The following is a 70,191-nucleotide window of genomic DNA, read 5'->3' as shown; positions in this document are numbered from 1 at the left end:
TAAATAAAAATAAAAATTAATGTATAATGAGGGAATTGATGGAAGTGGGAAATCTTAGGAGTGGAATCTGATGCAAAAGGCATGGCCTTTAATGGAAGGAAAGCATCTACTACTCTTGTTATGTCCTTCAACATCACAACCATGCTTCTCTTCTCTTCTTCTTCTTCTTTTTTTTTTTTTTTTAGATTCCCCTAAAAGAAAAAACAGAATATTTCCTTTCCTGCCCTCCTGAATCCTTGTCCCCTTCCTAACTAAAAGATTATTTCTTTTACCTTTTTACCATTACTTGCTCTAATAAACATGCATATATATATATATATATACAATTTAAAATAAAGAAAAGGTTTAAATTGAAATGGTTAGACTTGCAAATTGTGACAAAAAGAAAAGTCTTTTATTGTTAAAGTTGAGATGATTTAAGCAAACTTTAAAATTATGTTTTTTGTTTTGAATAATTTGATAAATTAGGAAATATTTTTCAAATTTTAATTTGTAGATATAACATTGAGTCAAGGAGATATTTTTTTAATTTTTTGAAGCCGAACTTTAAATTATTTATTTAAATGACTTAAATTACTATCATTTATAAGACTAACTTCTTTTGGTATATATATATATATATTCAAGATTTTGTTTCATTTTATTTTATTTTTATAAATATAGACCATTTAAGAATGAAATACCAAATATTTAAGATTTTATGCAATAACTAAAATAATTACTAATTTTGCATGTTTTCAGATGTATACATAAATAAATAGTAATATAAAGAAGAGCTCTATTTATTTATTTGACTGAACATGCACGAAATTAATTAGTTGGATATAACAAAAATTTCAGTATATCATTTTCTATTTATGTGAAAATTTCAGACCTTTATGTGAAAATTTCTTGTCTAAATCATTCACACGAAATAAATAAAAATGAAAACATCAAGACTCTATATCATCAACATAAAGGTCTTTTTCAAAAATATAAAAACAATATATCATAATTATATATAAATATATCTTGTTTAACGCTTTTACAATGGCATATATGTAATTTTCTCTTTTACAAACTAAAACCCATTATACAATTATTTTTTTCCTTGACTAAATAAAATAAATTTAATACAACCCCCACCATATATCCAAGAATCTCATTTTAACTCCAACCCAAATATAGAAACCTACACATAGTGTGGGTGTGTGTAATTTGAAATTTTCAGAAGGGTATATCTGGAAAAAAAACCGGTTCATATATTATAATTAAATTTTTATACAACAATCCACTATATATAAAAAAATCTCATACCCTATTAACTCAAAATAGTAACCATATATATATAATATGCAAATTCTTCATTTCACAAAGCGTCCGTAAATGATCAATTGGAATAGTAAGGATGTAAAATTGAAGTGGGTGGTGGGTATGGGTGAGGTTTATTTTATTAATGTTACGATAAAAGATTTAGATTTTAAAAAAATTACTGTACACACATTTTTTTACATGTTACTGCTTACAAGAACATTTTTATCCAATTTTTAAAATATTGTTTGCTAAATGATATATTACCACATAACGTGATTATCATAGTAATATGACGAGAATATTATATGATTGAGAACATTGTATTAATTTGATACAATCATATTTGATTGGGAACTTTTATTACTGGAAATAGTTCATTATCAGGTTATGAGATTACCATATTTAGTAATTCAAGAGAGATACCAAATTTGATGGTAATAGAATTATCAATATTTTTAGTAATGTGATATTACTATCCAAATTACCACCAGTCTAATGTCAAACATGATAATATCACGTGTTAATTTTGTATATTACCGCGAACCAAAAAGCCCCTTAAATTTTAATCCAACGGTTAAAAGAGAACATTGTAGATAATTATCTACGAACATCTTGAGACAACCGATCTTTGTATGTAATTTAAGATTTTTAGAGGGGTATATTTGCAAAAAGACCGGTTCGAGCTAACTAACTCGGTCGTGACGCGGCGATATCCCGAGTCAAATGTGAGGCGGTATCCCGACCCCGGTTCGGACTATTCCGGATCTCTTCATTACGCGACGCCTCGATTCCGAATCTTTCGGTCCGACCGAACCGGATTCGAACCGAACCGAGGAAAAAAAACCCCGGTTCGATTGGCCCACTGGTTCTCTCCTATATAAACATAAACGAAGCTTCATCGTCGTCTTCTTCTGCGAAGAAGAAAAGCAGGGATGGCGTCGATCTCGCCGGAAATGGGCCTTGATCTTAAGCTCTCGGCGACGAGAAGCGTCAGTGGGTTCATCCGTGAGGCATCGGCGATTGAGGATGGCGATGCGAGGCTTGCGAAGGTTGAGGAGTATTTGAGGATCTTGGAGGAAGAGAAGAGAAAGATTGAGGCTTTTAGAAGAGAGCTTCCGCTTTCTATGATCCTTGTCTCTGATGGTTTGTTTGTTTTTTTCGTTGATTTTTTTGTGATTGGGGGATTGGTTTTTGTGATTTGATGTTTTTTTTTTGGGTTGTTTGTTTGTTTGGTGTAGTGATTGGTGGGTTGAAGGAGGAGCTGGAGCAATGGCGGGGAGATCGGTATGCGTGTCCGGTGGTGGAGGAGTTCATGCCGATCAAGAGGAGTAGATTGGAGGATGAGGGAGGGATGAAGGTGGAGATCGATTGTAAGGATAAGATGAATTGGATGAGCTCTGTGCAGCTATGGAGCGATAATTATTGCCAAAATGAAGAGATTAGTTGCAAGAAAAACTCCCTTGAGGTGCCTTTTTAATTCATTGATCTTAAGTTGTCTTTGGTGCTTGATCTTTTAAATTCTGTTTTTTTGATGTGAAATGGAGAAGAAAGTTTGGTTCTTTTTTATGTTTCCTTGTTTTTTTGATTGAAATCCTTTTGTTCTTTTCTTTTGGGTGAAAAGAATAAAAGGATTTCAATCAAACAAACAAAAAAAAAGGATACTGTTTTCTCTGTGAAAAATATAAAGATTGATCCTTGAATTCATGGTGCTTGTTGGATGAATTAGATGTGGATTTCTTAATAGTTTTGGATGGATTTGGATTTTCAGAGAATGGAAGCACAATCTGAGAAAGAGAACCAATCTTTGGAACCAAAGAGCAGGGCTGCAGGAGGAGCATTCATTCCATTCAAAGGATCATCAATGGCCAAGAAAGAGGAGAAGCCTGCGGGGCCTCTGCCAGACCTCTCTTTGATCCCGCCGTCCATCAAGAGTTCCCGGCCGGTTGTAGCATCGGCGGAGGATCATCCCTATGGAGTCTCATCAGGTTCCAAAAGTGTAGTTGCAGGGAGAGCTCATATGTCTCCTCCAACCAGTGCTAGCTTGAGCCTTCAGGCTCAACAGCAACCACCGAGGAAGGCAAGGCGATGCTGGTCACCGGAGCTCCACCGGAGGTTTGTTATCGCACTGCAACAACTCGGCGGTGCCCAAGGTTTGTTTAAGCTTCAAATTCTTGTATACCAATGGCAATTCAATCCCCAAAATTTCATCTTTTCAATAGTCACAGTGTAGTTTGAAATTGATATTGATTTTTGTTTGGATGATACAGTGGCCACTCCAAAGCAAATTAGAGAGCTCATGAAGGTTGATGGACTTACAAATGATGAAGTCAAGAGCCATTTGCAGGTTTGATTCTGATTCTTGATCTTGATCTTGATCTTTTGTCTGTCTTACTATTGTTTTGTAATTCACTTGATATGTTGACATGATTGGATTGTTGTGATGAATGTTAATTGTTTCAGAAGTATCGGTTGCACACCCGGAAAGCGCCAAACTGTGTGTCTCAGGCAAATAGGTCTGTCATGGTTATGGGAGGAGGTCTATGGGTTTCTCAAGAACACTTCACTGCAGCATCATCGCAACAGAGTGCTTCACCATCAGGCTCCCCTCAAAGCCCTCTGCAATTAACCGGTGCTTCCCGTGCAGTGTCTCTCACCGCCGGCGATAGCTATGAGGAAGAGGATGGAAAATCAGAGAGCTACAGCTGGAAATGAGTAGGCCAATCTAAGAGCCATGAATTCATTGAAAAATTTTGCTGCTGACTGATGGAGTCTGTTGTATAGTAAAACCGAAGTTTTGCTGACAGAGAGAACTCTCAGAGAAGCTCAGAGTGCGGTGCCGAAATAATGTGTTATACAGGACATAGGAGAAATTCACTGAGGAGATGAGTCATGAGGAGCTCATCAACATCGAAATTTTGCTGCAGAGTTACTGTTATTGTTAATTTTATCGTTTGCGTTGTCGAATCTATATACCATGAGAGGTTTATTATATTATGTATGTTGCTTATCAAAGAGAAAATGTACCTTGGATACAAATTCTTACTGGTTTTCAATATGGATTTCGAATCTGTTTATTCAGTTCATCCATTGCATCAGTTGTATCAGGTATTAACCTCGAACTGATCATATTATTGATCAAAGAAAATGCCAAGATTGCTTTTTGGTGGAAGAAAATGCCAAGATTGAAAGCATCTAAGGATGATTTTGAGCAGTGAGTAGGACCTGCAATTCAATTCAAAGTGATCCACAGAAACATAGAAATGGAATCGTCAAACTTGGCAGAGCCTTATAATGGATTCCACTGATTGTTTGGTTTCAGAATGTGCATTGTTTTTACATGCAGAGGATGCTCTCCTCATCTTCTTGTTTATCTGAACAAGATATAAACTAAATTCTCATTTATTTCATATATGTTTAGAAATATAAGAATTTCAATTTTGTTTTAGAGGTATATATTTTAAAATCTTTAATTTAAATATAAATTGGATTCCACTTGTATAATTCAAAGAGAATGCACTTAGTGAGACATATCTGTGGATGGGAACAGAAAGGTCCCCCCCTAATTAATAGAGAATAAAAGAATGGATGCCTTTTAGGTAAAAGATTAAGTGAGCCCACATTGAGATTTTAGGTCCTTTGATATTTATTACTGTTTATCAGTTGAAATTTAGACTCAAAGATGCATTGCAATATTCTTTGCAATGTTTGGTTGTGTTTTATGCTTGGCTAGATTGGTTTTTGTTTGATTCATTCAGTGATTTTTTTTTTTTCTAATTATTTAAAAAAATACAAGTCCTTATTTGAACCCTTAACACTCTATACGCCACACGAGAGATTTATTTTTAGTGCCGACCATTTGAACCAAGTGGCTTTAGCTCAGTGATTGATTTACAAAAAATGCATCTAATAATTATTAGAAAAAAATTTACCTTTTAGAAATTCATTGCTGTTTTAAGAGTTTTAATTTTGCTAATTGAACACCATATTGTTGGATTTGTTGTAATTTGAACACTCTGATTTCTAAATATAATAATAAAAAAAATATAAATAATGATTTTTTATTTTTTTAATTTATGCCTATAATGATCACAAGGAGCAGACTTATGGCCCATTAAAGAAAAAAAAAATCATTAAAAAAGAACATGATAATATTAAGCCAGTCCTGATTTCATCCAACTCAATCATGCTGCACTTGTTGCCCAATTTAATTCATCCAACTCACATGCCAAACCTGAATGAATGCCCTTGCTCATGAGATTGTTGAGATTTAAAAACAAATAATTCAATATAATATAAAAAGAACTTGATCCAATTTATGTGTGGTCAGCTCACAAACACTTGTGCATACAAAAGTTTTTAAATTTGACATCTACATAACACCATGTTCTTTGCAGCAGACTTTTCATCAAAGCTTAAATTTTCAATCTTCAAACTTGTAACCAGTTCTGATGTTAATCCATACATTTGAACATCCCATCCTAATTCCGAAAATTAATAACAGGCTCATCTGATGTCCATCCATTCATTTCAACATCTAATCCAAATTCTGAACTATTCACAACGGAACTCAAACGAATAAGAAGAACAAAACCAGTATGTCCATGTGTTGCATCCGTTGCTTCGAACCGATACTACCAGATAACAATCATGGTCAATGAATACGCATCAAAACAGAAGTCTAGCAAGAATTCCAGATTGCGGTGCTCAAATTACCTTTCTCAGCTCTGTCCATCTGTTAGATAAATCTTATATGTGCAACTGTTTACAAAAAAATCCATCTAATCCTCAATCTGATTTAAGGTTGAGTAATTTTGCCACTTGCACCATGTTAATATAAATCAACTGAAGTCATCGGATTTCCAACTATGTAAATTCAATCGGCAATCAGGATTCCTCTGCCAGTTCATCGCCATCTTTGAATCATAGAGTTCAAGTTGCTTTCTTACCCAAGGAGGGTCATTTGGATCAAGCCACAAGCATTCTTTGGTATCTTTATGCTTAAAATCTGGAGCACGTGGATATAATTTCCTTTTCCTGTTGTCCCACCACTCATGTGGGTTGGCGAAGAAAATCTGCCATAAGTGCAGACGATCCCGGTGGTCTTTTTCATCATTTGGTGCAACTAAAATATCAGGCCATCAGAAAAATTAGCAGAGGAATTAAGAACTGTAGTTACTACTACTTACTAGTTACTATAAAATAACAATAAGAAGATGGACATCACTGAAACGGGGAAGGAGACTCACATTGAGAAGATGGTGTATTCTCATTAGTGGCATCTGAAATCAGGGAGAAAAAAAAAATTTTCAAGAAGAATATGGATAAATAATTTTCTGAAAATCTCCAAGTGACAGCAAACAATAGTGTACCAGCAATGTCCCTTGCCAAATCATTTTCCCCTGGGGCCTCAGGTTTTTGAGTCATTTTATTTTGGGTATTTACTGTTATATAGCTCAAATCTTTCACAACCACCTAAAATGGAGAGGTGAATAAATAATAATGCAGTGATTGTAGAAATCAATCAGACATAAAAATTAAAATACATAAATAAATAAATAATTTATGTTAGAAGCCACTATAAAAATTTATCTGGCTTTTTAATTGCATTCAGGTTGAAAGTAGCACTACTACATTAGCATGTTAAGTCAAAGGTTCCAAATCGACACAATTATTGACACTTATGATCTAGAGATGGTAAAATGGTGGACACATAGTATCGAATCATGAAGAGCGACAACCAAGGACGGAAATAGTTAAACAATGAAAAACAAAGAAGAAAAGAGAATGTCTAATGATCTGGATATTGCTAAGGATGAAAAGCGGAAAAATATAACAAATACGAGAAGACCTATAATCAATTAGCTTCTGATTAGAATGTAATTAGTCTTACACATAATAGTAAAAGAAAACGATGTCGGACCTTGTGGAAAATTTCATGGCTTCCACTTGCATCAACCTTCTCATAAGAGGTTAAACAACCCTGAACATAGATCAGGTCATTTGGTTTCAAGTGTTTCAGTGATATTTCTGCCAACTTCTCTTTGAACTCCAGTAAAATCCTATCAAAGCATATCAAATCCATGAAATCACTTAATGCAAAGTTAGCTAGTACATTATACCAAATATCAAATAATAGTAAGATAAACCCTCTTCAACCCTATTATGCCATGCATTAGACTATAGCATCAGACAAACTTCAGCATAAAACCCTAAGACATATTCAATGAAATCCCTTGCAATGAATGCTTATTCTAATTAGAAAAAAAACCACCTTTACATCTAGAACCAATTCTTCACAGTGAATCAATGATAATAGATAATCAATATCCAATTCCAAAAACCATATTTACAGATTCAAAGCAGAAAACACTAGGGGAAAAAAAATGCAATTCCAAGTGGTGAACATATTCTATCCTCTTGATGATCCATAATTCAACAAAAAAATTAAAAATCAATTTAAATGGAGGCAAAATCAAAAGAGGTGATTTTCCACAAAGATGAAATCTTTTCAAAAAAGGGAATGGGGGATCTCACTGGAATGAAGAGCAGCTCGATTGGAGAGAAGACGGCTTCACATCGAGAAAGGTATAGACTCCGAATCCTTGGTATCCCCCACCATAAGGCTTCAAATGACGAGCCACTGATCCGATGAGGCTGCAGGAATTCAAAGGCAGGTGCCGTAAGCTCACCGTCTCCGGCCGCCTGAGCATCGATCGTCGGTAGGCAATGCTCTCAGGTTGTGTTGTCGCCGAGGAGAAGCAGCGGAGCCGGAGAGACGCCGGAGCGATGGAGCAATGGCGGCGAAGGCGCGATCCCATGTTTTGCTCGCTGAGGCCCACGCTGTTCTTTTGTTCGTGCAATGAAAATTCAGTTTTAGTCCCTGAATTTTCATTTTCATTCGTATTTTTAAAATTTTCATGGCTAATTATTTATGGTTACATTTAATTTTTTTATTGGAGGTTCAATGATATTGCCTATAGTAATTAATATTAGAGGTTTATTTCCAATGAAAATCATAAGCATATAATTTTTTTTAAATTTAAAATAATTAAAATTTGATTTGTAAATAAAGGAGCACGTGACCGATCGATTTCCTGGGAGGAGATATCAGGGGCATGTAAAAAGGTCTTAAGTGACCTAACTCTCTATCACTTGGATAATCTAGTTGATTGGAAATATATATATATATATGATGGAGGTTGTCATAACATTATTTGTGATAATTAATATTAGGGCTTGTTTTTAATAAAAATCATAAGCCCACAATTATTTTTAAAAATATAAAATAATTAAAATTTGATTTGTAAATAAAGTACCCCACATATATATTGTTCTCTGGCTCATGGATTTCATGGGAGAAGATATATATATATATATATATATATAAATAGAATAATATATAATATAAATAGAATAATGATCTTTTAGAATTATATATAATTCAAAGAATTAAGATGTATCAACACTCAATTGTCAAACTTTGTGAGGATTTTTACGAGGGCACCATCAATTTTGAACGTATCAACTGGATTCATATTGCCCTCATTGCAAAAAACAACACGCCTAGCAAAGTGGTGGACTTCCGCCCCATCAGCCTTATCAATTCCACCTGTAAAATCATCTCCAAAATACTTGCCAACCGACTAAGTTCTGTCATCAGTTTGCTTGTTGATGACTCACAATCTGGATTCATCAAGGGCAGATGTATCGCAGATAATATTATTGGTGCCCAAGAAGTCATCTTCAATCTCCAAAAAAGAAAACGTCTTGGCCACATTTTTAAAGTGGACTTTGCTAAAGCGTTTGACTCTCTAGACTGGAACTTTCTGATTGAAATTCTTACTGCTAGAGGCTTTGGCCCTAAATGGATCTCCTGGGTTAGCTCCATTCTCTGCTCTGCTAAAGCACAATTCATTATCAATGGAACCACTCAGGGCTATATTCGTTGCAAAAGAGGTTTGAGGCAAGGTGATCCCCTTTCTCCTTTGCTCTTCGCTCTCGCCACTGATGTCTTGAGTGCCATGTTCCACCACGCTCTCAACTCTAAAGTCTTGATTGGTGTGCCCCTGAATCCTTCTGACAGCATCTGCCACTTTCAATATGCAGATGACCTTCTAATTTTCTCTACGGGAGGACATGAAGATCTTCAAATCATCAAACTAATTTTATACCTTTATGAGGGGTCTTCTGGTTTATCCATTAATTATTCAAAAAGCTGTCTATTCTCTTCCAACTATGGCTTCCAACCCCATCACTCCTCTACCAGAATTCTTAACTGCTCACGTGGCACTCTCCCAATCACTTATTTAGGGGTTCCCCTCTCTGGTCGTAGACCCCGACGACTAGACTGGGCAAAACTCATTGGAATGATCCGCTCTAGACTCACCTCATAGAAAACAAACTATTTATCTCTTGGTGGCCGCTTAACTCTTATCAACTCTGTCCTCTCCTCCATGCCTGTTTACTGGATGTCGGTTTTCAAGCTCCCCATCTGGGTGATCAAGGAAATTGATAAAATTCGGAGAGACTTCCTTTGGAGAGGCCCTGATCTGGGCCCTAAAGGAATCAGATTAATTTTCTGGAACATAATCACTCGACCACGGAACATGGGCGGTTGGGGTATAATTAATATTCAAATCTTTAACATTGCTTTGCTAGGAAAGTGGTGGTGGAAATTAACTTGCAGAACAACTAGTGGTTGGGCCAAAATTATTCATGCTAATTACTCTCTTAGAGATATAAACGTAATCTTATTTCATATCCCACCCAGAAATAAATCCTTCTTTTGGGCTGGTGTGACCTTCACTCTTCTTCCCTTCCGTTTTTGTATCTCGAAATTGATTAGAAATGGCTCTAACACCTCTCTTTGGTTTGATCACTGGTACGCTGGGATCTTACTTAAAGACCACTGGCTCCCGAACTCTTCAACGATTGTAAGGGATCCTTGGATCACCATTAGGCGATTTTCTCGACTTTTTAAATAACTTTCGGAGCATATTTTTTTCATACTGCCACGCCAGATATGTTATCTCCTCTCATTGAAATTATCCTTGATTGCTCTCACGCGCTGAGTGACATTTACTCTTGGACCCTTGAAAAAGTGGCACTTTCACGGTTAAATCCTTTTTATAAATTTCTCATTGACGGTGGAACCCATCGTCCCATCTGTACCACCTTTTTCCGGAAGAGTCATAGTCCCTAGCAAAAATCACCCTTTTCTCGCGGCTTGCTTTGGAGAGGACAAAAATTCTCACTTTATCCAACCTTTTTCAAGAAGGGTTGTAATTCTCAAAAACTCCACGAGACACTGTGTTCTTTGTCACAGCGCCTCTGAGAATCTACAACATCTTTTTATTGACTGCGAATTCTCAAAACGAATCTGGGCATTCTTCGTCCATTCCCTAGGATCAATTACACTACCTCAAACCATTTCCCCTTTTATGGACTTCACGGATTCCGTCACTTGACCCCCAACTCGACCACTCCGGGACCTTATTTACGGTGCTATCTTGTGGAATATTTGTCTCGAAAAGGAACTCTCGTATCTTTCATTTGACAAAGCATTGCCTCGATTAAGCATTATTTTTTTAAAAGCGCTAATACGCTTCTCATCGGTTTCAAAGCGACTACTGAGCAGACACCAGCAAACCATTAACGATGCTTCTCAGAAAATCAAGCGCTCTCTTGACTTCTTCAGCACAAGGGTCTCTAATTCTTCTGGCGAGACTGACCACTTTGCTACTCAGGAATAGTCGACCCATCAGCTCTTCTAGTCGGGGCTCGAGATGCCGAGGGCAGTGCCTTCACGCTGATTAGATTTTTATCTTATTTTATCACTCAGCATTTAACTTTATTGTTCTTTGTACCTCCTCACTTCTGGTGAGAGTATTTGTATCTTTGTCATGTTTTTCTTCTTCTAATTAAATCGGTGGTTTATCCACTTTTTTATCAAAAAGAATTAAGATGTAAAAAAACTTAAAAGGTGTTTGTTGCTAATTTATATAAAAAAATTATATATGACTCATAATCATTTTTATTATCACTGGTAGAAAAAACAATAATTTTTTGGTAAAATGGATAATAGGCCTGTCTTCTGAGGGTTGTTTAAAAGCAAGCAACTAAAATAACTACTTGAGGCCTCCCAATAATTATTTATAATAAAATTTTTAATTTAATTTTTAATCAAGATAATTTTTAAAAATTTAGAATAATAGATAAAAGTATTAAATATTTTAATTTAATACTTATTTCTCTCCACTAACTTTTTAAAGCTCATAGTTTTCTCTCCTTTTGTTCTATTTTTATTTTTTTTCTTTGTTCACAAATTTTAAACACATCCATGTATCATAAATGATGATAGAATCATAGTAGCCTATAAAAACATTAACATATATCTCGTATAAACATTGTTTAACATCAATGTAGACAAAAATTTGGCATTAAATCTATAATTACTTTGAGAGTGGCACTTGTATCATCAAACATACAACAAGCACGTAAAAAATTCTCAATATTAATCTTATTAAGATGTATAACTAATTTTCTCATCAAATAAAATGTCAACAAGTCACGTGTCAAGCACATACACAGACATGAAGTTAATATCTTCAGCACACTTGTTCCGTTAGCTAAATTAAAATTAAAATTGCTAACACACTATAATCTTACCTTACATACATAAATTAAGGTTCGAATTCATGTCTTTGACAGTACACTAACACCTTATGCAAAAAAACTCAGTGCCAAAAATTAAGATGTCGTTGGCTATTATTCACTAATTCTATCACTCTAGTTTTTTTTTTTACCCATATTTTTAAGATCTCGTTGGCTATTATTCACTAATTCTATCACTCTGTTTTGTTTTTTTACCCATATTTTCTCTCTAAAACTAGTGGAGCTAACTCATTAGTAAAACCACATCCAAACTGTAATTCTTGTTCTTGAAATGTAGTACCAGCTATGGGTGATGAACATTGGAGTTCTTGAATCTTTGCTTGAAGATAATAAATATATGACATGCAGCCATGTACAGGATCTTCCATGCGAGCAGTAGCTTCATAATACAAAGAGTAGACTGTGTCTTTACGATGATCCGGCGGTACTCCGACGAGCAATTTTTCGACATAACTGGAGCCGAAAACTCGGTGAATGGCAATAAACTTGTTTGTTTGGCCGGGAGGGAAGTGAGGTGCAAATATGCAGGTGGCTTCGCATTTGCGTCTCAAGAACCTGCATGCTGAGCATGCAGTTCTTGTTCTTTTTTGGTCCTTGAAAAATTTAAAAATAAAATGTAGTCAAAATCTCAAATTTTTAATGGGTTAATTTGTCTTAATTATTTATATCGGTTTAGTAATGGTTTTTTATTACCTTTATATAGTAGAATATATATCTATATATATGTTTGACAATTGATGACAGGTTGCCCACACTTAAAGGACTTGTCAAGGGATATAGGCAAGTACGGAAGTGTACTGGCTCAATGACTCTTTAGGACTTATTAATTCGGCTAGATGTCATCAAGGTAATGAAAATCCGTCAAGTTCATTTCTAAAAAAATTGAATTAATAAATCTTATACCGTACAACCCTGGAGGGAGATCTATCGAAGACCCATTTGATTCAATACTTAGACCAAGGGACAGTGGGTACCATGGCGCAGTGCCTCGCCACTCACTACCATGTGACAATCTACAACGCTCAATCTAGTGATAATAATGAATCATAGTTATGAGTGCGGGCTTACAACCCGTATCCTGTGTGGCCAGATGAGGGTATAAGGGTTGGGCATTCAATTTCTGACCTATATACACGTTCTAGTCCACACCAACAGATAATTGAATGGTTTAGTGAAGTGTTCGAATAGCAGCGATGAGACAATTTCACTGTTCATTACGTCATGAGAAATCCATTGAATCTTATCATTTAGAGAAAGGAGTAATCGTAATGTGTTTGCCATATTTAAAAAAACAATTACATATCAAATGATCTATGCATGTTTTTTTTTTTTGAAGGAATAGACACTTTCAAACTCTTCTCTATATCTAATATATATATATATATATATAGTTTGTAGTTTAAAATAATAATAATAATAATAATAATAATAATAATAATAATAATTTCAGCACTTTGACAACATTGGTATAAAAAAAATGATCATATATATATTGAATAATAGACGACAAGCGCCCTTTTTATATGAATATAAACAGTACCGAATTGAACAGTACTGGAACCCGGATATACAGTATATATACAGCATGAGAATAGTATAAGAATCCCGGGTGAACAGTGTATGAACAGTATAGTAAATAGTATTGTCGGGGGAGGGATTTGAACCCATGACCTTCTCCTTATACTTTACCATTGGGCTATCTAATGGTTGACTATCATATATATATATATATATTTACACATGTTGTTTATTGATTTTTTACAAATTTATTAACTAGTCAGGGTCACATGAGTCGATAAAAATTAGATAAGTGTACCCCTAAAAATTTACAAAAATCATACCGAACTAATATATCTCTTATCATGTAATTTTGAATCGAAGAGATACGATTCTTTCTGCAGTAACCCACTAAAACTAATTTAAACATTAATTTAAGTAGTACCAGCGGCCACAAACGGTGCATGAACCCCTGGCACGGCTTCTAACCTGCGGACCATTATATTGTTGATCAAATGCCCATGCAGCAAAATTTCAAGATATTTTATTTTAGTATTTTAATTTGAAGTATGATTGGAAAAAAAAAAAAAAAAAAAAAAAAAAAAACCTAAAGAATTTTTTTTAAAAAAATATAATCATCTCCGGTATTGGAACATTATAACAAAGAGCTATAGAGAATGATAATAAGAGCCAACTAAAAAAACAACTTCAATATATATAAACCAAAGGACATATGAGAACCTTTTGCTAACCTTGTTATCTCCCTCTTCATCAAGTGTTTTATTTGTGAGTAATGCTTCTAACATTGAGCCAGGTGTGAAATATTTAGAGCTTGACCTTATGTTAGTCATTGCAGCTTAGTGAGTGTAACGAATGACAACAAAATTAATAAACACATGGCCCGTGTATTTATATTAGTCTTAGAAGTAGAGAGAGAAGAGGATATTTATTTGGATATAATTTACTTTGATATTTCTATTTATTTAATGTGTGATAAAGTTTATGATAAAATATTTCTGTGCTAAGGCTATTGAAGCAATTATATTAGAATTCTCAATAATTATTTGTTATGATAAATTAAGATCTTAAAATTTTCTAATCTAATGTTTAATCAATTTATGCAAATCAAAAGTCTTTTTAAAATTAAAATAAAAAAATTTAAAGAATTAAATATTTTAATTTAATATCAATCTCATCTATTTTTTTTTAAAATTATATAAATAAATATTATTTAATGACTTGGATGCTTACTTGACATCAGCGTTATCGATCCTCTCTTTTTTAATATATACATATATATATATATATATATATATAAATCACTAATTTATTACTAAAATAAAAAGGAGAACCCAAAGCTTCAAAACAAGAGAGAAGCAATAAAGCAAAAGGAAACAAGGACTTGGTCATCTGAAGTGAAGGTCGAGAAAACACATATGAAACTGCACCATAGAAGAAGTCATCCTCTCTTTCATAATCAGCGAGAGATTAGAGGATGGGTAAGGCAAGAGCGTGCTAAAACTAGTAAGTGAGAGAGGGAAGCAAGTGATCGATATGGTCATCAAAGATGAGGAAGATGGGTTTGCCAACAATTCAAAGAGGGGAATGAGAGAGGAATTAGATAAGGGGAGGGCAAGAGTGGGATTATAGGGGTTGAGTAGGAGTGAGGCTAGAGAGAGATGCGGTGGAGAGACGGATGAGAGGTGAGGGTGTATTATTGCAAGTTTGCAACCAGTTATTATTCCTAAAGCAGTTATCAATGATTATGATACATTAGACTCAAGAGTGTAATTTATTTTCTTTGAGTTCTTAATTATAAAGGAAAAAGGAAATGGTAACCATTACTTGGTGCAGTGGAATGTTATATGATGGTGAATGGACAGGTCCAGGGTCGAATCCCTAAGTCAGTAGTAGTACTGATGTAGTATTGTACATATATTGTTACATACAATATAAATACATAATACTGTAACATCATTGTTCATTTATTATTCACGGGTCCCTTATGAGAGCATGTCATTTTTAAGGTTGCATGACAAGGGGATTTATTAGCTTGGTTTGATTCCTAAAATATATGTAGGGCGTGCATATGATAGAACTCTAATTGTTCATGTGACATTTTAGGGATCGTTAAGCCAGGTGCACTACTGTATATGTTTATCCCTTAACACCTTCTTGTGGGACGACGCTTGTCGCCTTTTGTCAGAAGAGTAAAAAAAAAAAGAGATGGTTGAAGAGGCTACACAAAAAATAAAAATGGAGAAAATTCACGGAAGAAATTAAGGAAAGAACATAGTTATCATATTGGCTAAGCTTTCGTATCCAATCGGAGTTCGTTTTCATTCTGGATTGATTGGATACGCGATCTGTGACGATGAAAGAGGCATATCAAGATTAATTAACCATTGATTTTATAAAAATCTATCTAACTGGGTTTTTAAAAAAATAGTTATAGTACAATTTATTAGGTTTTAAAAGTTGTTATAAATAAAATTGTTATTATTTTTAAGTATGGTATAAGATTTTTAATTATTATCTAATATAAAATTTTGTTACATAAAATTAAAATCTATGTATACTTTGAACTTGCAATAAAATTAATTCTTTAAAGTTTGCTTATTTACTTTTATAACTTTAATCATAATATTCTTTTCATATTAAATGTTATACTTATGCACTTTAGAATCTATTTATTCTTGTATCTGTACTCATCTTTGCGACTTGGATAGTACCGTGTTTCTGGTAACTATGGGAAAGAAAACTCTAAAGGATGTAGAGTTGAATTAGAAGAGAAAAAGAAGAAAGAAAGGAAAGTAGGAAGAGAGATTAGATAACTCTAAATGGTGAGTGGGCTTTATTTTTCAGTAATTGCATGTGTTACCCATTGCTTCCAGCTTGTATTTTGTTTTCAAAGTATACTTCATATACTTTGAAATGATATGGGAGATATACAACGAAGCATTGCGGTGTTCTGGAGTCAAGTGGATCTATGTATTGCCTACTTCGGATATCATGATCATTGCATGCGAAAAGGAGAGGATAGTATGGAGATCAAGGGAAGGAAGACCAAGCTTAGCTTTTGTCCCTGCGAGATCAGAGATTGGCATGCATGGAGGAGCGGGAGAGGAAAGATTCTACTGGGAGCTATTATTATTATTATTATTATTATTATTATAAGAGAGAGAAGCTGATTAGGAGAGGAAGAGAGAATGACACAAAGGCATCTATATAGTGTTTGTTTGGATAATTTTGGAGTTACATGTAATTTAAATTACTAGGGTTTTAAAAATCCAGTGTTTGGTTCACAGAATTTTAAATACCCATATAGCTCATATTACATCTAATGAGGGATTTAATTTTATAACCAAATTGGCCGTAAAACCAAATCTCTTATTTTTTTTTTTTTTTGGACTTTTTCACATGCATAATTTAAGATCTATATGTGATTAATTAAAGAAAACAAGTATTATCAGATGCCTTTGTGAGTGAAAAAAATTATAAAATCTAATAATAAATTTAATAATTATTTTGATAACAAATTTAATAATAAAATTAGTACTTAAAATGATCAATATGATAAATAAAATCATTAAATAATATGTAATAAATATTCTTTTTGTTGGGTTAATAATTAAATTTTAAAATTATAAAATATAATAAAATAATGTAATAAATATCCTAATGGATTTAATAACTAATTTAATAATAAAATTAATAGTTAAACTAATTAATCCGGTATTTAAAATCATTAAAATGATATTAAGATATTTACTATGTAGAATATTTTTAATTCTAAATTTACAAATTTCTCTCACCAAATGCAAAATCTTATAATATAGCATATTCAGGTATATCTAACGAAACAACGGATTTGACTATACTGTATTTTAAAATCTATGTAATTCCAGTTACAATGTAACTAAAAATCCACTGTATTTACAGTTACATTGAACTAAAAACCATCGACAAACTTCTCCATAGTAAATAGCTTACTCAAATTTCTATTTTTCCTATAATATATATATATAGTTTTTTTTTAATACAAAACTCTCTGAAATACACTTCACTAACGGTGGATTGATCCAAATGATAGAAACTCGGGTCATTTAAATAAATAGTATTTTATTTATTTATTTTATGTTTCATGTCTTGTAAAATGTCTGAACTTACATATACATATATTTAATCATAATTTTTTTTCCTCATAGTGAATCAAATCATTAAATTATTTTGTTAAGTCAGATATTATGATTAGGTATATGAATATAAATAATAACTACATAGATAAATATACATGCTTTTGAAGCATAATTTTTTTTATAAATAACTTTAACTCAAAATATAAAGAAAATACATACAAAATGTATGTACAATATTTGCACTGGGCAGACTCAAAGGTAAGGATTTTCAATTTTTGATGCACTATCATGAATTTTAAAATCTTAAATTTTTTAATAATAATTTTAAATTCTTAAAATTATGGAGACCTCTCAATAAATTTTTTAATGTAATGCGAAATCCATGTTATATAATCTCAACGAAAATTTTAAAATTTAGAATGATAAAAGTATTAAATATTTAATTAAATGGACTTCTTAAATTCCTCGCACCCTATCCTTTTAAATATGCTATTTTAAAAATAATGCATTTTCTTGTAATAGATATTTCACTTTTTTTTTTCCTTTTTCATTGAATAGAAAATTAATAATAATTAAATTGAGGAGGTGGATTTCAATCTGTGGAGTATGTCACGCCCCAAACCCGGCTCAATGGATCCAGGACGTTGACAAACGGCCGTACACCTATAAGGCCGAAACCAATTAGACATACAAGGCCTCAAAACCTTATCCAAAGCAGAACATATAATTGAACAGAGCTGTAATATCAAAAGTTAAAAACAGAAATTTACAAGGTTCACAAAAACAATAGAAAATACAATGCTAGTGTTTAGGTCTACTAGAAGACAAAACAACATTAACTTGAAAGAAAGCTAGACACGCTTCACTCAACACCCGCGCTAAGCTATTCGCCAATAGACCCAACACCTGATTTGAAAAATGATGAAAAAACACATTTATGAGCTCAAAGGCCTAGTAAGCAACCACTAAAAATATTGGGACCACAGTAGTTCTAAAAAAAACTCATAATTTAAGTACAAGTACTATAACATTTCATAATACTTGTCAGAATACAATTCATAACAAATAAAAAACATCAAACAAACTGATTTTCAGATAAATACGGTATATGTCTCCCAATAATTATGGTCAAAACAAAATATCAGAGTTCATTTGTTTACCCTCGGTGACTCGAGACAAAATATCAGAGATTGTTATTATTTACCGACGAAACTATAGTTTCTTAACAGAATTACTTGTCGACACGGTCAGTGTTTAACCCACAGTGACAGGGTTAGTTTATAGTTAATTGGGGACTAGTTCTATATCAAAATATTTCATGTTCATACAACAGCAAACTATTAAAGTTCAAATTGAGCAAAATACAAAGTAATTTGCCAAGCAACATTTTCAGTAGTGGTGCGATAAATTAAATTAATAATCTAATAATTCAAAAATAAAAAAAATCAGAAATTAAATAAATTATCTTAAAATTCTGGAATTAAATAATCAGAATTTAAATAATTTATCCAAAAATTCAAAGTTTTAAAAAAATCAGAATTTAAATAAATCTTTATACGTTTCAGATAATTCTAACTCAGGAAAAACATTGACTCTTAATTTTAAATAATTAAAGATAATTCCATAATAATAATAATTAAATTAACACAATTTAACTAATAAACAATAAACCAATTATCCAACAGAAATAAATAAAATACTTGATTTCATAAGTTAGGCTAGTGTCAAAAATGTATATACATAGTATAATTTATAGGTGATTATTTACCTGATTAAGGCCCAAAAAAATAATCCCAAACCTTACATCGTTGGCATGTCCTATATTTGGGAAGATGTCCCATTAACTTTCAATAACAAGGCTAGTAAACAATAGAATTAAAACAAAAAGAATTTTAGAAGGGTACAAATGTAAAAATTTCAAGCTATTATTCTACGCTCCCAAACATTGATTATTGGGAGGCCCAATAGCAATTACCCACACTAGAGGTCATATCAATAATTCCAACATGATCATTGAGTACTAAAACCTTTATAACTTCACATACATTTTTCCAAATCACAAATTTCAATATTCTGGGAATAATAGACACCCAAGACTATAACATTCAATTGAATCTCCAGCTATTTCTGTAGGTTTGTCATTTAGATGTATCCCTTTCAAATATGAATATCTCTCAATATAAAACTTCAAAAGCAATAATATTTTACATGCGGTCAGCTAACTCAGTAATGCATCACTTTCTTATTTTATGTTTTACAAGATACAACATTTAAGACCACGAAAAACACCAAACAAACTTCAGATTCTGCATAGTAATATCATTGGGCACAACTACACTAATAATGCTATAAGTTTTGAACTACTTATCCAAAAAATCTAAATTTTTACAGGTATCTAGAAAACAGCAAACTCTATAACTTTGTTATATTAATCTTCTCCAAATTTCATGTAAAAGACTATCAAATTGTCTAAGCAACCTTTATGTTTTCTGCAGAAATATTATTTGAGTACAAGTATAGTAATATGGCCATAACTCAACCATTACAAAGGCATAAATTCTGAAATTTCTTAGATCCATAGATACTTCTGACTTCTACAACTTTACTATATAATTATATACCTAATTCAAACTCTAAAGTTATGAAAAAATAAAAACCTCCTCAAGATCTGCACAGAAGTCTTATTCGAGGCTACTGATTTTAAGGGCAATAACTTGCAGAATACACATGTATAAAATCTGAAATTTTGTAGTAAACTAAATAAGAATAAGGTCTACATATTCCATATTTTAATCTACTCCAAATTCGGTCTCTAGATCATCCAAAATTAAAGAGAGATCTATGCTATGCTAACAACAATTTCATAATTTTATCCTCAAATAAATCCAATCCTTAACATAAGAAGGAAATGACAAAAACAAATCAGAACCTTACCTCAACCACACGCAATTAAGCACCCACATAGGTGAGTTCCTCGCCTTCGCCGCCAAAACCACGTTGAACCAAGGAGAGATGCTAGATCTCACTTTTTCTTAAACGACACTACCAAAACATGAGTAGGCGAAGAGTGTGGGGCTGTCTAAGGAGACGTGGGTAGGGTTTCTAATATAAGGTAACTGAAAAGTTATAATAAAAAAAAAAATCTAAGATTAAATCTAGTGGCTAGGATCTAATCAAGGAGTGGGGTCCACAGATAGTCATAGCGTTTGGTTAGATGTAGTTGAAAATACAGTTATTTTCAATTAAAAGTGTATTTGCAAATTCTGGAGTTGAAAATGAAGGAGAGTCAAATTTAGTGTTTGGTTAACTGCATTTGAAAATGCTGGATTTAAAAATTTTGTGTTTGTTTGAAAGGATTCGCAAATTTGGATTTGAAATATGTGTTTGGTTAGATGTATTTTTATGATATAAACACCTCTGATGAGGTTACCCCACCTAGATTCAACATTAAGTTTAATTAGTTACAAATGCACAATTAAATGTTATTAAAAGTAATAAAAATATTTATGTACATAATTACTTTTTTAATTCATAATTATATTCTCATTACAATTTATTGTTAATTTTAATAATTATATTAAATATATTACACAATTTATTATTTTTTAAGCAAAATATTGATAAAAATATAATAATAAGCCTTTATTATTAAGATAAATAATGTTAACCTTTATTTTTATTTTTTTTATTTATATTAAAATAAAATATAATAATATACTATTCTTTATTTTACATGATGGAAGATCTTAGTCTACCAAACAAAAAAAATTATTCATAAAAATTTGTAAAATAATAAAAATTTTAAAAAAAGGAAATAGATTTCTTGTTATCATGTCAAGATCTTAGTCTGAGAAATAATAAAAAGATAAAAATTCCGTACCCTCCTTATTTTAGCCTCACGTGACACCAAGTGTAAAACTGTTATTAAATTCCAAGGGAGTTTGAACTACGATCGATTTGGACGTAATTACAAATCCAACAAATCCTTGCTATAATTGTAAGATTTATCCAATCCAACCAAACAAACATCAGATTTTAAAAGGTATTATAATTCCAATTACATGTATTTTTTAATCCTCCCAAACAAATACAAAATTATCCCATTATAATCATTTTAACTTCAATCTTATTGGAAATCACCAAATTTTATATCAAGGTTAATTTTAAATATATATTAATATATTAAAATTAAAACATAGTTTTGTTTTACAACTGCATATAAGGTTGTGCGTTAGATAGAGAATTGATTGTTCAGCAAATGCACTATTGTCCATGTAAGGAAATTGGGCTACAAATATACACATACAACTAGAGAACTTTTTGGCACCCATTATCTCCAACATATTTTGAATTGGGCATTAAGCTTCTTGCAACCTGGAATATTAATGCAATACATTATCAAATAGATTTAATCACTGAAATAGTCACCTTACTTTTCTCTCTCTCTTCTTTTTTGGTCCCTACACTCCAGATTCCTCTAATTGGATCCCTGCACTTTTTAAACTAGGTAAATTAAGTCTTAAGTTGCCGTTTATTTTAATTGATGTGACTGTTTTTGAAATATAATATTAATAAATAATTAGAAAAAAAATAATAAAAACTTAAGTTATAAAAACTTAATTTTCTTTATTCTCTCTTCAGTCACCATCCTCCTCCGCTAGCTCAAGCACCACCTCCTCGTTCTCCACCGCCTTTTTGCACCACCGCCTTCTCCTCTTTCATTATGAGAACAAAAGAAAGAAAGACAAAGATGAGAGTTACAAGAACAACCCTTTGACAAGGGTTTAGTCATGTATTTATCTATATATAATATATCCATACACACATATATGATTCAAGCTCTCTTTGAGAGAGAGAAGAGAATATCATCTCTATTGTTACCTTATCTCTCAAGACTCAAGGTATTTCTCATTAAAAACATAGTCTCTTTTAGATGTTTTCTTTCCTTTTAATATATATATATATAAAGATATGTGTATATATATATGTTAGGGAATACAGTTGTGTATACAGCTGTATATCTATATTTGTATAGCTACCTTATTTATATACATGTGTATCTATATATACCTTGTACATTGTAGGTTTTGAGATATGAAAATTGATTAATCTTTTCCACCTAACAATATACACGTGATATATATATACACATAGCAGATGTTTCCTTTCATCTATGCATGCATACCTTCCTTCACGGACCATGCACCTATGATGTAATCAGTGAGCTTTCATACACCATATCTAATGAACCTAGGCTATGTTGGCTACATTGGCATGGTGCCGCCGATGAACATGATGCCACTGTATCTAATGAACCAAGCTCATCAACACTTTGTTGGCATCCCACTCCACCCCAACACCACAACCACGTTATGGTTGGCGGGCATCCCTATAGGAAGTACTACTGCCTGTATAGCATGTAAATACTACAAACTAATACTGTAGAAATCAAGAAGAAAGCATCAACCACAAACTGCTAATGGAGAAATCAGAGATATAATTTTAGCAAGCATGTCAAATCTGAAATAAAAACAGAAATAATAGCAAGAAATTCCCAGCCTGGGGTAGACATGCGTAAGCATTGCCCTTACGCTGAATTGGCCTCCTCGTGCAGGATTTTCCGGCCTCACTCCAAGCGTCAGGATACACTAACTCGGGAAGGATCAAGTGCGGCAACACCAAGTTCAAGCAATGAGCAAACTGCAATGATGAAAACTCGGTACAACACTTGATCAAAGCTCTCAGCCGGAGAAGAATAAAATGAATAAAAGACGATAAAAAATAACAGGTTTCCAGTAGAAAAAGATTGAGATGATTATATATAGAGAGGTTTTATCAACGGCTAGAAAGGGAGATAAAAGGTTTGAGTGTAAACATGTGGGTCCCAAAGCATGACCCACATCTAACAATCCCTTCATTGGAATCTAGCCCTCGTCTTCACTAAAACTTTTGGAAACTTAGGGCCGTTTGGTTCATGGATTCATGTCTTGGGAGTGGGAATGACATGCGCCCATGTTTGGCAATAAGGAAAGGAGTGAATAGTGGGTTGGCATGGGAATGAGATGCATGCATATGGGGCATTTCTAATTCTCCCAAAATTGGGGGGATTTGGACTCCTTAATAATGAAATGACTTTTATACCCTTCCTATATAATAATAAATTTATATTAGTTATTTATTTATTTAATAAATAAATAATTGTTAAATTACATTAATTAGTTGAAATAGTTAAATACAATTAAAAGAAATAAATAACAAATTAAAAATACGAAATAACAATAAAACACGTTATTTATTTATCAATTAATATAACAAACATTTGTTACATTATATTAATTAGTTATAATATTTCATTATAATTAATTAAAATAAATAATTGAATATATTATAAATACTTAATAATAATAAATCATACTAATTATTTATTATTTAAAATAACAAATTTATTTTATGTTATATTAATTAGATGAAATATTTAATAACAATAAATTAAAATAGTTAAATATATTAGAAATATTTAATGATAATTATAATAATTATTTACTATTAAATATAAATTATTGTTTTGTAAAATGCCATCTTATTTGTATAAAAGGGCATAGGTGTAATTATATTATATTTCTCCCTCCTACTTTTTTCTATTCCTAACTCTCAATCCTCCAACCAAACACCTTTATCATTATCCTCCCTTTTTCCCATATTATTATTCACACTCCTCCCTTCTTCTCATTCCACCTTTATCATAAAAAAAACTAATGACATCGACATCTCCTTTGATGCTCATTGGAACTCTATTATGCCTTTAGTTTAATAAGGTCTTTCTCTAAGTTTATCTACTCAACAAAATGCTTATTATGCCTTTAGTTTAATAAGGTCTTTCTCTAAGTTTATTTACTCAACAAAATGCTTATTGTTACTCGCCTGAGCAAGACATACTTTCATCATTGTCCGAGATCACCAAAGAAGGAGGCGGTGGTCGAGGCGAAGAAAGAGGGCAATGGTAGGGAGAGGGGCGGAGAAGAAGAATAGAGTATTTATTCTATTTTATTAATTATTTTTTCACTTATTATTAATATTTTATTAAAAAAAATCACGCTAGTTAAAATAGACAGCATTGTAACTTAATTTACCTTGTTTAAATAGTATAGGGACTAATAGGAGGAATATGGAGTGTAGGGACAAAAAAGGAAGAAAGAAAAATATAGGGACTATTCCAGTGATTAAACCTATCAAATATAAAGAAATTATAAAAAAAAATTATGCAATAAATAAATAAATTTTTTTTTATGAAAGCGACATGTGCTAAATATATCTCAACGTGCGTATGGCCTGAGAATTAATTATCCAACCCGCACTCTATAACAGGGACAAAGGGTTTGGGCTTCGAGTCTGTACCTAGAAACGGTGACTTGTTTATTATTATTATTTTCAATGAGTCTTGAACTCAACTTTTGTTTTTCACACCTTTGTTTTTGTCAAATTTGTGTAACGCACCACCAATAAAGTAGGGGTTTTCTGTTTGACCCCCTGAAAAACTTGAAATCATTATCGGATTCGGATCCAGAACTGTAAGGATCCGACCCGTTCATCCGCAAAACCAAGCCTAAAACCCCGAGAAGAAAATGCGAACGATACGAAGATGGCGAGCTGGTGGCGCGGCGGCGGCAGCAGCGGCGGACGGATGCTTCGGGGAGCGGCGGCAGCGGCGTGGCGGAGGGTAGCCGCCGCAGGCTACTACACTATCCAGGCGGTGCCGAGAGAACGGACGGGTTGCCGTGCCGCCGCGCGGGAGCGGGCTGACGGCAGGATCCCAGCGGTTGTCCTTTCACCTGGCGATGGCGGCGCCGTCGCCACGCGGAAGCAGATCTTGACGGCTGATTCAAAGCAAATCCGAATTCATTTGAAGAAAAATCCCTTCTTTTGCTCCACCGTGTACATGCTCAGGGTCAGAGCCGGACCGGGTTCCTCCGTCGTTCTCAGTTCCGGCTCCGTTCTTCCCATAAAGGTTGGAAACCCTAACTCCAAAATTTCTGATGTTTTCGCTGTTATTGTGGCTAATTTGAGGTTTATTGGGGATTCTAGGTGCATAGAAACGAGGAGACGGGACAAGTACTGAATCTGGTGATGGCTTGGGCAGAGGACGGAACTGAGATGAAGGTGGACGTGCCCTTGGTTTTCAAGGGCGAAGATGATTGCCCTGGGCTCAAGAAAGGTTTGGGCTTTCTGCTTCTTTCGTTTGTTATGCTTTTATTGTTACACTTTCTAAATATGTAAATGTAGTGGATGTTTGATAGTGTGTTTTGTAGTTAGTGAGTGGGACTTGTGATTCAGTAGAAGAGTGATTAGAAGAGGATTTGTGGTGTTTGATTCTTGAGATCTTGGTTTTCTAGGAACCATGCTAGGGGATGTAGGTGGATAGGGATATGGTCATCTCTAGTAAGTAGTTTGGATGGTTGCAGTAAACATTCCCTATAGTTATTAGTATGACAGGCTAACAGGCTAACAGGCTAACAGGCTAACAGCCAGCACTCCTGGCGTAGAAAACAATTGCCATATAACTAATAAATCAAAACTTGTGATTAATAATTGAACTTGAGAATGTTGAACATGAGAAGGATGCAAAGTGGCCTTAGACTCAATAAGGAGAGGAGTAGAAGATGTAATATAATTGAGAGAAAAGAGGTACATTCAATAATGAATGGTTGAAACACTCTATAGATATCATTCAGAGGGCTGACTCATTTGGTGCAATTAATGAGCCTTATATAGGCATACATTACAAGGTGGACAAAGACAAATTCTTATCTCCTCATTCACAACTCATCAAGCAGACACTTGCTTAACAAGTTTGAACACATCATAGTGAATTAACTCTAATGGTTTGCTTTAAATTTGGGCTCTTTATACAGCAACTAATGCGCTTTAGCGTACTAACATCCTGCTTTTATTGTGGCTGTTCTTACTGCAAGTTGGGAAAGTCCCTTTAATTCTGATTTTTTTCATCCTCAAATATAGCTTCAAGTAGCTAATGTGACTCAACCGCATGTGTCATAAGTCAGTCATCTCATTCTTCCTGTCTTGACTACATATGTTGTCTTTGTTGAAATCACATAAATTGACTCTAACATTCATCCTGTCATCACTGGTTCTAAAATCTCAAGATCACAACACACCTTCACACTTTGTTGGTTAAACAAAACAAAGTGGCTTGGTAATGTTGATTGTGCTTCTGAAAGAAGATTTTTCTTCATACTGGAACATGGTAGACATTTTGAAGTGACACCTTGTTAGCACTACATTGAGGAGAGACTATTGTATTACCTTTGTGAGCATGTAAAGCACCATACATGTTGACCATGTATTGTAATTATGGTTGTTAAGCCTTTGAATTCCTCCAATAACTTGAAAATCGCTCATCGTGTTGACAAAGAAAAAAAAACTCACATCACTCAAAGAACCTGGCTTGGATACCACAATGTTGAACCCGAGATGCAAAATGGCAATAGACTCAACAAGAAGAGAAGTAGATGTAATATAATTGAGAAAAAAGAATTCTATTCAATAATGAGGGCTCACAACATCTGCAGATATGCCTCAGTGGAATGATTCATTCTGTGCAATTAATGAGCTTTATGTAGGCATGCACTACTCGGGGACAAAGACATGGTTTTACCCCCTTTAACTCCATAATTCAAAAACAAATCCCACTATCATTGGTAAATAGGAAGACTTAACAACCATCAACAAACCTCACTATCACTTGTAAACAGGAAGACTTAGCAACCATCAACAAGCCCACCATCACTAGTAAATAGACAGACTTAGCGACTGTCAAACCCAATAACTCTACTTATGTAAGACCCTCACGTAATGTTTTGATTTTAATAGAGAACTGGTTGAACAATCAATAAGGAGAAAGAGGCCAAAAGATTGAGCATAACCTTGTCAAGTTTATAGCTTCCGTAACTTTTTGCATTTTCAATAATCCTTATCACCAGCAAAATAAATCGCCAAATAGGCTTATGGAGAGGTGTTGTATATGGCTCATATGCAGAAGTAAATGGGCAGATGCTGAAGCGTAGCGACGAAGCGTAGCGTAGGAACGGAGTAAGGTATTTGAGATTGAATGCAAGGCTTCCAAAGAGTTTCTCGGCAGAAGCGGTTAAGCCTTGTTTGGATTAGCTTTTAAAAAAAAAGTGTTTTTTTAGTTGGCAGAAGACTAATGAAAAAAGTGCTTCTCATAGTAAGTTAAGTTCTTTTCTTTATTTTGTGTTTAGATAGGCTGATGCAGAAGTACTTTTATATTTGTGAAGTTGTTTGGATGTGTATTCATAGAAGGAATTCTTAAGTAGCAAATTATTGAAGTAGGTATTCATTGAATTATAATAATATCCAATTATTATGCATTTATCACACTGTGGCGGGGGTAGGAGTGGATAGAAGGGAGACCTTTAGATCTTGGAGGTAGAGAAGATTAGATGGGATGCAAAAAAGCTTGGAGAGAAACCATAAAAACCTAGGTCATTTCTTTATTTCATAAGGGTAATTAAGTAATTGTGTAACCCAATGTTTAAAAAAGGAAAAGGCGTACCTGAGGTGTTTTACTTTAGTGAGGCACGGCGTAAGCCTCTAGGCAGTTCGAGGTGTAAGCCTCGCCTTAAATTAAAAAAATATTACATATAATAAAATATAGCAAATAAAATAAATAGCAAATAACAAAATAGTCATAAAATTCATAATAAAAGGATTAGTTGTCTTTAGTTTTTCATGGTTTTTAATTTAAATTTACTTTTTACTTGATAATTCATTCTAATTTCTAAGAAATTGTCTTGTACTTGCCCATTTGGCCCAAGTTAAGGGGGCAAATTGAAAAAAAAAAAAACCCAAAGATTATTTAGATTATTGATTTAAAGAATTATTGATTCAAATTTTCTATTTTAGTTTATTGATTTCAGTTTTGAATGATTAGTTGGTTATTTATAGATAGATTAATAAGGATATCATTAAACTTTTGTGTTTGTTAAGCATTGATAAAATTTAAAAATTAATATCAACAAATTAAGATTTTTTTTTATTTGTACTCTATCTAACTTTCAAACAAACTTTAATATATACATAAATATTAGTATATAAGTTATTATATAAGTGTACATATTAATATATTAATATGTATGTAATATATATATACAAAATATACAATAGAACTATATAGCGAGAAAGAAGAACACGGGGCATCACAAGATGAAAATCAAGAGTGATTGGCTGGCTTGGGTGAGGTGCATGCCTCCTATGCCTCACCCAGAAGAGGCGTGGGATCCTACCGCCTCACCTTGAGGCACGCCTCGAGGCAAACACCTCAACCGATTTTTTAAACATTGGTGTAACCCCAAAATAGCTTCCGAAAAAGTGGGTTTTTCAAAAGCATCACATGATTAGCTATGAAAAAAACAGGGTTTTTTTTAACTTCTACTACTATGAAGAAGCTAATCCAAACAACTTTTTTGGAGCCCTGAAGCTAATCCAAACAAGGCCTTAGTATGACATGTTACCGCATAAACAGATCACCGCAGGCCTTTTTGGATGAAAAAGTTGTAGACAAAGTTTGGACCTGTAAGGATGTTGACAACTGTTGACTTTTATGGATTGAAAATTTTTCTTGTCGAACTATGTGCATGTACCTGGTGATGAAAGGTTGTAGCTTGATCCGAAGTCGAAGAGATGTATTTTCTTGGGTTATGTAAAAAGGTTCATGGGTTATAAATTCTGGGATTTAGTAAAAAAAAAATGGTGACCAACAGAGATGTATTTGATGAGCAATTTATGTTTTAGCAAAACAACAGTAAGAGTGCCAATTTCGGCGGAAAATAGAGCAAGTGATAGAGGTGGAACTAGAACATTCTGCAAAAGATGTTCAACAGGCTGAAATTCAAGTTGAACAGAAGAAAGATCAGTGTCTGATGATGGTTAGCAATAAAGTGGCATCACAGAAAGACCTAAGCACACAATATAGCCACCAACAAGATATGGTTTTTAAGACTTGGTCTCATTTGCTCTCATGGTTAGTGGTGGAGATCCAACTTTTTTTTTTTCTGATGGTTATGAGTGATAAGGATAAATATAGATGGCTTGGTGCTATGGTGGAAGAGATGGAGTCATTGCACAAAAACAAAATATGGGTGCTAGTTGAACTTCTTAAAGGAAAACATGTAGGGTTTAGGTGGGTATACAAAAGAAAGCCATCAATATCAGTAAAAGAGAGGGAAAAATTCAAGGCTTGACTAGTAGCAAAAGGGTGCTCATAGCATTAAGGGATAGAATATGACGAGATATTCTATTCATTGGTTAGACACACATTCAGTAAAGTGGTGTTGTCGTTGGTAGCTTGTTGGAATATGTAATTAGAGCAACTTGATGTGAAAACAACTTTCCTCCATGGTGATTTGGAGGAGTAGTAATACCCTAAATAGTCCTCTATCTTTTCAAACTTAATTTCTTAGTCTCTTTCTTTAAATTGTAACCTTTTAGTCCCTCTACTACTTTTAAATGAACAATGTCAGTCCTCTTTCTTGAGGGTTTAGGTTTAGGGTTTTGTGTTTAGGGGATTGACACGGCTAAATTAAAATAGTAAAGGGATTAAAAGGTTTTAATTTGAAATAAAGGGACTAAAAGGATAAGTTTAGAAAAGTAGAGGAACTATTTAGGGAATTATACCATTTATGTGGAGTAGTCATAGGGTTTTGTTCAACCTAGACAAGAGTGGTGGGTTTGTTGTTTGAGGATATCGCTCTATGGTTTGAAACAGTCTCTACGATAATGGTATAAACGGTATGATTCCTACATGATTCAAATCTGGCTACAAACAATGTGAGTATGAGCGTTGCGTTTATGTTAAGAGCCTTGATCATGATTCTTTTATGTGGATGTTATGTTGGTCGTTGCTAAGAATATACAAGATGTGATTGAATTGAAAGCCTTGTTGAGGAAGAGTTTGATATAGAGGATTTGGGGGTTGCTAAGAAGATTCTTGGCATGGAGATGTACAGAGATAGAAGTTCAAGGAAATTGTGGTTATCTCAATGCAATTATGTTGAGAAGGTGTTTGATAGATTTGATATGAGTAAGGCTTAACTAGTGAGTACTCCATTGGCCACCACTTAAGGCTTTCTCAAGATCAATGCCCAAAGTCAGAAAGTGAGATTGAAAGTATGTCTTTAGTTCCATATGCTAGTGCAGTTGATTGCCTGATGTATTCTATAGTTTTTACAAGACCAAGTTTGGTGTATAGTGTTGGTCAAGTCAATAAATTTATATCAAAGCCTGATAAACAACATTGGGAAGCAATTAAGTGGATTTTCAGGTATCTAAAGGGCACTACAGATTATGGCCTTGTTTTTGGCAATGAAAAGGGTGATTCTTTGGTTGTGGGATATGTAGATTCAGACTATGCCAGTGATTTTGATGACAAGAACCAAGAGGTTTACTACAGGTTATATTTTTACTCTTGAAGGATTTGTTGGGAGTTTACGGTTCAATCTATTGTTGCATTGTCCACAAGGGAGGCAAATATATGGCTATTGTCAATGCTGCTAACTGCTGAGAAAGCTTTATGGCTTACCGGGCTAATCAAAGAATTGGTATTGAGTAAGGTGGAGTTAGATTGCATTGCGATAGTTAAAGTGTTATGTACTTGGTAAATAATCAAGTTTATCATGCCATGATCAAACACATTGAGGTGAGGCAATGTTAAGGAAATATGTCACCCAACCTATCTGGATGATTAGAAGCTGCCCATTTTTATTTTATTTTATTTTCATGGAGTATATTCGCCAAGATGGAGATTGTTGTATATTGCTCATATGCGGAATTAAATGGGAGGGGTAAGTTTGTGAATTGTACTTGAAGAGTTTTACTATATAAATTTAAGTAACCCTAATTATTTTCATAATAAAAGAAAAACAACTGCTCCACTCCCGAAGGCATAGGCACATCGCTTAACCTTGTAAATCTTGTATGTTTGCGTTATCTTTGCTCTTTTGATTTCTCTTGCGATTCACTAATTTTGTCAACAAGAGGTTACTGGATTCCAATCTAAACAAAGGCAGGAAAAGCTTACCTGAGCAATGGGATGAAGAGTTTGCAAGTTCTGGTAAGAAGAGATAAGCAAATCTTCAAGACCAGAAGAGCTTAACACATCAACTAGTTGGATTGTTGGGATTCTTCTAGGGCAGCAACCAATGCTTGATGAGAAAGGGGGTGAGAGCGATGAGAAGGATTAGAGAGATGGTTAGAGAGAAGCCTGTAAATTTCAAAGGGAAAACAAAGAGATGAATTACATCTTTACATTGTCTATTGGAATCCTCACATTTCCTGGGAATTATTTCTTTGAAAAAATTTTACCAAACGATAGCTTAAAAAAATTTCCTATAAAATGCCAAAGTTATACAGATTGGAGGCTTTTCTATAGCAATATGGTGTTACCAAGCAAGCTCTTAGTTGAAACTTATTTTAAAGGTCACTAATCTCAAATTGACTGTGTATGATGTTATGGCCTCTTCATGTTTTTTAAGAGGAGCTTCTCTGAGAACTTTTTGTCATAATTGCTATTGTAATCTTTCTCATCTCTTTTTGAAAACTCTCTTCTCTTTTTCCTTATCTTCTGTCTATGAACCAAACACAAGAAGTATAAATCCATATTTTCATATTATGCCAACCAAACACTCTCCGTCCCTTCATATTCACACCCCTGGATATCTTTATCCAAGAGATGACCAAATGTGAACATCCAAACACACCCTTACAGGATCATGATAAGTGCCCAAGATCTTAGTTTAGCATTGTAGCCTCCATACTAATATATCATTAACTGTCTACTTGGTCATGGAGTAACTCTGAAATATGAGTCCATTATTCACCCTGGCATTCACCAAGTGTCATACCTGATGATCTTAATATTTTACTTTTCCTATACTAGTTAATTAACATGTAAAAATATGCATACTATCACCCAAGTTTTCTCCCAATAAGGGTTTGGTTTGGGAGCAAAATTTTGTGAGATGGTTCAGTGATCAAATTTACAATTAAATCGATTTCTTGAAATACCGTGCATGATATAATCACGAATGTACTTTCTTAAGAAGATGAAGCACGATTCAAATTTCATAGTCCATTGGTAAGGAGAATTACCTTCAAACTAATGTGTCTACGCAACAGCACTCTGATCTTTTCTCAAGTTGATAAAAAAATTGAAGTTTAAAATTTATTGGACATAATCTTACAGCACAGTTTTATACTTATACAATGCATTGACATGGAATTTCTTTGCTTGGTCTCTTAGAGAATTTGGATGTTGTTTGCCAGTTAGAGGAGCTTTAACCATGGAACCACTAATATAAGCTGAGTTGCACAGCTGCCGGTTAATCTCTACGGTCCAATAATCCAACAACACACTCTGGCTAGTCTTTATACTTTGCAGTCTCATGGATGCAATCAGTCTCTCTAATGCACACAACCCAGCCTGTTTTCTGGGCGCCAACTGATAGTGATACTGAGGATCCGGAAACTTAGCACAAACTTTTTATCTGATAGGGATTGCCATTCCCTCGGTAATCTGCTAATCATTACTGTGAATATCAAGAAATGAATCTCTGGAACTAGGGTTGTTGCTTACTCTCTAAAAGGACTTGATTCCCTAATAACCATCTTCACTTGTATTTCCCAACAATAGTTTGTTTGCTTGACTGGTACCCTTGGTCCTTACTAATTTTATTTTATGCACTTCCAATGAATAAACTCCATTTTATCTACCCAAGTAAAAGCCCTTTTTATAACTTGTAACTTGTAACACATACAAGATTCACATATACTTCTATGTTCTTTTTCTGTAGTAGTATGTCGATGGACATTACTTTCTTTTTCTAATTTCATGATAGAAGTTAGATCATTGTTATTACTATTGTTATATATGATTTTCTCATAGTCGGTGATATTGATCTACTATTTTTAGGCAGATGATTCTTTTTCTCTAATAATACCAGCTCCTCATTTTGAGACTGGACACTATTCTTAATGCCATGTTAGTAGAAATCATTTTTCCCGCATTTATTCAAAAGCAACTTATATCGAACAAAATAAATAGCATAAGTTGCTGGGTTCTAAATTAATGAAGGACATTGATATCATTTGACTAATTCAAGGAACTTAAGCCATATTGGTGAGTATATGTGAATTTATTACATGGCGTAAGGAACTCACTTTACGGTCAGTTGCTTATGATTCCGATAACACATAGCATGCAATAAATTCTTGCTGTGTTTGTTCTTTTTATTTTAATTTTGATTGCATCCTTTACATTTTTAACTTAAATCTCATTCGGAAACAAAAACAGGTGGCTATCTTCAGAAAATCCGAACCAGTCTAAAATATCTTTGCCCAGCAGAACACATTCCTCAAAAAATCGAAGTGGATTTGACAAATCTCGACGTCGGGGATAGAATTGTTATGTCTGAGATTCAAGTCCACCCATCACTGAAGCTTTTAAGCAAGAACGACACGATGCCCATCTGTAAAATTTTGCCGACAATGCCTGCAAAACCAATAGATACACCAGCACCTGCCACCACAGAAACACCAAAACTAAATGAAGTTTAGGAAACGACTGTCGCATTCCAGGTCTGTAATAAGTAATAACACAGTAACATATGTTCTTCTGTTTGTATTCTTCCTGATTGTTTTGAAGAGCCCGAAAGCGATGTTATGGCTCTATTCGTCGACTCATTCATCTGCTTACAATGTTAAAAACTTGTATTTGATCAGTCTTGTCTTTTAAAACAGGACTAATTCAACACTGAAGAGTGGATCCACTCCAACCAAAGTCTCTGCATTGAAACACTAGAACAATATCAAATCAAAGACCGATTCAGAGATGACTTTGACCTTGTCCGCACCCGATCCGTACGTCCTTTGACTTTGAGATTCAAACACTCTTTGAAATGGTTAAATTTTCAAACTGTGAACACATTCTATATTTATGTTCTTGCATGATGACTAGGTGAGACAGACTAGTTCAAAGTTTCAACTGATGTTTCCTTTGAGATTGACCTTGTTAGTGTTTTGTTGTGCATTGGAGTCACTCATGTCTGGGAATAACGCGCTACGTTGAATAGACCCACTCTATGCTTTAAAAGACTGTCTGTTTTTTAGAACTAGTCTTCACTCCCATCTTTTTTTTTTTTTATATATAATATTTAATCAAATGCTTGGAAGTCATTAGAATATTTCATAGGATTATATAATTTTTAAGGATAGACTGTTTTTTTTTGGTTATTTTATTGTATAATGTAATTGATTTTAATAAATAAATTAAAAATACACTTTATTAATCGGTTTTAATGAAGAAATCATTTTTAAAATTATAATTTATTTTATATCTAATATGTATAAATAAAGAGTAAAATTGTTATTATTTATTTTGACAAAGTCGACAAGTGACAAAGCAAAGGATAAGTGGATACGAAAGTGCATCAATTACGATAACTTGATTGATTTTATAGGGATAAATCTCCTGCTACGCAATTATGGAGGGGAGAACGAGAAATACGTGAAAGTGAATGGTAAGTTGAGAGGCTCGAATTCGAAACCTCTTAATTATAACTATGGTAGTTACTAGTAGATTAGTCCATGGTTCAGGTAAATTTGTTATTAGTAGTAAAGTAATATAAAATAAAATAATTTTAAAAAAGTAATATTTGAAATTGTTAGAATGTGTGATAATATTATAAGTATTTAGAAATACTTTGATTTATTATCTTTTTGATGAATTATTGGCTGAGAAACAGGAAGGCTGTTTTCGTACACATCTTGTCTGTATGGTACCACTAGATAAAACTTCAATATATAATGAATAAAACAATATTAAAGGAAAAAAAGTAAAATATAATTTAAAAGTAAAATTTGAAAAATTAAAATTCTCCTCCATTTACTACCTTTTTAATGTTCGACATCATATTAGTGGACTTTTGGCTTGGTAAATGTCTCTTGATCAGATCTCGAGGCAGATTAACGGTTCTGATGGTCAGAGAGGACACACGTGGAACTTTCGTTTGGAAGTCAGACTTACGGTCTCTTATCGACGCGTCAGCGGCGGCTGTATCCAGCTGTACTCATGACGTCATTATGACGTAATTAAAGAGTTTTTCAATTAAATTTTATTTATTTTAATAATTATAATAATAAATTAAAGGAAATCTAGTGTTTGAGTCTACCCCTTATCTGACCAACTCCATTAAAAAAAAAAAAATTATATTGCATTCATTTACCTTTTTCTAAACTCCAAGCATCCGGATGGTAGTTGAATAATATTATTTTTTAAAATATTCTAAAAAAAATAAAAATCCATATTTTAAAATTTAATTTTACCATGCAATAATAAGTCAACCATGCAAACCGTTAGATTAAGTCATTGTGCCTCACGATGCATGTAGTGCGAATCTTAAAGTTAGATTGACCGTTGACCGTGTGGGCTGGGTCGGGTGCGCTGTACGGTGAGCGGTAGGCGGAGTTTCTCGGACGAGAACAAGGAAAAGGACAAAATAAGATGGGGCCCATGAAGGGAAGTAGCACATCCTTATTTTGACCGGCGAAACATCAGACTCCTTTCTCTCTCTCTCTCTCTCTCTCCACCCTCCTTCATCTCCTCACCCAACCCACACCACGATCCCGCGTTTCCCGACGAGAGAAATTGAAGGTCCTCGTCCTCGTCCTCGTCGTCCATGGATATGGGCGCAGGTTTTCTAGGGTTAGGGTTAGGGTTTCATTGGCATAAACCCACCTAGCTTTGGTCCCTCCATACCATGACCCACAGTTGTGGCTGCGATGCCTTGGTGGAAGCCGTCCAGCTCCCCTTCATCATCATCCTCGTCACCAAGATCCAATTCGTCACCGCACAGCGCCAGAAAGGAGTCTGCTAGTTCGCTCTTCGGTCGACGGAACGAAACTCTCCCACGCCTCACGCGCCAGCGGAGGCTCCGGCACCTTCCTGACTCTGAGATCGGAGGGGGATTTTCGACGCCGGTGTCTAGGACTCCTAGCTTATTTGATTTCGCGCCTGTTAGGTCTGTGTCGTCTCCTGTGCCGCTCCCGCTGCCGGAGTCCTTGGCCGCGTCGCCGCAACGGGAGTTGGGGTTTGGGTGCCCTTTGCCGTCGCCGAAAGAGGCGTCCGGAAGAGTGGATGGAGATGAATGGAATGGACTGTCGGAGCTTTCGCCTGTCGTGGAGTCGAATGGGGACAGGCTCCTTCCTTCAAATGTGACGGGAAGGTGAGATTGTTTCGGATTCTTTTTTTTTTTGGTTGGCCATATTGCTCTGATTTATATATACATATATTAACATATGATGTGAATGAATGTGTTTTTTTTTTTGTGGTTATTTTCTTGTATTGTTTGCTTTTGCAATTTATTAGAAATTTGAATTTGGTATTCATATGATGAAGCTTTAAATGCATTGATTTCTCATCCATGGCCACCTGCTTTGATAGAAGATTGGGTTCATATGATGGACATCAGAAAATGGTTACTGTTTGATGGAATTTTAAGATAATCATGGTTTTAGGAATGAATTTGCAGGTTCATTAGTTCACTTCTTGTTGTGTTTTCTTAACTATAGGCTTTTTGGCTTTTTCAGTTAGGTTAGCAAGCATAACTATGCACCTTGGTTTGATATTTTCATATTAGAGTTGCGTGGAATTCTCCAGATATACTCATGTGGGTAACATTATGATTGCTTGAATTGAAAAAGAAGTTCCCAATATGCCTCTTAAACAGTTAAGAGAAATTAGAACTATACTTGTTTATTCATTTAACAAACTCTTATTGGAGAATGCCATGATAATTAAAATTTGATCTGTGCACAATGGACCCTGAACTTTGCTAGGTATTGTGCGTGCACAACTTTATTCTTCCATTCTAAATCAACGTACTAGGAGTTGAAAGTGCCTCTAAAAAGAAACTTTGTTAGGATATCTTGATGGAATAGTTCGATGGCACCTCTAAGCCCGCACTATATTTTCAATTTTGTCTCACTTAATTTTGCTTTGAAACCAAAATGGAAAATTGGTGTTTTGCTGGGAAAAAAGTATTTCTTGTAATTGATTTTTTTTTCCCTGTTGAGTCTGTGTGCATCACCTTCGAGGTATCATTATTCTGTAAGGGTTATATACTATTTTGGCACAAATCTACTGTAAGGGTTATATACTATTTTGGCACAATTGTAAGAGGTAGGTTATGAAGAAGGTTTGGCAAATGAACAGGGAAATTGGTTTCTAGTACGAGTGATTTTGATTTCTCATGCATTGGAGGGTCATTTTTGTTATAAATTGCACTACTATTTTGTGATTTAATGTCTTTTCCAATTTTGAGGTTTGAGGTTGCATGTCACGATGAATATTTTGATTTAATCTCAGTGTGGTTATTGTACTTTATGCTTGTTCTTGTTATGTATTGTTAGTGCTGACACCAGATAAGTGTTTTCAAGATCTCATTGTTCAAATTTCATTTAACTTTCTTACAGTAAGTTGAACCAGCCTAACACCCAGAAAAGAACTGAGGTTAGTACCCCTTCTCCTGGATTTGCACCTAGAAAGATATTTAAGGAGGCAAAGTCTGCCGGAGCCGCAAATTTTAAGATACCTGCAAAGAGTGCTCCTACAAGTGGTCTTTCAAGTCCTGTAGTCAGTCCGCGAAGATCGTTTAACATAGAATTTTTCCCTTCTGCTCCTATTACTTCTCAAGGACCCTTGACCTGGCCACAACTAGATATCCCTTCTCGAGATTTTTCGGCAATTTTATCTCCTCAAACTTCACCAGAGAAAGCCGTCCCTAGTCCAGACTGCTCACCACTTTATAGTCCTTCAATCAAAAGTCCTGTCCTAAGATCAAGAAATCCAAGTGCACCTCCATCACCACTGCACCCCAAGTATGCAGACGACAGTAATGGACGGCTTGATTGTGTTACTGTGCATCCATTGCCTCTTCCACCAGGAGCTCCAGCTACGGCTCCTCAGCAGCCAGGATTTCCTCATCAAACCCCACCAAGAATTGAGACAGCTCCAATGGCAAACCAATGGCAAAAAACAAGACTAATTGGGAGTGGTACATTTGGAAATGTTTATGTCGCAACCAACAGGTATGTGAGTATCCATGTGATAAGTTGGTTTATTTTTGTCTTAGTGCTGTTATAAATTTTGGTGCGTGGCTTTCATAAATAGGGAAACCGGAGCTTTATGTGCGATGAAAGAAGTAAATATAATTCCTGATGATGCCAAATCTGCTGAATGTTTGAAACAATTGGAGCAGGTAATTTTTCCAGCTCCTCTTGGTTTACTGTGAGATGCATTTATTCTATTCTTTGAATTTTTTTTCCTTTGGATAGCATTTTCTCATGCCGCGGAAGAGGTATTTATTTGGCGAAGGCATATATGGCATATGTTGAATAATATAAACTTTATATTTTGAAAGGTGTGACTTCGAAGCTATTAAGATAATGAGCAAGAAAATCTTAAGTGGTGAAAATATATATTTGAACAGTCAACCATGTGGTCAAGTTTTTAATCCTTCTTATTCTGTCCATGTAGACTTTGGTGCTAATCTAAGTTGACTATTTGTCTTTTTCTCAAGCATGCCCTCCAAAGTGTCTGCCAGCTTTGACAAGTATTTTCCAACATACACTTGACATGATATTCCTGTCTAATAATAATCCAAAATATGAAGATAGCGTTATACATATATATCAAGTGAGGTCTTAAAAGTCCATGATATAATTTCAATTGACCTTGACGTCTCTCTTTTTTGAGGGAATTCCAGGAGAAAACAGTTGACAATTAATGTTGAAGGAAATAACTCTGGTACAAATTTTCTTTTTGGTATGTTTGAATTCTAGAGGTACATTGGCAATAAATTAAGTTTTCATTTTACAATTAACATATAAAGTGCATCTTGTTTACCTCTTAATCCATGTTTGTTAGACTCATTAGCATATTTTTCCGGCATTAAAAATTGTAATCACCCAGTGATTCAATATAATTTGTTTAAATTAAATTTTTACATTTTTGAATCTACATTTTGCTCAATCTCAAATTGTAGAAGAATTTGCTGATACTACTTTCTTGCTTGTTCATATTCCTTTATTACTTGGTCAGTTGGAGCCACTTGCTGGTCAAACATTCCTTAGTCCATCCTTGTTAGATTTGCTAGCTTATATTTATTCCTTAATTATTCATATTCTTTTTAGCAGATCATATAGAACTACTAGCTGGTCAACTAAGTTATATTTATTCATTAGCTATTCATATTCCTTCATTACTTGGTAAATTGGAGTCACTAGCTAGTCAACTATCTCTTAATCCATCTTTGTTAGACCCACTAACTCATATTATCTTTGTTAGACCCACTAACTCATATTTATTTCTTAGTCGTTTATATTGTTTATATTTTTTTTAATTACCTTGTCTGTTGGAGTCATTATCTGGTCAGTATTTTTTTTAATCCATCCTGTTTAGACACGCCACCTCATATTAATTCCTTTTTCATATTCCTTCATTATCATTGCCTCTTTTTCTTTTTTCACTTTTTATCTGGGAATTAATTGGTCCTGATTACTTAGTTGAAATCACCAGCTGTTATAATCCATCTCATATAAAATGAAAGAAGAGTAAAAACATGAATGAGAGAAGAAAAAATATATAAATACAAGAAGAAAGGGAAAAAAAATAAAAAGAACATGTCCAAGAAGGAGAACAACAACAAGAAGATGAACATTTATTGTTTAAAAATAAAAAGATGAAGAAGATGAACAAGGATGAGAGAAAAAGAAAAGAAAGAAAATTGATTACGGGCATTTTTGGTATTATAAAAATTAAAAAAATTGATTTGGTATCTACAAAGACTACAAGGGAATTATTGATAAAAAAACAGGGAGCTGTTGGTCATTGCAAATGTCATAGGAATTCAGGGACCTCTAGGTCATTTTCCTATATTTATATATTGTAAAGTTGTTATGCTGTCAATTATGGTTTCTTCTGTGGATCAAGAGGAAAAAATATTTTCAAAAATATAAAGAAGATATCAATGTGAAGATTTGTTTTCTTATCTTCCTGCATCATGTAAGAAGTTAAAAGGAGATAGATAAATTCCATAGATAAAAATAAGATTATAAACTTTCAGACCTTTAATTAAATTTTGAATTTTTTTGAGATGAGATTTGTTTAGAATTTTTTTTTTAGTATTTCATTTATGTGTTTTTATGAATCTATAAACAGATGACTAAAAATTTATACATATATATATATATATATATATTAAAAATAGAATTTCTATGTTTTTCAACCTTCGCCATAAGTGACTATACAGATCTGCTCCTTTTGTTTCTTGTGCATATCTAGTGGCAGACAATTCTAAAATTCAATGGAAGATTAATCTTTGAGGATCTGTATGATCTGGCTGTCCAGGTTATCCTGTGGTCATCCATGCAGCCTTGTCATTTCTGAACCCTTTCAGTGAGCCATCAATTGGGTTCCGTTAGATAGATTTTGGTTTTTATTTTTATTTTTATAAATCACCTTTTATTGCTCAGTTATGACATCACTAAAGAACTAGGGTGATGCATGCGATAGAGAGCTGGATATTTTATAGTAAACCACTGCACAGGAAGATTGTTTTTTAATAATTCTGGTAATTTTGAATTAATGCATTTTTCCTTGTAATTTTTGGCTGGCTTCAATTATTTAAACATGGATCTCTATAATGCAGGAAATAAAGGTTCTGAGTCAATTAAAACACCAAAACATCGTGCAATATTATGGAAGTGAACTAGTAAGCCATATTGTCATTTTATCCTCGGATGGGTGTGCCTTTTGAATGACAGTTTATGCATTCTTCAGTATTGTAGTTTAAAGCATTTTTTCTTGTGCAGACCGATGATCGTTTCTATATTTATCTGGAGTATGTTCACCCTGGGTCTATTAATAAGTATGTCCGTGATCATTGTGGAGCAATGACAGAATCAGTGGTTCGGAATTTCACCCGTCATATTCTTAACGGTCTAGCATATTTGCATAGCAAAAAGACAATGCACAGGTTTTCTCCCTTCCATATGCTTTCTAGTTGTATTGTTAAATTGTTTCTTTTTTTTTTTTAATCAATTATGGCTATAGTTTGAAAATCTAGTTTGCTGAGTTTTCTTGATTTGAACAATTAATGCTTGCGTGTCTTACCAATACTATCTTATTTGGTTATGCTTGTTGTGTAGTTGTTTTGATTTTCTCTTCTTATTATTTAGCGATTGGTTCTATCTCGTCCCCGTAGTTCAATAATTGCACTTAGAGTAGCTTACTTCACTAGTTTACAGCCTGTTTGAGGAAGGTTACATTCCAGAGCCTTAACCCTGTATGCAAAGTGGTTCACCTTATCTCAAGTCATCGGCAACTAGATTGCCGATGCGCAACCATACAGTCCTTACAAGTGGCTCAGGGGCCCCCTTTGAATAGTTGAAAATTGAAGACTTGCCAAAAATTTCTTAATCAGTTTTGTTGGGTGTAAAAACTTGTGACACTGTGAGTAGGACTAGTTTTGACCGTCTACAATTTTGATTTAAGAGCTCTTGCATTTATTAAAAAAAAATAGTTATTTTTCTTCTGTCTTCTTTGTTCTCATTCATCCACTTTCCTAACCGTGCCATGATCCCCATACGGTAAAGTCTGTTTTTATAACCCTTTGATTAGCTACAGTAAGTAATGTTCTCTTTTCCGCTATTATTTGCTTCATCTTATGTGTAATTTAAAAAAGTTGTGCTTTTGCTGGAGCACCCGTTACATGTTATGCTTATTGTATTTGTATTATATTTTTTTTGTGTGTGTGGAAGAACTTGATCCATTTTGATATGGGGGCATGTGACTAAATTTTGCTTTCGATGATGGAGCTGTTTTAAGTATCTAAATCTCTAATTGGGTTTCTCAGAGATATCAAAGGGGCAAATTTACTTGTTGATGCACATGGTGTAGTTAAACTTGCAGATTTTGGGATGGCAAAACATGTGAGTGTAACTTTTCTGGATTCGAGAACTTCACACCAATATTTGTCTACGAAAAATCACTCCTTTCATGCTATATTCCATTAAGATTCCTTCTAGCATTTTCTTGTGCAACTGTCACCACTGCCTATCTTAAACCTGCATGTGATTCTTGCTGCCCCTCTTGATCAGCTTAGCGGAGCAACAGCTAATCTTTCAATGAAGGGAACTCCATATTGGATGGCTCCAGAGGTATTTTCCTTGTCTATCAAATATTGTTTACGGTTTTCTACTGGGTCTGGGTTCATCTTCTAAAATTGTTCTTGGCTGCTTGGGAACATACATCTCGTATCAGTGTTCCCAATGCTTGCCTTTGGTTTTTTCCATAAGGGTCTAATAAAGCGTCCACTCATATGGTTACTTGAATCACCCGCATGGAAAATGCAGTCTAATGAAGATTTCATAGTTTCATGGATATCTTTTTCAAAATGTACTAAATGACCTTATATAGTATGTGGTTTATCCTGTCAGGTATCAGTTTGAATAATAACACTCTCATTTTTCTTTTGATCAATTCTCTACACACTGAAATTAAATGTACACAGATTGCATTAGATACAATGGCAACTAATTTTCCTCTTCTACTCCTCTCTATTCTTTTTCAAAACTTGGCTAATTTTTCTCATCCTTTTTTATCCAGCAAACCGACTAGAAAAGAATATGAATGCTCATTTCCATGTCACTCAAACCAGGCACACTCTCTTCATATTCCTATTCCTAGGATGAAGCATCCACCCATTCCTTCATATTCCTGTTCCTAATAGCCTCAACTTAGGAAGGGCCAAGTGCAAACATTCCAAATATACCTTAGATTTTCCTGTATATGATGCACAATCAAATGGCTTCATCTTTGCTTTTCCTCTGACAGGTGATGCAGGCTACTATGAATAAAGAAGTTGGCTATGACCTTGCTGTTGACATTTGGAGTTTAGGGTGTACAATAATCGAAATGTTTACCGGGAAACCCCCCTGGAGTGGACTGGAAGGGGTAAGTCCCTTCATGACATACACATTGAGTATTTTTGTTTAACTGTGACCCTTTAAGTGTTTATGAAATAAAAATGTACTCATCTGTGTTTGCGCAATGACACATCTATAAAGTATAGTACCAGATAAATAAAAAGAAAAGAAAATGCTTTATAAGGAAGTTGCTTGTGTTCTCCGTTGCCAATGATGCTTTAATTTCATAATGATGTTCATGATATGATTTTTGCTACATAATCAGTAACATCGATATGTCAATGGTTTGATCAATTGCTGCAATGTGCATTAATCTTCAATTCTTATAAAGATTGGTACATACTTTTTTCCCAGTAATTTTGCTATGCTTGGACCCATAGACCACCCCCTGCTGAGTTTTTCTCTGATTTAAATCTTTTCCTTAGAAGGAAACAGCCATCATGTAATTTCTGATCAATTCAGTCTTTGAGAGTTTTCCATCATTTGTGTGAGGATTTCTTCATGAGCCACCTGAATTATAAAAGGTAGAGTCTGCTATTCTATCAATGGGCATACTTGCTTCAAAATTAGTTAAGAATGCTAGATTAGTGATAAGGATTAGGATTTATGATCTTTAGAATCTGCATCACAGCCGTTATTTTTCCTCCTTTCTGCAGATTGGTCGACTATTGTTTTCTCTTATTATTATTTCTTTAGTTCATTTGTAGATTGCTACTCTAGCTATCTTTTATATATTGTTTTAGCCACAATGATGTGGAAATACATTTTGCACTTGAATGAATGAACTGTTAGGAGTGTTATAAGGTGGGTGATGATTTGAAGCACCCAATATGTGGTTGTTTTGGATAAGTGGTTGGTAGAAGCTGAGATATCGTGTTACTTATTAAAGGTTTTTATCACTCTTTTCTACATTTCCAAATTCTATTTTTACATCCTAGATTCTATATAGGACACACGCCTTTTATGTTTGTCTATAGATTGATCTGTGTGTATGCTGGGCAGCTGGTGTCAAGTCCTCTTATCATTTCGAATGGTGATGACTAGCATTGTAACCTGAACCTTGATAAAATTATGGATTCATGTGCCTTATCATCTCAGTATGGTTAACTAATCTGGTTGCTTTATTGTCCCACACTACCATCATCTTCCTTTTAGTATTACTCTCACCCTTTGCCAATGTTTGAGGAAAGGCTTTGACTTTATAATCTTGTACCAATTTAGCAATAGGTTAGACATCTTTTTATCCAGGTAGATTTATATATATATATATATATATAAATTCATGTTTTCCCCTTCTTTTTGCCCGGTGCTGAACTGCCAAGTTCACTGGTTTTGTTCTCTTCAGCCCGCAGCAATGTTTAAGGTTTTACACAAAGACCCTCCTGTACCAGAAGCCTTGTCACCTGAGGGGAAGGATTTTCTGCGACTATGTTTCCGTAGGAATCCAGCAGACAGACCAACTGCGAGCCACTTACTTGATCATCCTTTCATAATGAATACACACCACCATAACCTGCATGGTTCTATACAGGCATTTTCTTCGATGAAACTTGTAAGTCTGTCCAGTATTATTTATTTATATTCATCAAATTTCTTCATTTTTTCTATGATGTGTAATTGTAGATCTTTATCTATAACAGGACAATACCTATAGCCCCAGAGAGAAGCCTAAATCCAGAAGTGAGTCATCCCTGAAAGGGAAGCAATTATCTCATAAGTAAGCATCTCTGTCCCAAGTAGTAAAATTCACAGCTCGGATTTCATTAATCAGAAAATATTGAAATTTATTTATTCTCTTCTGCAGTGATACCATCCTCTCTCCAGAAACTTCTGAGTCAGCAGCTTCTCGCTTCCACCGATCTGTGCCTGAGCTGGCTCCTAGTATTGTTCACCCAAATCCATTTACACCAAATTATACAAATGGTCAGCCATCGCCTAGTACAAACTCTCATTCATGGGCATTGCCCAAGCCTCCCGGGAATGAAGGTTGAACTTCATGGATGTTCATCGGAGGTAATATAATCCGGACAATCTGCTGATTTAGGAAACTAACAGTCAACTAACAAAACCCACTTAAGAGTCTTAAGTTGAGCTGCAGAGTTTCTTTGCATGCCGGCCGTCACCTGTGCCCTCTTCTTTTTCTCTCTGCTTATCATCTCAATCTGGAAAGAGGCTTTGCAGACATAGCCGAGCATATTCTTGTTTGGAGGAACAAGCTTTTCACCATTCACATTATCTACAGCAGAAAGAGTCCAGGAATTAAGGTTTGAATTTTCTCCAAAAATTATTGTTCAATGTCAAGAGTCTTTAATTGAGGCTTCTTGGGCAACTGTATTATGTGTTGTTGTATGTCAGAATGGAACAGAAAGCTGTTGTACTTGTAGATAGGTAAGTTTGTTTTCGGCTTTAAGCTGTGTGTGTAAATTAGGTGATTACATAGTGTATAAATAGGATTGTCAAGACCAGCAGCACTGTGGGATTTGTAAAATATATTTGACTTGGGTTTTTGCTGTTGATTATTTAACCCAAGATGTATGAATTACCACATAATGTTTATTTCTTATGTTGAAGAAATTAAAATGACAACCAATTATGTGTTCTATTCATGTTACAGGAGCCAGTCAATCTTGATATTGCAAAGCTTATGTATCTTGAGCATATTAATATGCTCAGATACAAACCAAACATATACAATCTGGTTATATATAATTCATATAACCTGACTTGATAGGATGAGACCCCAATTTATATATTCATCCGTGTAAATAAAAGCTTATCAAGTTAGAATATTGAATAAGGGCACGTGTGAGTTTAGTCGTGTATGGATATTATTATTATTATTATAAATATATCGAAATGTATTTTAAAAAATAAAGACAAATAGTTTTAAACAATTTAAAATAAAAAAATCTCATTTTTATGATTTTTCAAAATTAAAAGATGTGAATAAAAAAAAATCAATATCTTAATAATATTTTTAAAAGACCAACTCATCACATGAATGATGTTTTGAAACTATATTGATGTATAAATTTCACATGGAATTATTTAGATAAAAAAAATTGTATTGGAAAAATCCCTTAAAAACAAAAAAAAAAAGGAGAATTGGTTATAAACCCCTCAAAAGTTCTATAATTGCATATTTACCCTCCGAAAAAACATAATTGTATATATACCCCTAAAAAATATAGGTAATTGCGGATATGCCCTTACTGTTAGATTCCGGTAATCAAACTTGATTAACTATGGTTATAACTTGGATTAAGATATACAAAAGGTCCAAAATAACCCTTGTACAACTTAAAAAAAAACTTTTCAAGGGTATATATGCAATGGTATAATAGTAATTTTATATATTTGTTGTTTGTTAATAGATGGTTTTTCAACTAATTTGAACCCCAAGGGTATATACGCACTTATGTATATCATTCAAGGGTATGTATGCAATTAACTTTTATTCATGGGCAAATATGCAATTTCAAAATTTTTTAGGGGTACACCTGCAAAAGCCCAAAAAAAAAACTACTGCAATAACAACAAAGTAAACTGTATGGTATTAAAAAACGTCCACAGAGAATTGTAGGCATAGGAACAAACATTAAGAAAAGAAGCCTGTACAAAGAACTGAAAGGTTTAGAGTAAGAATCACAACAAATCAACAGCGAACTTTCTTTTGCCATGTCAGACCAGATGAGGGGTGAACATCATGGTTTACACTCACTGTCAAATCTGGGCACAAATGTTAAAATATCTCAAGACCTTTCATTTATCAACAATGCTTCAAGCTCTTCCCTGCGTCGCTCCAATTCCTGCTTTTGTTTAACAAGTATTAAAATTTATTGCAATAGATGATGGCTATGTAGGTTTGAGTTTATTTGTACTTCACTTATTAGATATACAATTGCCGATAAAAAAGACAGACAAAGATAAAAGACGGGCAAAATTGCATCTGCATATAAAACAAAAGCCTAAAACCATATTTATTTCATTTATTGTTGTGAAAATAGCATAAGTATATCATCATATGTGATTGACTACTCTGTTTAGACAACTAAGATCAATTGATGCTTTCACTTCCATGTTGTAGTAAATTCAGAGGCTCCTTGGACAGAGTACAACAAGAAGGTAGTTTGTTTTAGGTTAACATAGAACCTTAAAGGTCATAAGTTAGCCTTCTTGTAAAAGGATTTTACATAGAAGAAAATACTCCCTTGATTTGCTAATAAACTGAGTTGTTTCTAAGGCCTCATGACAATGCCTTGTGTTTTCACAAAATTTACGGAATAAATGGTAGAGGCCTAGCCTAGAAATGGTGATATCTGGTCAGTCAGCACGAGTTAGAGATGAATGTCTAGCAACAACATCCTACTTTTTATAATGTAACATTGAGATTCATGTAGTCACAGTTTACCTCCAAGTCTTTAGCTGCTTGCTCCCTTGAAATCGCCTTATGTTGGCGTGCACGCTTCAGGAAACCAATGCATAATATGCCCTGAACATCCAAGGCCAAGGAATTATTAACTGTAACCGGTATTATGACTCAATCCAAAAGCACTTAAGTATCAAGATACAAACTTACTGATATCACATAGGTCAAACCACAAGCCATGAGCATGTAGCTGGCAATCTCTTGCAGCAGCACCAGATCCTTCCTTTCGTCGGTCACATCAGGAAACGCTCTTGTCATCACAGCAACACTATGTCAACAAAAAATCCAAAAACGATCATGAACGAATGATGATAATAATAATATCCCGACAAATACTTAGAAGTATTGAACCAACAAAGTTATTTCACTAATGGAAAAGGCAAAGTCTGAAATATGCATACAAGATCTGCAGCATGCCCCTGCCAGCCCAGTATTCCAGGACCTACAAATCTCATCATAAACATATTCAAAATTCAACTTTGAAAAACAAAGATGGAAATAACATCAATGATGCTATCATTTCATTGGAAACATATAAACAGAAATGCTTATCAAACAAGAATCAAACAAAAAAGAATAAGAATTTCAAATCAAATCAAATCTGGCTGCATTTAATGAGTCAAGGATTTACTTAAAGTCAGGATCATTGAAGAGCAGATGATTCTCAATTCCAAATTAATGGGAACAATCTCTGAATCACTTACTATTCACTACATTCCAAGTTTTCACAATAAATGATTCATTCATTCCTTTATTAAAGAAAAAGGAAAAGGTTCTTTCCATCATTGACAAAATCATGATGAACATAATAACTAAATTCAGTACAAATTTTCATCAATCACAACAATGTTTTTTTTTTAACAAAAAAACAATTAAAAAAAATCACATTTTGATAAACATCAACTCATTAGAAATAGCAATAATTCACCAAAAAGGAAAGGAAAGGAAAGGAATCAATGATAACACTAAAATCAAAACAAACAATGAGAAAATCCAGTGAAAACCAAAAGGGAAGCAAAGAAGAGATGAAAACAAACAAACCCTCCAGAACTTGAAAATGAAACTCCATTCCGTCTCCAAAACAGCAACGAACAACGCGATCGCCACAGCATAGCATCGAAAAATCCCACCAAAGATCTTCGAAGAAAAAGGGAACGAAAAGCAATGAGATTCACAGAGAAAGGAAATAATAATAACATCAAGAGTTACATCGGAGCCATCGCGGAAGGAGCGAACGGCGGAGAGGACATTGACGAAGACGCAGAGAAGGGCTATGACGGCGGTGAGGAAGCTGAAGCATCTGCAGATGATGAGAAGAGGGTCGGGTGGTGGCCGGATTCGGACCGGCGAGCGGCGATCGGAGGTGGAGGATTCCTCGTCTCCGGGCATTGGATTTGGAGGAGCTTCTTCGATAGGGTTAGAGTTAGAGATCTCTGGTTTTCTTATTTATTTATTGAATTATAAATAATAATTATTTGTGAAAAAAGAAAGGAATAGCTTGCAATTTGCTTCATGGAATGGAATGTTTGCAAAGAGAGAGAAGACCATTTGGTAACAGTTTTATTTATTTTGTCTTTTTTATTTAATTCAATTTAAATTTTTTTTTTTTGGCAAAATCATAATAGTTGTTATATTTTATAGTTCATGGATATAGAGCGTCGGTGTGTAAAGTAGAATCTATGGTTCTCGCATCACAATGGTCTTATCACCATTTCAATCACTGTTTTATTACTTTTGGTCAACAGTTAATTTTAAATGACCGACCGTCTTTGGGTCAATTGATATCAGGTCACGTACGTAGGGCGTTCGTTTCAGAGAGGACCCGATATTGAATCTCATGTCTTACGTAAGGTGAGGATACGTGGGTCGGCGTTAAGCCTTACTCCCCACACGTGCATGTCCTTTGAATCTGGTGCTTGTCGCCTTTCTCAAAAAAAAAATAAATAAATAAATAATAATAATAATAATAATAATGAAGAAAGGATGGTTAATAATACCTTATTTTTCTATAAAATTTTTTAGTTAATTTTATGCTCAAAAAATACATAAGTGAATGAGAATGTTTGCAAGAACAAAAAATCAAACAAATTAAATACTTATAATTTATTATTGAAATATTACTATTATGCCAAAAAAGCTCACTTAGCATAAATTTTTCACCCACTCAACAGTGAAAAAACTCATAACTGACACACTACACAACATTCAGAAACTAACCTTCCAATTCAACAGGTTACATCTTCCAGCGGGAATTGGAATTCGATACCAAAATTCTTATCAATCATTATGATCTTTGCTTTATCTGATGCTTTTCCGCGAAAATTCAGTGAGTTCATGCTATGAAATGCAGACCGGGAATCCGAATCAGATGCGAACAGAAACATATTCTCTAACTCTGGGGCCTTATCTAAGAAGAACCTCACCAACTCCATCTCATTCTTATGCCCTTTGAAACTCTTCATCTTTACTGTCTTAAGCTTTCCGAGTTCACAATCCATCGGTTTTTCTGCTGAAACTTTCAGGAACATCTTCAGTGAAGGATCCCGAGAGCAGTTGTTCGGAAGCTGTCACCATTGATTAATTAATTGTGGATACGTGTTAGATGTAAACCAAATATATTATCTGAGTCCAATTCAATTCAAAAGCATGATTGCTTTGCTCCTCTAACAATATGAATACGGAATTTAGGGGAAGCAAAATTAATTACCTCTATTGAAACTTGGTCGAGATTCGGACAATGGCATTTTCTGAAGAAGTCATATATGTCCGAGAGATTTGTTTCTGTCATCAACTCCATTTCCATCCTCAGTTCCTTCAGATTATTGAAAACCGTCGGAATTGAAATCTTTGATACCACGATAAACTAAGACAAATGATAAGAATCCATGAAATCACTACAATCAAAATGAAAGAAAAAACAAGAAACCATCTCACAAAGGATCTCGCATAAATTAATGAACAAGAGCATGATATGCCGACATTTAAATGTTCGTAGTACAGATCAAACATATATATTATTCATGTCCAATTCAACTAAAAAATTTAAGCTAATAAGATGAGAAACTAAGATTTCATTGATGTATTTTCTGAGAGAAAAAAATATGAGAGACCCAGGCTTATATATTCATCTAGTGATTTTAACTGAGTTATACGATACCGGTGAAACCGAAGATTGTACATTGCAATACCTGAATGGCCCTGCTGCAAAGAGTGAGAAGCTTAACATTTGTAAGACAAGGTACAATTTTCATCCAATCAGTGATGCAGCCACCAATGTCCCTGCCTGCAGAGCTCAACACAACATCCTCCAATGCAGCTAAATTTCTGAACAAATACCTTCTGAGAAACTCACCATTGAAGCAGAAAGACCGAAGTTCCGGCGCAGAAATCTCTACTTGATAAGCTCTCAAACAATCTACCATCACCATGCTCTTCAACTTCAATCCATCCTTATAAACTCTAACTGATCTCAACTCATTACATTGCCTCAAATCCAGTTTCTGCAGAAAAGGACAGCTCTCAATGAAATCCATTAACATCTTGTCAGTAATCCCAACACTAGTCAAGCAAAGAGTTTCCAAGAATCTAAGCTTCCTGAACTCAGAATTTACACCAAAATTACAGTGATTCAAGCTTAAAACACTCAACTTTTCTCCATTAAACAAGCAATCTGGCAAGACAAAAGGCACAGATCTCTGTTGTTCATGAGAAGAAGAAGAAGAAGAAGAAGAAGAAGAAGAAGAAGAAGAAGAAGAAGAAGGATGGAGATCAAGAAAAAGCTCTTCAACTCCATTGGAGACAACATATTCAAGCCATCTAACAACAGTGGACATGTGGTGTTGAGTTTGAGGGTGGAATGAAAGCAGGAAAAGCTCAACCTTTTTGTGTCCTCTGAGTTGAAGAACTTGGTTGACATTGTGAACAAAGTCATCAGTAGTTTTAAGGGATGATAAAGGGTGTGAGAAATCAAGAGTAGTAGAGTAAGGCCAGCGAAAGGTCCACAAGTGTCTCCATTTGGAGGATAAGATGCTTGTTCTTATTGCTTGCTTGCGAGGCAACAAGGAGAGGATTTGTAGCCTTATTGTGTCTGGGAGCTCACTTAGTCTATCTTCAGCTCTTCCCATCTCTCTTTCTCTTTCTCTTTAGAGCTCTCTCTCTCTCTCTCTATAGCTCCGCCATGGAACCTCATTCAGAGAAGGAGAAGATGGAAGATGAGGTGGAGAATAAATAAAAAGGAAAACTTTGGTCATGTAGTTAAAGTGTTTACAATTTTACATACAATAAGCTTTGTTTCTGGGCTTGTTTGGGTTAGCTTTAAAAGAAAGGGTAGGGTTTTTTTTTTTAAAGTGTCTTTCAGTATTTTATGTTTGGATAAGTTAATGAAAAGTATTTTAATATGTGTGAAATTGTTTGGATGTAGATTTTTAAAAAAGTTTTAAGAGGTGACAAATTATTAAAGTCGGCATTCATTGAGTTTTTATTGAAGTGCTTAACTTATAAAAAAACACTTTTGAACTTTAAAAAAGTCAACCCAAATATGTCCTATACTCTTGTAAGAGTGCATATTTACTAATATACTTTTATAAAAAATCTATTTGGTTATACATCTTAACAAAACTTTTACGTATCTTTATAGTTACGAGTATTGGTATAGTATAACGTAAGATATTAAAATCTCATGTGAAAGATTAGAAGATTGAATTTTTCTCGTCTATAGTGAATAATGTAAAAAATGATTGTATGCTTTGTTTAAAAAATAAAAACTTTGTAGTTGTAATTAAGTTAAAAATTTTATCAAAGTATAAATCAATTTTTATTTTTTTTAAAATGGATAAAAGAAAAGAGGGAAGACTAGTTTAATTATTCGTTTTAGTTTTTTATAGTGCATGTATATATAGATTAATAATAACCTAGTGAACTATGTTATGTAATAATTACTACGGAACTAAAATATGGTTCATTTTTAACTATAGACTTTATCAATTTTGGTGTTTATTTTATTATATAATATAAAGATATGTTGACAATTATTTAAAAAACTTGCAGTCTTTTATTCTAAAAGTCACTAAATTAAAACAATCAAATAGGTGATGATAAGTCGCATCTCAATTCTAATTACCAATGAACCGTGTATGTGGGATCATCTCTCATATATACATATAAATATAGGTTCTTTTTATGGCTCTGAAAATGAGAAATTATTTATATATCATTATATAAATGATATTTGATTAAATATATTTTAGAAATAATTTCTTATTTACTTATGTAATGGTCGAACCAAAAGTTAATTAAAAATTTTTATTTAAAAACAATAAATAAATATGAGAAAACATTATAACACCCATAATATTCCCAAGCAGAGGTCAAGGATTAGAGTCGCTTATTCATATAATTCAATATATATACAAAGTATAAACAAATGAATGTAGGTCTAACGTTGGTGTCATTTGCACTCTCTACTAGCTTTTTCTTTTTTGATTTTTCTCTTTTTTTTTAAGAAAAAAAAAACTCTACTAAGCATAATTCTATTCAACTTTATTCTCTCTATTTATTTTCAAGTCATCTTTTCCCTTAAAATGTATATTTTCTAAACAATTCATTATTTACCATAAAATAGAAACTCCAATTAAGTTAAAAGAGCTTATAACAACAACAATAATAATAATAATAATAATAAAGATTTCACAGAATTTGTATAATTAAGAGGAAGCTAAAAAATTTTAAAGAAAACTAAAAAAATAAATTTGATAAAGATATTATAAATTTTATTTATCATAGTACAAAAATTTGACAATAAGGGAGTATCTAATAATAATATTAACCATCTTTGTAATAGATCAGCTTATATTTTATAATTTCATTCTCCTATTAAATTTAAAATCGAGCATTCGAATCTGTGACTTATTTACATTTTTGATAAAAAAATTAAGAATATTAATTTTTAGTGGCATAAATTTGGCATAGAATATAATATAATGATGTGGCATCTTTTCCTTTGATTTTTCAATGAGAATCAACTTTATTTTTTTAATATTTGGTAGGTGAGAATCAACTTTCATTCAAAACAAGAATTAAAAATTTAAAAAAAAACTTTTTATGATAAAGAATTCATATATATGTTTGTTAACTTGAGATCTCTACTTTGCTTTTAATTCAAAGAGGAAAAAAAAAAGGTTTATGAACAGATTGGAGTAACTGCAAAGAAGTCATTAAGTATAAATTAAGCTTTTGCTTTGGACTGTAGCAAGAAGTTAATGATAAACATTAGAATTAATTAATAAATAAAAATCGAATCTTATATTTGCACAAGGTGAGGGCATGAGTGCTATTGAGCTTATGGTTGTACTCCATACACATGTATGTCCCTGAAAAACGATTGTCGCTCTTTTCTCAAAGAAAAAAAAAACTGATAATGAATTATTAATCTAGTGATTTTGATGGAATTTAAATAATTAAATATTTATTTATTTATTTATTAGTCATGCTCTTGTTCTATGTGGTGTTGTTTGTATATGATTTGAAAACAATGGGCTGGTCATTGTTGATGGTAGGTTCATATCCAAGAAAAGAAGATTTTTGATGACTTGGATGGCATGGCTTTTTGGAGAACTTATCTTATTTGTTTTGTTTTTTATTGAGTAACTAATTTCTATATTAGTTTTATATATTAAAAAATCAAGATATTGACTATTTAAAATATATTGTATTAAAGGTGGAGGATTAAATTTATTGGGAGTATTCAAAGAGTTTTAGGTCTTTGCTTTATTTGAATGGATATATGACTCCTAAAGATTGAAGTAATGTTAAAAAAAGGAAAAAAAGTATTTAATTAATTAATGGAAAAAATTTACCTCAAAAGTTGTGTTGGGATTTTTGTTTGTAATATATTAGATGATTCTAACCTTTAAGTTTTAATATTAACTCTTACCACAGAAATAAATCTTTTTTTAAATGATTTTTTGTTTGATTTATTTTTATCCAAATCCAATATTTGAAAATTTTAAATTATTTATTAAAATATATAAAATTATGATTCTCTATGTAAAGTTTTATGGAAAATTGTTAAAACTCCTTATATATTTTTTTTTTTATCGTATAGTCCATATGAATATTTCATTTATTTTTTAGTGCTTAGTTTTTTTTTTTTATTTTTTTAGGACAAATAAGTGACAAACACTCTCTATTTAAAAAAAGTCAGGGACGTATACAAGGGTTGAGTTAATATCTTAATGCATATGTGCTTTCATCTTGCGTAGGTTTTAGAATTCAATCCGGGTTCTCCCTAAAATAAACATTTTATGCCAAAAAAAAGAAAAAAACTCGATACCAATACGCTAATAAGTGACTGGCGTTTTGAACTTTTTTTTCTATGTGATTCAACGCTGTCAATATTTTAATAGAATACTTAAAAAAGCTATAGCACATACATCACAGAGAAATCGTAAGACGAGTCTAAAGCGTAGATGCAAGTGAAAAGGGTAAACTCACTCTTCTTACACCCAAATGTAAACGCTCTAGGAGTGTACTGACGAGGGGTAAAATAGAGGTAATGTTTTAATTTTATTTATATTTAAATTTAAAAATATTTTTTGTAAATAATTTTTTTTTTGAGGATTTAATAAATATAAACGAGTTTTTGGATAATTGAAAGAATTGGAGGGACATGCTATTACTTTCCTCAGTATTTTAGTTCCGGTAAAAATATAACAAATTTGACTATTTTAGCTCAGAGATAGCCTGTGTGAGGTCGATGCTTCTCACACTGACCCTTGATAGGGATTTTATGTATTGCGAGTTAACCTCGTTTGCTTGGATACTTTTTCTGTTTTTACTTAGTTAATTTTTAACTAATTCATATGGATTAAGAAAATCAACTACAGTAGTGTTCTAAAATTTATTAAAAATTATATTCATTTTCTAAAATTATATTAATAAAATGTGTAGTTAAATATGATTTATTGAAAGTTGTAGAAATATATTTAAATTCCTCATTTCGTTACTTTTTACTTGTCATATTTTGAATCTTTTTTTTACTTGTCTATTTAAAAATTTTATGCAATATTAAATATTATTTTTTTAAATTTACTTGTTATACTTAATGGATTTCTACAACTTCCAATAAATTATACACATCTTTCAAAACATACTCCCTCCGTTTTTTTTATCTGTTGTAAAAAATTAGTTGTTTTTCCAAATTATCCATAATTTATATATTCACATTTCTCTCTCATATTTAATTTCAATAAGAGAATTAAATGGAATGGGTAATTTTGGGAGAAAAAAAATAATAAATATTTCTTAATGTTAAAAAACGACAGATAAAAAAGAACATGGATTTGTGACAAATAAAAAGGAACATAGATTTGTGACAAATAAAAAAGAACAGTGGGAGTATTTTAAATGAGGGTAATATTTGTGACAAATGCTATAATTTTTATAAATTTTAAGTTATCAATTAAATTTAACTATTTTTTTTTTAATTAGTGCGATTTAGGTAAGAATGATAAATTAAAAAAAAGACCAGAGGAGTATTTTTTTAAATACATATAATATTGCCTCGAGATCAGGTTCATCAGTACGATGAAGGCAAGATCCAAGTCTAAATCTCAGCCGCTAGTCCACATCGAGATCGTAGTTCGTCGTCAATACACGTGTCACAGTTCTTGATATTAATCCCGAATCTTGAGAAACATGTACGGCCACAAAGAGCTGTCCGCATACTATATAAATAAGCACACCCGGGCAGGGCTCCACTTCGTGCTCTTGCTTCTCGTCGAAGCAAGTGATGGCGACGAGCTCCAGTGGCGGTGGCAATGGCGATGGGGATCGGCCATGGCAATCCTACCACACCGTATACACCAACGCCAAAGCAGGTATGCTGTTATTCTCTCAAAGCTTTCTATGTTCCAAGAATCTCGGGATTTCTCAAATTGGTTCTTTGAATCCATTGGATAAATTGATCTTGTATCTCATTCATGTTCTTGTGTGGATTAGATTCAATTTTGAGAACAATTTTCTAATTTTGGTGGTGAAAATTCCCTTTTTGATGATGTTAACTAGGGTTTCTCAAGTGCCCTCTGGTTGATCGCAAGAATTTCCTACTCTGTGTTTCGAAATGGTTAGAAGCCTCCATTTTTTTTTTTTTTGTTTTGGCTTCTTACCGATCATTTCCCTGAATTTTTGTTCTCCGAATTTCTAATCTTGGTTTCTTTGGGGATCTTTTGAGCTAAATCTTGAAGGTTATATGATGGACAGTGAAGGTCTTAGTAATTGAAGAACCTTTCTGATTGTCTTAACTAGGTTTTTGCTACAAACCCTCTGTATAATTGTAAGTTCTTGAAAACATGTTCAGAGAATTATAAGATGCTGGATTTACCATCAATTGGATTCTAGCGTTTTTGCATGTTCTCTTCATTTGAGTTATAAAAGAACTGTTGTGGATTTTCTAGAATAGATGCATTCCGAAAATGTCTGTAGCTTTGTTTCATGATGCGTCTTGGCGTTGCTGAATGTAGTGGAGCTGGGAGCTTCCCTTCCAATAACAATTCCATTAGTGCAGCCACCCTACAGCTCATGAAAAATTAAATGGGTTTGTGTTCTAGGAAATATTTATGTTGCAACTGATGCGAATTTAGGAGATTTTAGCTTGATTAAGTGGTTGAAAATTACAGTTATTGTGAATTTTTAGCATTATTTATATTGGAAATTTGCTGCATTATGTGTGCATACTAGATTATGTGGTGGAGAAGATATATTTTATTGGGAGGATAGGTTTGATGAACTTTGGTTAGGATGCAGATGTGGCTATCCCAATAAATCTATGTTCCTCATGCTGTTTGAAGCTATGCACATAATTCCATTGTTTCTTATATTCTAGATTGATGTTTCTGTAATCTTTACTACATGCTGCAGATTATTTGCTGATAAGCATACTCATAAAGAAGCAAAGCCCTTACGGATGAGCTTAGAACTGACTCTAGGTTGAAAATTTAGATGCTTAGAGGGAATTCTGAATTGACATGTTGGGAACATTGGTCTGAGATTGATTCTTTCCCAATACAATAGCAAGACAGAGTAAAGATCTAGCTATGTTTCTAAAGTATGCTTCTAAAGTATGCTTCTGCTTTTCTGGAATATATTTTGTTTTCAAGTTTTGCATTGTGAAATTCAGCCATCCCATGTTTTCTTCCAAATCAAAATACCCTTCTTCTATTATATATCTTTGTGTGTTTTATGCCCTTTTTCTTTCATCTTCATTTATTTAATTAGAAAAGCTTCATTATTTTAAATAGGTTAGGCTTTTCTTAATATTTGATGTATGGCTTTACAAAGATATATCATGCAATGCTGAGGCAATTATTGGTTGGTGTATGTTAATAACTCATTGGGTTTTCTGATTTACTGAAATGATTGAGGTGCTATGGGTCACAAAGAGGGTTTTGTCTTCATTCATTTTCTATGGTTCACTGACTTGCTTTCACAATGTCAGGCATGGATGGAGTTGACAAGGAGAGAGTGCAAAAGATAGTGTATGAAATGAGCAAAGGTTCCAAATATTTTGAGAATGAGAAACGTAAAGAGGCAACAATAAATCAGAAAATAGAGGATCTAAGGGCTCAATGTGTATTACTTACAGATGAGCAAATCTCCTTTTATCAGACGGTTTGTGTTTAACAATTATGTTCAGTTTTTTAGTTCCCAAAAGGTGTTTTGATTGATGCAGTTGCATTGTTGTCATAACAGTGTAAATAAATATTGTGCATGTTTATTTTTTCTCTAAATTTTGTATTGGTTAGTAATCCAGCTATATATGTTGAAATTCCTGGATTGAATCATTCTATACAATAGATATGGAGATCACTTCAAGCTACACATGTTAAGAAAAGAATTATATGAATAAATTGTATTTTGAACCCTGGACTGTCATATAATTTGATTACTTCTGGATTCATGTCATGGCCTTTGATTTTGAAATACTTTTTTCAGCAGCACTGATGCAGCTTCCTTTTTGATGTCCTACTTCTTGTAAATTGCATTTTCTCTGATATCAGTCGTGACTGGTACTTGATCCTTAGATAGGGGAGCACCATAAAATGGTTCTCATTGAAGCAGTGACTTGTAATGCACACATAGTTCTTCTACTCGATTTAATTCGATATCAATTGTAGCACCATGTGAAAGACCTGCATGAAGGCTTTCTCTTGTGGGGTGACACTTTAATGTCATATTGGATTTGCATGATCAGGCCACATCTGAAAAGTTGGTTTGGTAGAGGGGATCCGCTGTTGGGACCTTGTTGCTTAGGATCTTACCTAAATGTACATCATGTTTTATCTTTTTATTATATCTGGGTTCATGGTTTGTTTAGATATATGAGCTTGTTAATTGGGCAAATTGACTCAACTATGTATTTGGTATCTTTTCATGCATATCTTTGTTCACCTTTTTGTTTATTAATGTATTTTACATTTATTTGTTGTGGCCAACTTTTCATTTGTTGTAATATCATCATCAACTTATAGTTTGGTTTATTTTCTTTGTTTTTTCTTTCTTCTTTGTGTTAGCTATGACTTTGTTATATGCTAATAGGGTATGCGAGATTAGAAGTTACTGTGCGTATTACTCAGGGATGTGTTGCTTCTTAAATTGTTAGTTTGGTTACTGGAATCTATAAATCTAAAACTCAATTTAAGGAGTGAAACCTGCTTATTATCGGGAGTTGCCGTTGTGTTTTCAGGAAACCTGATTTCATTTGTAGTTTATGTTTTCTTTTTTAGGTTGCTGATAAACGAATTATTGATTTGGAGGCTTCGCGTGATCTCTCAAAAACTTGGCTGCATTCTGACATGGATGCTTTCTATGCTGCTGTTGAGACTTTAGAAAATCCATCACTGAAAGGGAAACCATTGGCTGTAGGTAGCATGTCTATGTTATGTACTGCAAATTATGAGGTGCGTGTGTGTTCGCGCACTTGCATGCACCAAAATAACCCGCCTTTCTTTTGTTACTGAAGTATGACTTTCTTATTACTGTGCATATTTCATTTGAGTACTATCATGTATGCTCATGGGTTATTTTCAATCCTCTACCATTTAGGCACGAAAATTTGGGGTTCGTGCAGCAATGCCTGGTTTTATTGCACGCAAATTATGTCCTGACCTAATTGTTGTACCTCCTAATTTTCAGAAGTACACTTATTACAGTGAATTGACAAGAAAAGGTACATGGTAGTACTTCTAAGAAAAATTTCAATTAAAACCAAAAAATTATCTTTCTCTTGACATTTGATTCTGCTATTGTGTACTTTTCCAGTTTTTTCTAACTATGATGCTGATTTTATTGCAACGAGCCTTGATGAAGCATATGTTAATATAACTGATATCTGCAATGACAAAAGTGTTAGCAGTGAACAAGTAAGATTTAACTTAGTTGTTGGTTGTCAAGTTCAAATAAATCCTTTTCTTCAATTATTGATTTGATGACTTTTTGCACTTCTGACTAAGATTTTTTTTTTTATTTTTTATTTCAAAATTTTCCTTCTGTTTGAAAAGATTGCTAGTGAACTCAGGAACACTATTTATGAGCAAACTGGTCTTACATGTAGTGTTGGTGTGGCACCAAACCGCTTACTTGCCAAGGTTCGTCTCATTTACTTTGTGTACTGTGTTATTCCACTTTCTGCTGGAAAAGCTGATAATTTGGCTAAGAAGCATTTTAGAGTTGTATTTCAGTCTAATTCTGGGCTAAATTTATGTTCTAATTTGCCAGTGCTAAGGTTAACAAACACTTATTGTACTGTTTGCCTGTGTATTTTTTGCAGTTAGTTATTGTTTATTGTCATGGTGTTCATGGGAGTGATGTGCAAAATGTAATCTGGACCTGAAATTTTGCTTAGTATACCATGTGAGGACAAATTTATTTTTGTAATTCATTGGGTTAAAAAAATCTTTACCTTATTTTTTTTAAAAAAATTACTAGGGGCATATTACTTTGCTTGAAACATGGACTTCATGCTTCAACCTTGCTATGATAAATTATTATTTGAGTTTTGAAACTTGGTTTCTGATGAAGTTCATGAAAGGGTTTGGTCTTTACTACTTTAGAGTGTCATCTTTTTGATACTTCATCAGTTCATCTGAAGTACTCTCTCAAGATTAATGCTTAACAGATTTCTCTTGAGGCATGATCAACTGCTATTTTACTGCATACAAATTTCCCTTTTGATTTTCTCAATCTATTGATGGCTAGAAGTCATCATGTCATAAGTCGATTGACCTGCTTTTTGAGAAAAATCTAGTTTCAGTATCCTTTTATCTCTTTTGGAGAGATGCAAAGAGTAATAATTGTACCTGAGGTCTGACTCGTTGCAGATTGCATTTCCATAGATTCTGCGTGGTTTTGGTGATGCAGTACTGTACAACCTCTATGAAACTAAGATATCACTTCTCTGAGTTTGACTCTACTATTCTTGGCAAAAACTGTCTATATTATATTGTTTTAAATTTCTTTTGTTAGTGTTTAAACTAATAATTGAAATCTGGTTGTAATGCTTAATTCTACTTTAAAAATAAGAAGATTACATCACAAAAGTTTGACATGTTGGTATCAATTTTTTATATTCTATATTTTATATTTATATTTATATTTATATTTATATTTTTTGTTTGCCAGGTATGCTCAGATATTAACAAGCCCAATGGGCAGTTTATCTTACCGAATGATTATAAAGCTATCATGACCTTCATATCATCACTTCCAATAAGAAAGGTATTACTCCTTTCAGTTTGATTTTTTTTTTATATAAATCTTTTGATTGTTCTCTCTACTGCTTGACTAACATTTACCAAGATTGAAGGTAGAGGTGAAGCTCTTATGAATCTTCTATGGTATTTAAAGATCTTTGAATGCAGGTGGGTGGTATTGGTAAGGTGACTGAACATTTACTAAGAGATGTGCTTGGCATCAATACATGTGAGCAGATGCTGCAAAAGAGTGCTTACCTCTGTGCACTGTTTTCAGAACATTCAACTGGTTGGTATTATTCTAATAGGTATTAATAGTCTACTACTGATGCCAACTAATCACTTGATGGTCTAAAAGATTTTTTCCATAACATAACATTTCAGGTTTTTTCTCTCTGATACAAATAAAATTTATTTGCCATAATTATTTTGAATTTCTAATTCTAGCATTCTATGCTAAATTTGTGAGGTTCAATATGGTTGCGTGTTGATAAGGTTAGTACGGTGAGTGTTTTTGTATATTTTCTGATGATTATTTCCAATTAGTTTCCTTATGCCTGTTATTTGTGTTGGTCTTTTTATTTTTTATTTTTATGATTAACCATTGATGTGTAAGACTTGAGCTCATCAATAAAGCATGTGCACATATTTTAGGACTGTATTTAATCAAAACAATTCTAAGATCATACCTGGCCAAGTCAAGCTTCTGTGGCACATTAAACTATAAATTGAGAGAACTTCTTGTGTTGGCTTTTTTAAGGATGGGATCTCCTGGTTTAGCCACATTCTTTGGTTTCTTTGTCATTTGATCTTTCATTAATTGACCTTGAGTATGCCCCATTTTGATGATTGGTGTGTAATTTAGATTAGTATGATAGTTTTAAACGATGAAGATTGCGTTCTCTTTGTTACTTACTTTAAAGATTGTGTTCCCCTTTCATGGTTTTTATTGTTATCTTCCGTAGATTTTTTCCTTTCAATTGGACTTGGCTTAGGGGGCACTGATACTCCTCAACATAAGTTGCGCAAGAGTATGAGCTGTGAGCGAACATTTTCTGCAACTGAAGATGAGTCAGCCCTTTTTCAGAAATTGGGTAAAATAGATCACAAGCTATTTGTTTCTGCATGTTGATGGATTTGGTTTTTAGTTTTATTCTAAAACCCAATCAGATACTATGAAGCCACTTGTGTATTATAGACAATATATATATATGTATGTATTCCAAAAGGTTTATATGACATGGATCCTTTATAATACCAGCTAGGGCTGATTACAAATATTCCTCTTCATTTTACAATATTGAACACCCTCGTCTTTACATTTTTACTACCCACCAGTTTTTGAACTTCCATTCATGTCTTTTTAGGTTTTTGCTTTGCCTTCAGCCTTGACACTTTCTAGTCTTTCGTCTTTTCATAAAATGTGTTAGTGGGTCTTTCAGATAATGTCTTCTATTGTGGTTAACCCCAATTTAGCACAAATATCTTGATGTCTAAACTTGTTTTCACAACCACATTGAATTTTAACTTCTTTTATTTATAAAACTCATTCTATGAACTATAGTAACTGTGGCTCTTTCGTTTGTTGTTATGGTGTTATGTTATACTATTAGGTCTTGTACTTGTTTCTGCTATGATTATTATGATGATGGCATACTAATGTCAATGACTCAATATTAACATGATTCTTCTTATTTTTGCATTTGACATACTTCTGGTGTTTCAGTGTCAGCAACTCCTTTGATTGTGTAAACTGTAAAGTTTTTCACAAGCTACTAAACTTAAAAATAGATCCAAGAATATAGTTCATTTATTTAATGTAATTTATGTTATAATATTTGGCCCTGCATTTTCTTTGTGGCATTGATCTATTTACAAATGTGATTTTCTTTTCCACTACTCGACTGTTAGAATTATTTTCCTTTTTGGTCAACTATACAATTATATTTCATTTCGTTCTTTTTGCAGCTGATATTGCTGAAGCACTATCAAATGATATGCATGAAGAAGGCCTTTGTGGAAGAACACTGACATTGAAGCTGAAGACTTCATCTTTTGAGGTATTAAATTTTTAGACTTAATTTTCCAGCCTAATAACTTACTCAATATTTTGCTTGTAGATATTGGGTTTGCATGCACTCACAGATGCAAGTTGATCTCTTACTGTTTAATTCAACATTTTAATTCAACATTAAGTAATATACTAATGATCTATGCTAATTACCTGCTCCTCGTAGGTACGAACAAGAGCCACATCTCTGCAAACTTATATCCATTCAAAGGAAGACATTCTAGCGCATGCTTCAAAGTTGCTAAAGGCAGAGCTGCCTCTTTCTTTGAGGTTGATGGGTATGGTGGTTTATTTATTAAAATTTTTAGAATGCTTACCAATGATCATTATTTTTGGATAGTAGGGTTCTTATAATTTTTTTAATAAGATGCCTGTCGATATTCTTCATTTTAGTATTGAATTATATATGCTGCCATATCCTGTTACTTGGCGGTGGCTTTCTTATTTTAATTTAAGTTGAGAATCACAAGTAAGAAGTAAAAGAATCTATATACACATATTATGAGGTTCTCCCTTTGCTGCTAATGTTGTGACTCATAGATTGTTACCCACTGTCATTTCCAAGAGAAAACTATTTGTGCATATTGAAGAGTTGAATGTTTTACCCTTGATTTTTTATTAGTTAAAATCTGTTGCCTGTTACCTAGTCTTCTCATTTCAGTCTTTATTTTTTCTGTTAATAAAGGAGTGTTCTACTTTCTATTGCCTGCTTGTTTCCCCGATCATTGTCTTGAATTTGTATTAGCAAGTATCAAGTCCCTTTTGCCACTCACTTATGCTTTTGATTCTTCCTTTTATAGTTTTATGATGGCAGTGTTAGAGTTGTTTTTACTATTTTTACAGGCTTGCGCATGTCACAATTTTATGATGTCAAACCTGGTCGTCATGACCCGATGCAGAAGACTCTGAAAAACTTTATCATCAAAGATGCCTCTCAAAGCACTTCATGCAGTTCATATAGTAGTGATCAGCATCTCAGGAATGGTGCAAATATAGATCCTTCAGCTGCCGAGGAAAGTTGTTTATCGAAATTTGAAAGTGGTCATCTCATGGCTGTGTGCGAACCTGAAGACTACCAACAATCCAATCAGATTGCTCCTGTAAAAGTATGCAGACCTGGCAATGATGCAAGTGGAATAAAGGACAATGCTGATGAGTGTGTACCTCAGGTATGTTTTTCAAGCAAAACTCAGCATCTCCTCATCATCACTGCATTACTGCTGCTTAGATCTCTTGAGACATGATGGAAAAGCTTCTTAAAACTTAGGTTCAACACATAAGCTTTTGACTTATTAAAATTCAAACTACCAGGTCCACGCAGATAATGAAGGGAGAAGCAATCCAGAAGAATCTCTAACCAATCAAAATGGGAAAATGTTATGGTGGATAGATGATTACATTTGTTCGGTTTGCGGGGCTGAACTACCCCAATGTTTCATAGAGGAACGACAGGAACACTCGGACTACCATTTAGCAGAGATGCTTCAGAAAGAGGAATCCCTGAATAACAGGAGAGGACTTCTACAGAGGGAAAGGTATTATTTATTCTCCCTGTGCCATCTAGTGCCATTGCAATTCTTTCTTTCATTTTTGTTCGTTAAGCAGTCTATGCTAATATTTACCAGACGATTTCTTAAATGATGTCATATAAATTACATTACATGCTAATAATGCAAGTTAAATGATGTTCCCTTCGTTCTTCTCAAAACCAAATTTCTTTGTATGTTCTCTCTTGCGTAAGATGTTTATTTTCTAACATTAAGATGTATATACCACTAAATTTTGTTTAGAACGTGGGCGCATGCAAACGCTAGCAATAAGGGCCCTTTAGTTTATTGTTCTAAAATGTTGGTTTTGTTCTTTTGTTATGGGAATTTAAATTTGACTTCCATTATGTGTGCGCGATAACCAGGCCTGTTGTTAGTTTGGTAGGCAAGATCAGCCCAGTCGGAGATGTTGCTCGGAAAAAGCAGAAAACCTCCAAAGGGAAGTTCATACCCATTGATGCATTTTTTAACAGATATAAGAAAGATTGATAAATTACCATTCTGTAAATTATGTTGCATAGTTTATAACTTTATATTATGTGTAAAAAGTGTATATAGGGGTTGTTTTCTTTGAGGTAGAGTTGTAACAAGTGAATTTGCATGCAAGTAATGTTCCTTTTTTAATTTAAATCGGTTTTAGATTCAAGCTCTCCATTTTTCTGCTCCCAATGGCTGCCGCTGTCACCCCCCTCATCTGCAGGTTGTGTATTTCATTCATGTTGTGCCTTGATCTCTCACATCCGAGACTTAAAATTAGGTCAGTCCTCATCTTTTGTAATTCTTTTTCTTTTCTTTTTTTTTATTGCTTTCTCTTTTCAGACGATTTTTTATTTATTTTATTTTATTAATTTTTGGTTCTAGGACATCAACAACAAATGCTCATTAAATTCATACTTTTTTTTTCAAGTGAGAAAGGCTTGAGTTTAAAACATATTATAAAATGAAAACATGTTATATATTTGTGTATAAGTGAAAATAACCTTTGTATATATATTCACCATCCTTCTAGTGTGTGGGCCAACAAAATTTTAAGTATGGAATGGAATTAAGGAAAACATCTGTAGTATGCTCCTTCGTTTTTTTTAGTTGTCACATTTAACTAATTCATGCCAATTAAGAAAAGTTGGTTAAAATTAGTTGATTACTTATGTTTTATAAAATAATCTATTATTTATCGAAATTGCCCCTATTTAAAACCCCACTAGTAGAGAATATAATTAAATGCTTAGTTGATTTAGTTTTATTAAAAATTGTACAACTATATTAAATTAAAGAGTAAATTTTGAAAAAATTACTTAATGATGCATAAAGTTTCTACTGTGACAAGTAAAAAAAAACAAAACTTCAAAACGTGACAACTAAAAAGGAACAGAGAGAGTATATTCATAAATATATATATATATATATATATATATATATATATATATTTTTGTCAATGTTATTATTTGTAAATTTTTATTATTGATAAAAATCATCACATGGACATGGAGTGGCAGTTCTCAACAACCCCTTTATGTTTTTGATTCCATATGCTATCAACTACCAAAGAGTCCAAATTCTTCAACTGGTGGTTCCTTTGCAGAGTTGGTGTTACATTCTAGGTTTGGATCAGTACTAAATTACTAATTTGGGTTGGAACTGGGGATCCTGAAATTAGTACCATTTCAATGTTGATTGTTATTGTGTTTGTGTTCACTGGTACTTGAGAATGATGAGTTTTGTCAGAGTTTTGCATGACGTCGTCTATTTATGAGGTATGTATATAATTAATGTTCAAACTTCTTTCATTAAAACTTTGCCAACTCATCCAATACTCACAAATTCATAATTAAATTAAAAATATATATATTAAAAAAGAAGAGTCAAAATGGAGCACTAATTGATTATTAAAGCTCTCTCATGTCTGCCATGCAATTCCATGCACACTAATCAATGTTCACACTTGCCAATGCTGCCATCGTTTTACTACTACTAATCTCAATTCTAATTAGGATTACAACCTCTTAATTATATTTAATTTATAGCCAACCATGTTCTCTAATACTTAAACAAATCTGTCATAATCACAATCTATTTTATAAGTAACTCTGTATAGATTAATAGCCTAATTTATATTAAATGGTTAATTTTTGAATTAATGGTAATAAATTATAAAATTTTAAAAACATATTTTGATAGATTTATGATATTAATTTTCTTATGTTACATTAGTGAAAGGTGGTAGTGGTCAACATTGAAAACAAAATGATTATGAATATAAGTGAATATAATGAGAACCTAAGAGAGTAATAATAAATCATCATTTGTATATTAAGCTTTTTTTCTTTTCATAATTAAAGTGTGGTACTAAGTAATCAAATTTCTATTCTTACAAAAATATATATATATATATATATATATTTTGTTTGAGTGATAAATACTACACAAGAAGCACATGCTTATCATTAAAGCTCCTTCATTATCTTCTTATTTTAAAAACAAATTACCCATGCATTTGCATGATTCAACTAACCTTTGATTACTCCGTTCATAATTAACATGCATAATACCAAACAATTCCTTAATAAAATATATAAATTAATAAAATAACTTGTTATTTATTTATATATTTAACCTACTTTGTTTAGCTGTCACTTTACAATTAACAATTAGAGATATAATTTTATATGCTAATGTTTATTTAGATAATAATAATAATAATAAAAAAAATAATAATAATGATAATTTTTTTAATGCATGAATATTATGCATTAGTTATTGAATATTCTGATGTTTTATGGTGGTATCTAACTATAATTTACTCAAAAGAATTTGTTATATATGATAGTTAAATTAAACAAATTAAACGAAGGCCTAACAATTTTCAAAAAAAAAAAAATCACTTGATTTTAACTATAAATATCTAAATTTTATCAAAATATCCTAATTAACCTCCTTTCAATCACCGTTTCAATCACCTATTCTTCACACTCTATTTTTTTTATTTTATAATAATTTAAAAAATCAGAAACATTTAAAAAAAAATATATTTCAATCTTGTCCAATATAGATATTTGATTCTATGCCTCAACAACTTTTTCATAATCACATAATACTCATCATATTAAAATCTAAAAAATTTAACAATATATGTATATAATAATAAGTTTTATTTTACTTTCTACCCTTCAAAAACAACAAATTATTTCCTAATAAAAAATAAAATTTTTACCTTTTTATTTATATATTTTTATAATGTATTAATTAATTCACTATACATATATATATATATATATATATATATATATATATATATATATATATATATATATATATATATATATATAAAAAAAGGATTGAAGATGGTCACGTGAGATGGTTGCTCCCTTGGATAGAACCAGTTCTTTGACTAGCTTGCGCCATGGAAATTCTAATAAACCAAAAAATTTATTTGACCTTTTTATTCATATATTTTTATAATATATGAATTATTATATACTCTATATATATATATATATATGTAAAAAAAGGATTGAAGATGATCACCTGAGATGGAAGCTCCCTTGGATATAACCATTTCATTGATGAGCCTGAAATCTCTAATAAAACAAATAATTTATTTGACCATTTTATTCATATATTTTTATATATATATATATATATATATATATATATATATATATATATATATATATATATATATGAAAAAAGGATTGAAGATGATCACGTGAGATGTGAGCTGCCTTGAATAGAACTAGTTCCTTAACGAGCATTGCGCCGTGAAAACTCGAATAAATAATAATTTATTTTACCTTTTTATTCATATATTTTTTTAATACATGAATTATATAATATATATATATATAATATATGAAAAATGGATTGAAGATGATCACGTGAGATGTGAGCTCCCTTGGATAGAACTAGTTCATTGACAAGCATTGCGCCGTGATAAAAAACTCAAAAAAAAAAAAAAGTAATTTATTTTACCTTTTTATTCATTTTTTTATAATATATGAATTATTATTATTATTATTATTATAAATATATTATATGAAAAAAGGATTGAAGATGGTCACGTGAGACGAGCATTGCGCCGTGAAAACTTATGATACGCCATAACAGCACCACCGCCCACCACTTCAAGCTGTCTTCCATAAATTTAAATTATTATTTAATTAATTATAAATTTCCAACATTCACGTCCCTCATTTCCGAGAAACCACATGGCTTGCTTCCCTGCTCATCTAATCACCGACGACTCGCCTCGTGATCAGCATAAAGTTCACATCTTGAGACACTTCAACGGTTAGATCATCCTCCCGCCGTTTCTTCTCTCTTTTCACATTGAACCCCTTACTACTTTAAAAAAATATGGGTTTTTGTGTATATACCCCTGTAACATCTATAAATTATTTTTATACAAAATTTTCTCCTTGCATTTGCCCATATCTCTGTGAATATATATATATATATATATATAAAAAGATACTTTGCTTGTGAAAATAGATAATTATTATTAACTGTTAAAAAACCTTATCAAAATTTATTTACTTATATACACTTATAAATTATTGTTATTCATTTATATCTAATATAATAAACACTAACTAAAATATATCATAAAAAACCAGAACTATCATTCACTATCTTTATTCTATCACCTCACATATTTACAATAACTAAAAATTAACAAAAAAAATCAAAAAAATAAACAACTATCTTCTCTTTACCATCCCAT

The 70,191-nt window shown here is 33.0% G+C and overlaps 7 protein-coding genes across 16 annotated transcripts; 4 read left to right on the top strand and 3 right to left on the bottom strand.

Moving 5' to 3' along the window:
- The first annotated feature begins 2,213 nt into the window (after positions 1-2,213).
- On the top strand, positions 2,214-4,376 carry LOC120276790 (transcription factor NIGTH1-like). The gene is made up of 5 exons (XM_039283494.1): positions 2,214-2,436; positions 2,532-2,758; positions 3,062-3,443; positions 3,561-3,637; positions 3,754-4,376. The coding sequence occupies exons 1-5, from the start codon at positions 2,226-2,228 to the stop codon at positions 4,003-4,005; spliced, it is 1,149 nt and encodes a 382-aa protein (XP_039139428.1). The 5' UTR covers positions 2,214-2,225; the 3' UTR covers positions 4,006-4,376.
- Positions 4,377-5,692: 1,316 nt separating this feature from the next.
- LOC120276895 (protein OSB1, mitochondrial-like) lies at positions 5,693-8,128 on the bottom strand. Its single transcript, XM_039283630.1, has 5 exons — positions 7,828-8,128; positions 7,214-7,352; positions 6,663-6,765; positions 6,540-6,572; positions 5,693-6,415 (listed from the first exon to the last, which is right to left on the bottom strand). Exons 1-5 carry the CDS (start codon positions 8,109-8,111, stop codon positions 6,132-6,134), a joined length of 843 nt encoding a protein of 280 aa, XP_039139564.1. The 5' UTR covers positions 8,112-8,128; the 3' UTR covers positions 5,693-6,131.
- Positions 8,129-25,238: 17,110 nt separating this feature from the next.
- LOC120276838 (50S ribosomal protein L25) lies at positions 25,239-34,785 on the top strand. Its single transcript, XM_039283555.1, has 4 exons — positions 25,239-25,608; positions 25,686-25,815; positions 33,988-34,271; positions 34,434-34,785. The coding sequence occupies exons 1-3, from the start codon at positions 25,243-25,245 to the stop codon at positions 34,248-34,250; spliced, it is 759 nt and encodes a 252-aa protein (XP_039139489.1). The 5' UTR covers positions 25,239-25,242; the 3' UTR covers positions 34,251-34,271; positions 34,434-34,785.
- A 1,496-nt stretch (positions 34,786-36,281) lies between these two features.
- Positions 36,282-46,269, top strand: LOC120277388 (mitogen-activated protein kinase kinase kinase 5). 2 transcript variants are annotated; one of them, XM_039284210.1, is made up of 12 exons: positions 36,282-36,916; positions 38,166-38,780; positions 38,863-38,950; positions 41,402-41,464; positions 41,565-41,728; positions 42,608-42,683; positions 42,852-42,911; positions 43,588-43,707; positions 45,025-45,231; positions 45,320-45,396; positions 45,484-45,692; positions 45,778-46,269. In XM_039284210.1, exons 1-11 carry the CDS (start codon positions 36,474-36,476, stop codon positions 45,668-45,670), a joined length of 2,100 nt encoding a protein of 699 aa, XP_039140144.1. In that variant the 5' UTR covers positions 36,282-36,473; the 3' UTR covers positions 45,671-45,692; positions 45,778-46,269. The 2 variants fall into 2 exon arrangements, with proteins under 2 accessions (XP_039140144.1, XP_039140143.1); XM_039284209.1 differs by having other exon boundaries at positions 45,484-46,269.
- A 941-nt stretch (positions 46,270-47,210) lies between these two features.
- Positions 47,211-49,571, bottom strand: LOC120277391. Of its 2 annotated transcripts, XM_039284215.1 has the most exons (6): positions 49,318-49,569; positions 49,150-49,245; positions 48,510-48,550; positions 48,259-48,376; positions 48,091-48,171; positions 47,211-47,488 (listed from the first exon to the last, which is right to left on the bottom strand). In XM_039284215.1, exons 1-6 carry the CDS (start codon positions 49,495-49,497, stop codon positions 47,432-47,434), a joined length of 573 nt encoding a protein of 190 aa, XP_039140149.1. In that variant the 5' UTR covers positions 49,498-49,569; the 3' UTR covers positions 47,211-47,431. The 2 variants fall into 2 exon arrangements, with proteins under 2 accessions (XP_039140149.1, XP_039140150.1); XM_039284216.1 differs by lacking the exon at positions 49,150-49,245 and having other exon boundaries at positions 49,318-49,571.
- Positions 49,572-50,187: 616 nt separating this feature from the next.
- On the bottom strand, positions 50,188-52,353 carry LOC120277389 (F-box/FBD/LRR-repeat protein At1g13570-like). Of its 4 annotated transcripts, none has more exons than XM_039284213.1 (4): positions 51,756-52,352; positions 51,297-51,608; positions 50,816-50,971; positions 50,188-50,672 (listed from the first exon to the last, which is right to left on the bottom strand). In XM_039284213.1, the coding sequence occupies exons 1-4, from the start codon at positions 52,230-52,232 to the stop codon at positions 50,334-50,336; spliced, it is 1,284 nt and encodes a 427-aa protein (XP_039140147.1). In that variant the 5' UTR covers positions 52,233-52,352; the 3' UTR covers positions 50,188-50,333. The 4 variants fall into 4 exon arrangements, with proteins under 4 accessions (XP_039140147.1, XP_039140148.1, XP_039140146.1 ...); XM_039284214.1 differs by having other exon boundaries at positions 51,987-52,351; XM_039284212.1 differs by having other exon boundaries at positions 50,816-50,920; positions 51,297-52,353.
- A 4,528-nt stretch (positions 52,354-56,881) lies between these two features.
- On the top strand, positions 56,882-66,125 carry LOC120276694 (DNA polymerase kappa). Of its 5 annotated transcripts, none has more exons than XM_039283370.1 (14): positions 56,882-56,984; positions 58,601-58,773; positions 59,889-60,062; positions 60,208-60,331; positions 60,424-60,524; positions 60,663-60,749; positions 61,783-61,878; positions 62,022-62,142; positions 62,819-62,947; positions 63,822-63,913; positions 64,091-64,202; positions 64,768-65,093; positions 65,236-65,459; positions 65,849-66,125. In XM_039283370.1, the coding sequence occupies exons 1-14, from the start codon at positions 56,897-56,899 to the stop codon at positions 65,958-65,960; spliced, it is 1,959 nt and encodes a 652-aa protein (XP_039139304.1). In that variant the 5' UTR covers positions 56,882-56,896; the 3' UTR covers positions 65,961-66,125. The 5 variants fall into 5 exon arrangements, with proteins under 5 accessions (XP_039139304.1, XP_039139303.1, XP_039139307.1 ...); XM_039283369.1 differs by having other exon boundaries at positions 65,837-66,125; XM_039283372.1 differs by lacking the exon at positions 56,882-56,984 and adding an exon at positions 57,211-57,229 and having other exon boundaries at positions 65,837-66,125.
- Positions 66,126-70,191: the final 4,066 nt, after the last annotated feature.

The sequence above is a fragment of the Dioscorea cayenensis genome, chromosome 15, assembly GCF_009730915.1.
Source record: "Dioscorea cayenensis subsp. rotundata cultivar TDr96_F1 chromosome 15, TDr96_F1_v2_PseudoChromosome.rev07_lg8_w22 25.fasta, whole genome shotgun sequence".
Lineage (NCBI taxonomy): Eukaryota > Viridiplantae > Streptophyta > Magnoliopsida > Dioscoreales > Dioscoreaceae > Dioscorea > Dioscorea cayenensis.
The sequence above is the reverse complement of the archived record's forward strand: the minus strand, read 5'-3'. Positions and strand labels throughout refer to the sequence as shown.

Excerpts from the sequence above, each read along its gene's own strand:
- LOC120276790 (XM_039283494.1), top strand. The coding sequence starts at position 2,226 with ATGGCGTCGATCTCGCCGGAAATGGGCCTTGATCTTAAGCTCTCGGCG. Across the intron at positions 2,759-3,061 it reads GCAAGAAAAACTCCCTTGAG|AGAATGGAAGCACAATCTGA; the intron begins GTGCCTTTTTAA and ends TTGGATTTTCAG. Across the intron at positions 3,444-3,560 it reads ACAACTCGGCGGTGCCCAAG|TGGCCACTCCAAAGCAAATT; the intron begins GTTTGTTTAAGC and ends TGGATGATACAG.
- LOC120276895 (XM_039283630.1), bottom strand. The coding sequence starts at position 8,111 with ATGGGATCGCGCCTTCGCCGCCATTGCTCCATCGCTCCGGCGTCTCTC. Across the intron at positions 6,766-7,213 it reads GCCATGAAATTTTCCACAAG|GTGGTTGTGAAAGATTTGAG; the intron begins GTCCGACATCGT and ends TCTCCATTTTAG. Across the intron at positions 6,573-6,662 it reads TTTGGCAAGGGACATTGCTG|ATGCCACTAATGAGAATACA; the intron begins GTACACTATTGT and ends CCCTGATTTCAG.
- LOC120276838 (XM_039283555.1), top strand. The coding sequence starts at position 25,243 with ATGGCGAGCTGGTGGCGCGGCGGCGGCAGCAGCGGCGGACGGATGCTT. Across the intron at positions 25,609-25,685 it reads GCTCCGTTCTTCCCATAAAG|GTGCATAGAAACGAGGAGAC; the intron begins GTTGGAAACCCT and ends TGGGGATTCTAG. Across the intron at positions 25,816-33,987 it reads TTGCCCTGGGCTCAAGAAAG|GTGGCTATCTTCAGAAAATC; the intron begins GTTTGGGCTTTC and ends AAACAAAAACAG.
- LOC120277388 (XM_039284210.1), top strand. The coding sequence starts at position 36,474 with ATGCCTTGGTGGAAGCCGTCCAGCTCCCCTTCATCATCATCCTCGTCA. Across the intron at positions 42,912-43,587 it reads CATATTGGATGGCTCCAGAG|GTGATGCAGGCTACTATGAA; the intron begins GTATTTTCCTTG and ends TTCCTCTGACAG. Across the intron at positions 43,708-45,024 it reads CCTGGAGTGGACTGGAAGGG|CCCGCAGCAATGTTTAAGGT; the intron begins GTAAGTCCCTTC and ends TGTTCTCTTCAG.
- LOC120277391 (XM_039284215.1), bottom strand. The coding sequence starts at position 49,497 with ATGCCCGGAGACGAGGAATCCTCCACCTCCGATCGCCGCTCGCCGGTC. Across the intron at positions 49,246-49,317 it reads CCTTCCGCGATGGCTCCGAT|ATCTTTGGTGGGATTTTTCG; the intron begins GTAACTCTTGAT and ends TTTTCTTCGAAG. Across the intron at positions 47,489-48,090 it reads AAGCAGCTAAAGACTTGGAG|GAATTGGAGCGACGCAGGGA; the intron begins GTAAACTGTGAC and ends AAACAAAAGCAG.
- LOC120277389 (XM_039284211.1), bottom strand. The coding sequence starts at position 52,232 with ATGGGAAGAGCTGAAGATAGACTAAGTGAGCTCCCAGACACAATAAGG. Across the intron at positions 50,972-51,296 it reads TTTGCAGCAGGGCCATTCAG|TTTATCGTGGTATCAAAGAT; the intron begins GTATTGCAATGT and ends CATTTGTCTTAG. Across the intron at positions 50,673-50,815 it reads TCGACCAAGTTTCAATAGAG|CTTCCGAACAACTGCTCTCG; the intron begins GTAATTAATTTT and ends CAATGGTGACAG.
- LOC120276694 (XM_039283369.1), top strand. The coding sequence starts at position 56,897 with ATGGCGACGAGCTCCAGTGGCGGTGGCAATGGCGATGGGGATCGGCCA. Across the intron at positions 58,774-59,888 it reads AAATCTCCTTTTATCAGACG|GTTGCTGATAAACGAATTAT; the intron begins GTTTGTGTTTAA and ends TTTCTTTTTTAG. Across the intron at positions 62,948-63,821 it reads AGCCCTTTTTCAGAAATTGG|CTGATATTGCTGAAGCACTA; the intron begins GTAAAATAGATC and ends TTCTTTTTGCAG.